The 70,784-nt window shown below is 37.5% G+C and overlaps 2 protein-coding genes across 4 annotated transcripts in view; both read left to right on the top strand.

Annotated features, from left to right (window-relative positions):
* LOC139741467 (transitional endoplasmic reticulum ATPase) overlaps positions 1-22,856 on the top strand; it is a 24,607-nt gene extending 1,751 nt beyond the window's left edge. The window contains exons 2-17 of the mRNA XM_071652055.1: positions 3,318-3,420; positions 5,524-5,696; positions 6,272-6,352; positions 7,406-7,598; positions 8,459-8,590; positions 9,930-10,166; positions 10,774-10,909; positions 11,802-11,914; positions 13,140-13,304; positions 14,889-15,096; positions 16,580-16,707; positions 17,560-17,738; positions 18,298-18,427; positions 18,916-19,074; positions 20,348-20,505; positions 21,495-22,856. Of these exons, the coding sequence (XP_071508156.1) occupies positions 3,318-3,420; positions 5,524-5,696; positions 6,272-6,352; positions 7,406-7,598; positions 8,459-8,590; positions 9,930-10,166; positions 10,774-10,909; positions 11,802-11,914; positions 13,140-13,304; positions 14,889-15,096; positions 16,580-16,707; positions 17,560-17,738; positions 18,298-18,427; positions 18,916-19,074; positions 20,348-20,505; positions 21,495-21,597 (2,398 nt within the window). The 3' untranslated portion in view covers positions 21,598-22,856. The remainder of the gene's footprint in view (positions 1-3,317; positions 3,421-5,523; positions 5,697-6,271; positions 6,353-7,405; positions 7,599-8,458; positions 8,591-9,929; positions 10,167-10,773; positions 10,910-11,801; positions 11,915-13,139; positions 13,305-14,888; positions 15,097-16,579; positions 16,708-17,559; positions 17,739-18,297; positions 18,428-18,915; positions 19,075-20,347; positions 20,506-21,494) is intronic.
* Positions 22,857-31,329: 8,473 nt separating this feature from the next.
* Positions 31,330-63,703, top strand: LOC139741203 (uncharacterized). Of its 3 annotated transcripts, none has more exons than XM_071651796.1 (13): positions 31,330-31,440; positions 37,966-38,253; positions 51,120-51,268; positions 52,183-52,295; positions 52,993-53,118; positions 54,274-54,354; positions 54,773-54,946; positions 56,585-56,878; positions 57,973-58,113; positions 58,816-59,092; positions 60,158-60,277; positions 60,779-60,841; positions 62,627-63,703. In XM_071651796.1, exons 2-12 carry the CDS (start codon positions 38,084-38,086, stop codon positions 60,820-60,822), a joined length of 1,689 nt encoding a protein of 562 aa, XP_071507897.1. In that variant the 5' UTR covers positions 31,330-31,440; positions 37,966-38,083; the 3' UTR covers positions 60,823-60,841; positions 62,627-63,703. The 3 variants fall into 3 exon arrangements, with proteins under 3 accessions (XP_071507897.1, XP_071507905.1, XP_071507913.1); XM_071651804.1 differs by having other exon boundaries at positions 31,331-31,440; positions 37,969-38,253; XM_071651812.1 differs by having other exon boundaries at positions 31,349-31,444.
* The last annotated feature ends 7,081 nt before the right edge of the window (positions 63,704-70,784 follow it).

Genomic DNA, 70,784 nt, shown 5'->3' with positions numbered 1-70,784 from the left:
TTTTACAATTGTACATGACATGCTACAATGTAGCTACCACCTTTAGACCCTGGTGATGACTACCAATTGATGTAGATTTGGTTTGAGAGACACACACGTTTTGTATTGTGTGTATGGCTACAATATTAAATGTACAAACTGTACACACAGGATTGCCCAACATTGTGCGTTCAAGCAGTGGCATAGTGTGGGGAAAACCCACTTTCAAACAAGAAGGAAAGAATGGCAATGAGTGGACTCTGATATGTTTGAAGCTTTTCAGTCAGATTTTGTTTAATTTATTTGTTTGTTTGTTTTTCCTCCAAAGCATTGTGCCCTTGTCTAGACCTGTGGGGGGGGGGGGGGGGGGGGGGGGGGGGGGCAAATCATTCCATGAAAACATCAACAAACATACAAAAAATGCAAATTCCGTTTACATGTATTTGCATGCAAAAATGAACAAAAATTAAAAGATTGCTATTTGAAGTTTGTGTGCCTGTGTAATCGTGTATACATTCATACATGTTATGCATAGTGTATACCTGATGATTTCCAACCTCTGTACATACCACACACCCATGAAGACAAATGAAATGAAACATCAGTACGACAATTTATTTATTTCGACTGTCAAAACATGCACAGGGCTGTCACTTAACTTTTTTCCTTGGTTGCCAGCCGGGCAACCTATAGAGTTTTTTAGGTTGCCAAATGGCGGTTTAACAAATAGGTTGCCACAGTGATAATGTTCGAAGAGTATTGCATAATGTGTAAATCTGCAAGGTTAATTATGGCGATGATAAAGAGGGCTGTTTACACTGCTGTTTACACGACTGTTTACACTGCTGTCTACAAATTAGAAAAAAAATATACAAAGTAAAATATGTCTCTGAGTCTCAGCTAGTGACTTTATGCTAGTCAAGTGTTTTTATTCCTTTGATTAGAAGCTGCAAACAGAATACATGATAATCAGTTTAATAAGCAGTGTTGATAAAAACTTCAGCACTAAAAGAACGATCAATCTACCTGAATCTTTCTTCAGTCAATACATTGTAATCCAGTTAATCATGCCGTGGGACAGTACATATTTGTGTATCACTATCAAAGCCTGGCCTGCAGTATCAACAACTATCATTATGAATGTCCTCTTTCTTGACTTGCTAGTCAAGTGACTTACAGTGTACTACTGTCTCGTCAAGTCTTTATATTCCTTCAGAAGGTCTAAACAGATAAAAAATTTCAGCACTAAAGGAACAATCAATTTATCTTTCTTCAGTCAATAATCCAGACAAGAAACTAGCACTCATCTCACTCTGATCTTTCCCCATTCTGGCCTCGGTCCCCCCCCCCCCCCCCCCCCCCCCCCCCCCCCCCCCCCCCCTGGCCTCGGTCCCCCCCCCCCCCCCCCAAAAAAAAAAAAAAAAAAAAAAAACGAGGAAAACACACACACATTGCAACACAACAAAAACCTCTCCCCTACACCTTCCCGATTTCCGTGTTTCTGTCAGGTGAAACGACATGTTCAAATACAAAAATAAAACCGCAGTAGATATTGATTGAAACTCAACACCCATTCATGCCAGCCAGGCCAGGCTGCCATAAACTTCAAAGCACATTCCGACAGCTGGCTGGTTGGCAGAAGAATTTGCGCGCGCGTGTCAATTTCTTGACTGGAGAGAGGGCCTGGGAACAGCCCCTTTCCCTGTTCATCTCCAACACCCCAGACAGTTCATGACCTCCAAGAATGCGCCAGTACGCGCGGTTTCTTCTGTTGATTGGTCTCTCTCTCTCTCCACCCCACCCATGCCAGTCTGGCATGGCACCTTGGCATCGTGGGATTTTTCTTTTTTCTGCGTGAACTTGGAGTTTGATCACTCTTCTCTCTACCTGAAATTGTGCGCTGTGCTCTACACACGACATAGCAGGCTAGGCTAGGCAGGCATTATCTACATCAGCTGGCAAGTCACCACTCCACTCACCTGCTGACAGCTTACCGCGAGCAGATAACAGTTAGACAGTTAGACAGTTTCTTCTGTTGCCGCTACTTTTACTGCCAAAATACTGGCTTTATCATCACACATTATTCGGCGAGACACACATTGTGTTTTGGAATATAAATGGACTTTCTTCTATGGTTATGATTGTTGGTGTTGGATCAAACTGAGTAAGTGTTCAACAGTTATTGAAATCGTGACATCGCTAGATCTAACGCCGTTAGACATCGCTAGAACTTGCAACTAACACAACTTGGCTTAGAAACTCAGTTTCCGCAGTCTGTGAATATCGTGGACATGTAATAATGATTAATTCACAGCTTCTGTTGGATTTATTTTTACTTTTATGTGTTTTATTTTGTTAAAAAGTGATTTTCCGTGATTTTCCGTGTGGAATATTTTTTCCGCAACAAGGGTAGCAGCAGACTTATGTCCTTTTAAGGCAGATGCAGTAGAGATTCAGTAAAAACATTCAGTTAAAAATGATATATTAAAAGAATATCAAAACCTGAAAATTTTCAATAGATCTGTGACAAACTGATTTTTCAAACCAGCATACACATACAAATACATCTTTGTACATGTATGTACAGAAACAGAAAGACAATGTAAACATTCATGTAGTGCAATGCACTTTGTTAAATTGGCTTTAAGAAGGCAAGCAGAGTGAAATGAATGGACAACATTATAAAGAAAATATAAAGAAAAATCCACAAAAATTCATTTTTCATGAAAATTACAATTTTCATCAACTTGATATTGACATTTGTTATGGGTAGCAATTATTCCCCCTGCTTTCTGAAAGCGGCTACTCTAGTGTTTAAAATGCTAGAAAGTGAATTTTTGTGGAATTTTCTTTATATTTTCTTGATATTGTATTTACCTCTTGTAGTCTCCTCATCCAGCGGTTCCAACATCAAAATTTAAAAATGCATAACTTTTGCATCGATTGTCCGATTTTCCTCAAACTTTCACTGATGTGTTCTACTAATGTTGCTGCTTTCACTCAATCCACATTACTCTTTGGGTTTAGGTTCCTTTTAATGTGTACCAAGCACCTGTGCAACAGGAAAGACACACAAACATTAGCCACTAAAGTGTTATCTGAATTGATTACTTCCCCAAATTCAATTTTTACTGGCTGTAGGCCATCATACCTACAATATTGTACACCACTATTCTGCCCTGCCATGTGTTTTAATTGATATTGCAAAGCATAAATATATTTGATACCTGATTTTGAGCATTGTTGGCTTTAATAGCACATATTGACAGAACATGATAATGAAAAAAAAAAAGCAATTCTACATTTATGAATCCTGCTTTGCTGTAATTTCATTGCAGAGATGACGTTGCCACTGCAATCCTGCGCACCAAGTCCAAGCCTAATAGGCTCATTGTGGAAGAGGCTGTAAATGATGATAACTCTGTTGTCTCCCTGTCACAGGTAAGTCCTACTTATAGTTTACTCTGAGGGTTTTAATTTGGGATGTTTACCCCTTTTCCATACACAGATTTTCAAAATTAGTCACATACAAGAAAATTGTATGTACATGTGTATACCATTTAGAGGAGGTACAATTGCATCAGGATGGGAAAAGAGCAAAATGGTTCCAGAAATTATTAGATTCTACAAGTGCTGTCTTCAATTTTTTGTGATATACACCGTGTACATTCATTATGTCGTTAAACTTAATGCATAATGTGCTCATATGAATTTTCACATATTACACCTGTTTTGAAGAAGTTACATTGGTTGCCAGTAAGACAGAGAATTGTATTTAAAATTTTGTGACTTGTTTATAGAGTATTGCATGGTCAAGCACCTGGTTATTTATCAGAATTGGTATCCATGAAATCACACTCATATTCTCATAATTTACGAAGTACACAGGATAAGTTGCTTCTAAAGCAATCTCACTTAAAAACGAAAGTAACTTTAGGGGATTGTGCCTTCAGCTGTGCTGCTCCAAAACTTTGGAATAAATTACCTGAGAAACTGAGGTAGGCATCATCACTTGTTGTCTTCAAATCTTTATTGAAGACTTATCTTTTTTCAGAAGCCTTTGATTAATTTGTTATCTATTTTTCGTGTGTCTAATCAGTGACAATGTTAGGAGCTCTGTTACATCACAGCGCAGTAGAGTATATTTACATAGTAGCTGCGCTATACAAATTTGTCTAATTATTAATTATTATGATGTATTAGGGCATTTGACAGAACAGATGGCATAAAAAGAGAGCCACACATTGAGTATATTGAAAGAACTGTATGCCGTCTGTACAATTTACGTATTTACATACTGTGTGTGTGTATTTGAAAAAAACAAAAGCCCCAAACAACAACTTACTGTTGGTTTTCCAATTCATGGTATAATTATACTGGTTAACCACTTGTCGGGCATTTTCTGATGCTCGTACTGTATCTCATTAGCTTCTGGTCATACAATGTACCTCGTCTTCAAATGCAATGCCATACCATGTTCAAGTTTCTCTTTGATAAATAGAATAAAATCAAACAGCTTCATCAAGATTACAACAAAGTGGAACCTAATTAATATTATAAGGAAGTTACGGTAATGTCTTTTGATATAGCAGGGTTGTCACCTCAGCTTGATATTAATAATGCATATACACTGTACCATTTATGTTGTTGCAGCCAAAATCACATGGAGGTGAAGACAGTTGAAACCTGGATAGTCTATGACTTTCTGATTGTGCGACTGATTTTGATGAAATGGCTCTTATTTTGCTTGTGGGAATTTGCTTACAAAACAGATGTGACTAGATAGTGTTGATTTGTAGAGAAGAAAAACAGAGCTGCATCAATTCGGTGATCCGTCACATTTATCCCTAAGTTGAATTATCTTTCGGGTTTATGTCAGGGTTAAGTGTGTTCGTGTATATCACACACATACACACTGCTAGTTAACTGCTACTCTATAGCTTCTGACCTTTCAAGCATTGAGAATTAAGAGTTTCTGGGATGAACTCTGTACCAGGGCTTTCTATATTTGTAGCTCAGTCGCAGAGACTCCAACCCCAAGCACCTTCTAATCTGGAGATTCTCCCGCCCGAAACCCCTAGCAAACGGGAGACTCCAAGTTGATGTGTGCGAAGCGCGAAGTTCCTAGGATTCTAGGTGTTCTCTGGTGCTATCTAAGGCTTATTTTTTCAATATACGATAGAAATAAGTAAGAAATCCTTTCCACCGGGAGACACAGAGCCAGGGCGGGAGGAATCAAATCTCAAACGGGAGAACGGTAGATTGTGCAAAAATGGGCTTTCGGCGGGAGATCTCCCGTCGAAAACGGGAGAGTTGGAGTCTCTGCAGTCGGCAGCAAGCACTGGACTAGCAATCTGGAGGCCTCGGGTTCAAATCCCGATGGAATCCCATTTTCTTTGCTCATTTTGCCACTAATAAATTATATTAATATCTGGTCAGTTTCCTTCTCTTTGCGTTTGTTATTTTAGAAGATGTAGATTTGATAAGCTAACGAGAGGTTTTCAAGAGTATTTTTGGCCACGCTGTGTTTGCCTGTTATCACAGACAAAGATGGATGAGCTGATGCTCTTCCGTGGCGACACAGTGATGCTGAAGGGAAAGAAGAGGCGCGACACCGTTTGCATCGTTCTGTCAGATGACACCGTCCCAGTTGACAAGATTCGTATCAACCGCTGCGTGAGGACAAACCTGAGAGTACGTCTTGGAGACATCGTCAGGTGAGGAGTGACCCTTTGTGTGCAGTGTGGCTTCAGTCGGCTTGTATAAAGCCCAAACTGTCCTGTCAGTAATACATCACATTAATTAGGGAAGGTGTATTGATAAAAGAAGGAAGGTACCTCAAATGAAGTGTCGGACAAAAATTTAACTGAGCACAGGATAAAGTTTAGACTGCCTGTATGCATCTCAATTCAAGAACATGTAGCTTGCACTGAGCACTTTACCTTGACTATCAGGTGGACATTGGGAAGATGAAGTGTACATGATGACTATATTTCTTAGTTCAATTGATATCGACTAATCTGCAAGTATTCTAATCCTGTTTTTCACTTACTTTTCTTCCCTGAAGTGCCATCTCAATTCCTAAAGTTTCAACATGTTTTCATGTTTTTCATGTTTTCATAAGATGCTGAATACATAACAAAAGATTTTCTTTTCTTTTACCAGTGTAGTAAAATCTAGTGTCCACAATTTGTTTTTGTCAAGGTTCATTTCTGCTTTGATTTGTTTTTACGAAGATCAATACTTGAATTATGCTTATGTACTCTTTACATATTTCCTGTTATTCAAACAGCGTGCAAGCTTGTCCTGATGTGAAGTATGGCAAGCGAATCCACGTCCTCCCCATTGATGACACTGTGGAAGGCATGACAGGGTATGTATTTACTTGCCTTTGTGTCTTGTGACTGGGAATCAATTAACACCTTATGCCTCACTTTTCTTCTTTTTTTTTTTTTTTTGCAGTACATCCCAACCTTTCTTAGTTATTATAAATATTTTTCATGATCAGCTGACATGTTACAACTATGAGGTATGGAAGACCTACAAGTTGCATGTACACAATACACAAAGCAAGTACTGCCTGGCTCATTTGAGAAACAAGATTATCGTCGCTGGGGCGATAAGACCTCGTATCTGCAAAATGTCAAATGTTCAGGAGAGCCAAAAAACATGGCGGCCAAAGCACTGTGGCGAATGGGATAGTCTTTCCTTTGACATTCCGGGGTGACTTCATTTTTGGAGTAAGACAGTTGGGATTTGGACAGGACATCACTTAACCCATTATTTGACTTTTAATCAAATAAAAGTCATTTTCACCAAAATTGCAGTTACAAGGTCTTGTCACCCCAGCGACGTTATGTACCATGTATGTCTGATGAAAATAAATCAGTTTGGGTAGACATGTGAATTGCAACCAGTAGATCATCACCAGTTGCACGTTGGGGTTGTTGACTCAGTGGTCAGGTGTCAACCTTAAAGTGGACACATTACATGTTACAAGCATTTTGTCCACCAGTGACTTGCTGAGTGGGAACAGTTAAACCCTTAGACCCCATTTACTACCCAAGACTCCACATTTGATTTACTGGACTGCTTGTGGTCACCGCCCTTGCATGCATTCGGTTGTGTGTGTGTAAATGGTTGTGTGTGTGATGTATTGGTGCATTTAAATGTGTACTGATTTTATCACCCTTCACAGGAGATTTTCTACATGAGAACTGTTCACAGACATTTCAGCAGTGATTTTCATAGAAGTATAAATTCTTGAGTATTTCTTCATCCTTTAGTTTTGAACACCATTTTACAGCTCAGCCAGTAAAGTGTGATGATTTTTAAAGATTGCATTACCACAATGTCATAAGAGTGTCTTGAAGTCACATCGAAGAGTAATGTGATGGTGAATGCTCATACTTTCTTCCCCTCATAGAAACCTGTTTGACGTATACCTGAAGCCCTACTTCTTGGAGGCCTACCGACCTGTCAGGAAGGGGGACATCTTCCTGATCAGAGGAGGTCTGAGAGCTGTGGAGTTCAAAGTGGTAGAGACCGACCCCGGGCCGTACTGCATTGTTTCGCCAGACACAGTCATACACTTTGAGGGAGAACCCATCAAGCGTGAGGTGGGATAGTTGTTCATTGATATCCATACATATGAAGTGGAATTACTTGGATGTGAACACTTAGTAATCAAGGGGGTTTTCCATCAAATTGTTTCATGGTCTGTTTTTAAAGGCCATAGAAATAAAGAAAACCTTAATGATGTCAGACAGAAGTGCTTTGTCAAGATTTTGCTGATAATTTTATTGCAGAGAAAGCTGACATATACATATTCTGCTTTATAATGTAGTGTGAAATAAGTTTTTGACTGATTAATGACCAATATAGGTTTTAAGGGAGGGAAATGAAATTTACATTTGTATATTGTATTGCTTCTTTCCACTAAGTGACCTTAGTGAGCTGGTTTGGTTTTGGATTTCATACCAAGAAAGTACTGCAATCATTTGTCCTTTCAACAATATTTACAAAGAATGCAACAGTCTTCCTCCACAACCCAATTTCAAGACTTCTGAATCACACATAAAATCTGTGAAGTGTTTTATTCAAGACTGTCCAGTTACTATCCATTACTTTCAAAACAGCCAGGTATGTATAAGAAAGGATAAGATTGTTCTGGTTGTTTGTTTCTTTTTTTTTTACTAATTTTTTTTTTTTTGCATTATGGGAAGTAACAGTAGTGATAAAGAAGCATTGCCAAACTCTATGGGCCTATTTTGTATGTTTGGGTTGTTGCAAGTTGCAATAATCATTGTAAGAACTGATGTTCTTGTAGGTTGCTGATTGCGTGTTGTCTAGATGCTGCCATGGAAAGTTCTTGTGTTGCAATTCATGTACAGAGTCTTTAGAGTAACAGAACAAAGGGCATAGCAGAATGGTCACTTGTTGTCAGGCTAGTCATCATCTGTATTTGCCTTTGTCATAGGACGAGGAGGAGAACCTGAATGAAGTTGGCTACGATGACATCGGAGGTTGCCGCAAACAGCTGGCTATGATCAAAGAGATGGTAGAGCTGCCACTCCGTCACCCCGCCCTCTTCAGGGCCATTGGTGTCAAGGTGAATATCTTTCGTCACATATCTTAATCTAGGCTAGGAGAGTTCCAGTACCTTTCTCTCACACAATAGACAATTTCTTCATTACTTGAGTGTATCTGATATTCATTTTAAGGAGAAATAAGTCAGCGTGGCATCTGATATTGTACAATGTATGTACTTTGGTGTGTCCTTGTGTGTGAAAATAGAAACCAGTAAACCAGTTTCAGTGAAAATATTTGATTGTCTTCCCATGTATTTTTTTTTAAGGTTTTAGGAAGGCATTAAACATTTTATATTCACTTTTCATTCACTCCAGATCATAGTCAATGATATAGGTAACATACAGATGTACTGTAAAACAAGGAATGTTCGCGTGCATTCTAATTTTGCGAATTTCGCGAGCGCCAAGATTCGCGAAATTAATATGCACGCGAAATTTCTTATCTACACTATAGAAAGCCAGTGGCAATTCGCGAAAATTTTGTGCCGCGAATATATCATGTTTTACAGTATTCTATTCCATTGAAATATGTGAGCTTAATTCAATTCAATTTAGTCATTTATTGTCCACATCAGGATATTTTGTTTGCATGATTTCTACAAAAAATATACAATACATCACATGGACAACATTCAAATTACATGTAAAACATTAGAAAAACCATCATTTTTGTCAACATTGTAAAATGCAGAAAATATTATTTAACATGTCTTCACTTAGATGTATATCAAGAACATAATCAAATTCATAGCAGGTAATCCTCCACCTTACTCCAGAAAGATGTGATTTTTGTGTCTTGCTGGCATTACTGGAGGAAGAGTAAAATTCTCTTCATTAGACTGAATGGAGGCAGCTGATGCTCTTTTCAGGTCGAAGTTGAGAAACAGTCTTTTGCAACACACTAAAAAGGGCAGTCTTCATTCTCATTCTAGTTCTGTTTTGCGAGATGTAACTGTAAAATTATTTTCCACATGACACTGCTACGAAAGCTCAAAAGCACCTTCATAGAAATTGATATATGGGATTGTGTGAGCTTGCTTTTCTGTTTTAAACGAAAATACAAAAAGTGGGGCAAATGAAATTGTTGAATTTGTGATACTGATGGCACTTTCCATGCTGAAGCTCATGTCATCACAAGGTATGTGCTGTATTCTGTAGTAGATAGGGATGGAAGTGGTGAGTTTTGCAATGTCTCTTCTTGCAGTACCCCAAAACTTAACCCATTGAGGACGGACTGATTTTGCTACAACATGCATTTCCTATAGACACCTGCCTGAGTATACTCTGGACTCGTCCTCAACGGGTTAAGATTTATTTCGATCATCTACAATATATGATTTATCTACCATTCCTGTCCAGCCCCCACGAGGTATCCTCCTGTATGGACCCCCTGGTGTTGGTAAGACCTTGATTGCCAGAGCTGTTGCCAATGAGACGGGGGCTTTCTTCTTCCTCATCAACGGGCCAGAGATCATGAGCAAGCTGGCAGGCGACTCCGAGTCCAACCTCCGCAAGGCCTTTGAGGAGGCAGAGAAGAATGCTCCAGCAATCATCTTCATTGATGAGCTGGACTCAATTGCACCAAAGAGAGAAAAGGTCAGTTACAATTATCTTACAATCACAAAATTCTATGGTGCACTCTCGTTATGATGAGCACGGTTACAATGAAATTCTGGTGACAATGAAGTAAAAATTCAGGTCTCAACATTATCCGTTCTATGTATCTTTATTATTTATTTGTGCGGTTATAGCGAAATTTCGATATAACAAAAAAAAAAAAACTGCTGGTCCCGAGGACTTCATTATAATGGGAGTCCACTGTATTTGTGAGATAGTGTAGTTGATGAATTATTTCATATTTCTTTTACAAAAATACAGATTTCATAAAAGCTGCTACTTTTTTAATGGTAGATCATGAAATTGCTACTAGAATTGTGACTATTTTATCCATAATTGTACTCTTCCAGATGAGTAACATTGTTAATGCCTGATTTCTGTGTTTCTTAATAGTATTTATGGAATTCCTGAGGAGTACATTTTTCTAACTTCACGGCTTGTCATAAAATGATTGCAACATACAGACTTGCATTGTATGTAGTATGCAGAAGGGCTGGAGTAATAAAAGGTAATGTGTCGTCATTACGGTGGCAGATAGTTGTCAAAGTGCACTTCGTGTTTTCACACTTCCTTATGTTGTTTCTAGACTCATGGAGAGGTCGAGAGAAGGATTGTCTCACAGCTCCTCACCCTGATGGATGGGCTTAAGAAGAGGTCACATGTCATCGTCATGGCAGCCACGAACAGGCCCAACAGCATTGACACAGCTCTGCGTAGATTTGGTAAGCCAGAAAAAAAAGGCTTTGTTTTATCAAGCAGATGTAGCCTTCTGAATATTTTAAATTTATGAATGGTACACTTCTTTTGTAGATTTATAATACATAAGGTAAATCATTGTGCTTTCATGTTTTCACATTATGAAGGCTCTCACCTGTTGATCATTGTGAGGGACGTGGAAAGAGAGAGATTGGTTATAATTTTCACACACTATATATGATACAAGTATAAACATCTTTTTAATCATGAGTGGCAGCAGCCTCATGTGCAGAACAGTGATGATGTCTCAAAGACAATGTGCATTGTAATATTATTATACAGGAGGTAGACACATGAGCTTATCACACTTTGGTGCCAATGTAAATTTGATCCAGTGAAAGAGATCCTTAGTAATAGACAGATTATAGCCACCGTCAGCATGAGACTAAAGTTAGAGGAAGTTCAAGTACTGCTTGTGGTCTTGTAATAAGATATACAAGTAGAATCAGCTGAAATTTGATAACTTCTGCTATTTTTATACCCTATGCCCTCTTCAGATGAAATCTTCTCAGGGTGTGAAGGGCTGGGACGTCAGGGCCACAAATATCATAGTCATCAAAAATACAACAGCAATTAGATTTTAGCGTGTGTTCCTAGTGTAATTTTATTGCCAAATTATTCGTAGAAATGTTTACATGTAGCATTCTTGGTAATTTACAGATCGCTTCGATAGGGAAATTGACATTACCCTCTTCAGAAAATCTTCTCAGGGTGTGAAGGGCTGGGACGTCAGGGCCACAAATATCATAGTCATCAAAAACACTACAGCAATTAGATTTTAGCGTGTGTTCCTAGTGTAATTTTATTGCCATATTATTCTTAGAAATGTTTACATGTAGCATTCTTGGTAATTTACAGGTCGCTTCGATAGGGAAATTGACATTGGCATTCCAGATGCTACCGGCCGTCTGGAGATTCTCCGCATCCACACAAAGAACATGAAACTTGCAGAGGATGTTGACCTGGAACAGGTAAATGGATGAGAAAACAAAAAACAAAAAGAAAACAACATAAGTGGGAGAATGTCCACAATTCTATCCCAATGCTCATGCAGAAGTACTTCTTGTTTGCAATTGAAGGTGACTGCAATACGTTGTGAGCATTAGGAAAAGTAGAAAAGTAAAAAGAATATCAGAGATTCTGCCAGTGTGTGCACTGTTAAAACTGAGGTGTTGGTGTTGTTGTGGATTCTCTTTTTCTTTTCGTTTTGTGAATTTTTTAGCCTGAAATGTCTGGCTGAATGACAACAAACCACATGTGGATGTCAGTTTGTAGAGCTCAGAGTCAACAAGGTAACAGGATATGACATCAGGAAGTGACGTTAGGATATTGAGCAACTCCATCCAGTGTCCCCTGTGCTATTGCCTTTGATTACCACTGCCAGCGGGTTATCAGTCTCATTGCGCAGTAAAATATAAAGGCATAACAATCACTTCATTCTTACCACAGTAGCATGATTCTCAGTGGTGTTACTGTTTTATTATGAAGGACATCAGTTTCACTTGGGTAGTAGAATGATTAAGTAGCCACATAAAGAAGTCACAATTATCACCTTACCCAAACCAAACCAACTCTTGAGGGCAGTTATATTGCTACAGCTGTTGTTGTTGTTGTTGTATTGTTGTTGTCATTGTCGAATGTCCTCATTGTTGTTATTATTTTGACTACCTTCACTTTCACATTATCGTCATTATTATCCTGATGTGTGAAAATCAATATGGTAAGAAGTACTTGACTGATACTGTTTGCCAACAATTGCTAATTGCCTGAAGAGAACCATAATGGGTCGATGTTGTTCACCCATGTTCTGGTGTGTGTATGTATGGATGTATCTGTTTGTATGCATGTTTTGTAAGGAACTCGCTAACTGACTTGCACATATTCTTTCTGCCCTGAAAAGGGCCTTTCTCAACGCAGGAAACGGCAGAGGTCAAATTGGACTCGGGCCACATACATAAGGAAAGAATTGGCACTGTGCCTCTACCAACCAACATGTGATTTCGACACTGGTGGCACCCTGAAGGAGAGGTCAAATAGAATCTTTTGTCGGTATGAGTGCGCACACTCTTTCACACACTGGCTCTCATGAGTATGATGATAATTATATTGATAATGTTGATAATAGTGTTGATAGTAATGATGATAATATCACATATAAACAATATTACCTATGTTTGGATTTTTTTACCTTCCCAGATTGCAAATGAGACTCATGGTCACGTGGGCTCCGATCTGGCCGCCCTATGCTCAGAGGCTGCTCTGCAGCAGATCCGAATGAAGATGGACCTCATCGATCTCGAAGAAGACAGCATCGATGCAGAGGTCATGGATTCCCTTGCCGTCTCTATGGATGACTTCAGGGTAAGCACACAGATCATCAGTTGCTCATTCAAGTTCTCACTTCTATTCCTAATACTCTCATTAAAGATAATGCACTCAATTTGTGATGCTCTACTCCAAGAAATAGACAACAAATAAACAACACAAAGAAATAGATTCTTGCATACAATGTAGCTTTCAACCATAGGAAGATTCTAGCCCAATGATTTTCAACAGCAAAACAACAGAACAGCAACAACAACAACTTTCCTCTCTGATTTTTTCTTTCTTTCTTTCAAGAAGCCTTATTAAACTGTTAGGCCCGAATTCACAAAGGTGGTACAAATGAAACCATGGTTTAAACCATGGACAAAAACCGTGGAGCGCCAAGTGTCGCATGGAATATTTCATTACAAAATCGGTCATTTCGTCGATGAAATGATTATTTTGTAACAAAATGACAACAACAAAATGAACATTTGTCCATGAAACGATAATTTCGTTAACAAAACGATCTTTTTGTCGACGAAATGACCAATTTCGTAACGAAATATTACGTGCGACACTTGGCGCTCCATGGTTTTTGTCCATGGTTTAAACCATGGTTTCATTTGTACCACCTTTGTGAATTTGGGCCTTAATGTCCGACTGTGTGTAACAGTTAGTATGAGTGGATCTATGTTATAAGGATTACAATTGTTTAACTTTTGACTTGTTCCTGCCTCTCTATGAATCAATGCCATCTAGTTGGTTTAAAATCCAAAGGGCCAGATCGAAAGACTTATTCAAAATAAACATGAATCTCTGTATTAATGTCATCTGTAAATGGCCAGCCTTGATGGTGGACTGCAGTCATGTTGTGCTGTGCATTTATCACAAAAGCCACCAGTGTTGGATATGATAATTAAGGACCACATATTTTCAGCATGTTTACATCTGCTGATTATAAGGAGTTTGTGATAATAATCGCTGTCCTCCACCTTACTCCATGAAGGCATGACAATGTGCCTTTCTGGCATTAATGGAGGGAGAGGGACATTCTCTTTATTAGACTGAGTAGGGGCAGTCAGTACTCTACTCAGGTCAAAACTGAGATACAGGAATTCTGAGGGAATTTGATGGAGTCCAGCTCTTCATGCAGCAGGTCCTCATTGAGAATGTTTAAAGCATCATGCATGGCATCTTTGTTTTGCTTTGTTTTGTTTTTTTTTTCCTGATAGCAAACTTAAAAAAACTTTGCATACCACAAAATGTCCATATTTTTGTGCGATTATTTTTTCGTGCCACACAATAGTGTCAGCCCATCCAAAATGTACAGAGGAAATCGTGAAGATGTTTTCAGAGGTTTTAGACTTTGTGCTAGCCAAAAGTGCGAAATGTGCAAAAATTAGTGCACTGCAAAAAAGTGTGTGTTTACAGCATATTCTCTTTGAAAAAAAAAAATTCCTGTAATTGTGAGAAATGCCTTCTTCTAGAGAATTATACACAGAAATGTGAATAAAATTCTAGGACCATTCAGCCCACCTTTTCCTGTGAAGAACAGTTTGTGATACCACACAGCGTTTGCAGTTGAAGTAAGGAAGAGTGTTGACGGCCATGATTGCTTTTTGCTGCAATGATCCACAGTATGCCCTGAGCAAGAGCAGTCCGAGTGCTCTGCGTGAGACGGTGGTTGAGGTGCCGACAGTGACGTGGGAGGACATTGGTGGTCTGGAGAGCGTCAAGAAGGAGCTCCAGGAGTTGGTCCAGTACCCTGTGGAGCACCCAGACAAATTCCTCAAGTTCGGCATGACGCCAAGCCGCGGTGTGCTCTTCTACGGACCGCCGGGTTGTGGTGAGTGGAAATACGTGTTCAGGGCACACATTGCCCTCTAGATATACAGTCGTAATATTTGACAGAGCTTGTTTCTGTTTCAAATGTGAAATGATTCATACCTTAAAGTCTACGGTCGACCTAAAAAATTTGCCAGGTCAAAAAAAACAAACAAAACATTAAAGGGACTGTACAGTACTGGTTGAGGTGGTGATTCATGTTTTGAACATTCCTAAGTGAGATAATGAAAAGCCTCTTATGAAATATGAAAGAGCATGTAATTTTAAGAAGGATTCAACGTTTAATTTGATGAAAATTGGTTTTCAAATGGCTGAGATATCCAAAAAAGTGCTAATAATAAAAGGCGACATGCCACAACTTTATTAGGATCTCTTTGTTTCACCTTGTTTTTGGATATCTCAGCCATTTCAAAACCGATTTTCATCGAATAATCTTTTGATACTCCTTAGAACTGCATGCTCTTTGACATCTCATAGAGTGGTTTCTGAATATCTCACAAAACGTTAAAAGCTAAATCCTCACCTCGACCAGAACTGTACACACCAAATGGATATGAATAGGTTTTAATCCTGTAGTGTAAGTTGAAATTCCCCCAAGTCAAAGGATTTTCTCTGGTCTCTTTAGATTTGACTCGGACAAAGCTGACTGTATTTGATTGTCCAACCTGTGACTGTAATGAAAACCCTTCATACCCTCCCTCCATCTCTTACCCTAGTAAAATCATTTGCATATTTTACTGGAATTTAAGTGGAGGCACATCAATTTCTCCTTATTAGACTGGGTGGTGAATATTAGTTTTCCATCCAGGTCGAAAAGGTGATACACAGGCAGAGGATAAGACTAATTTTAATGTAGGGACATTTGTATGTTTGGAAAATCAAGGAGTTTCCCCTTCACATTTGTCTGTTACTTTGCTATCCTTTTGTTTGTTTGCGTGCAACACACATATTGTGGTGATGATTGGGAAGTTGTGTTTATCGTACAGCTTGAGTCGCCATAGGTAGTGAATTGCCTTTGATCACAGGTACATTACGTTGAGTACTGTATATGACATATATTTTGCGAGGTTTTTATTTTTCACAACCTTCATGAGTCAAGTGCTATTTGTGAATTAACCATGCAAAAATATAAACTTTGATTGTGACATAACTGTGATGCACAGGCATACATTTCTTCGTTCATTATTGCTCTCCCTGATTGCAAATTTAACCACTCACAGAATTGTGGGGAAGTCACGATTCGCGGAAAATTTGACTTGCTAAATATTGGCGTATGCAGTGTGCAGTGTTTAAGAATTATCTAGTAAAATCTTTCAATGAACACAATATAAATTGTCAAGATTTGCTTAACTCAGATCATGGAATTCAGCGTGAGTTTTTATGGAAAGTCTTTTATGCAGTTTCTCGTGTGTCTTGCTCTTGTGTGACCTTTGTCCCTCAGTCCCTTTGACCCATTTCACATGTGTTTCTCTGTGTTCTTACAGGTAAGACCCTGCTGGCCAAAGCCATTGCCAATGAGTGTCAAGCAAACTTCATTTCCATCAAGGGACCTGAGCTCCTCACCATGTGGTTTGGAGAGTCCGAGGCCAACGTCAGAGATGTCTTTGACAAGGTCAGTCACAGCCACATGTGATCTCCCAGCATTTTATTTTCAACTAGAAGAGTTCACTCCTTGCTGATAACAATGTGTCAACATTTTTTCCTCCTGCCATCGTACCCTGAAAAAAACACTCTAAACCAACTGAGTAGATGATGTAGTCTGCTCCCCAGACATTTCTTATTAATAACGAGATATTTGTGATTTTACTCAATCTGTGTTCGTAATTGCATCTAAAAAATAAACCTTTAATCTTGGACACTTCATTTGGTTTGTTGGTCAGGGGGGGGGGGGGGAGCTGGAGAGCCATGGGTCTAAAACACACCGTAGTGCCAACACTGGATTTTCTCAGAGTTACTTTATTCAAAGCATGAATTTAAATCCAATATTGTAACCATCCCTCATACCGTGTGGCATATCAGCATGATTTGTAGGGGGTGCTCCGCTCCCTTAGGGGCTTCTGCCTGAAGTACTTGGAAATGCAAAATTTAGTACAACACCGCTTCATTCATCAAAGTACTGTCTCAATTTTAACACTGATTCCATTAATCTTATTATTTGTCTAGCATGTTTTGCAGGATTTTGTAAAGTATAATGTGAAAGCAGATGTTTAGATGTATGCCTGTATAGCATTGCTATGATAAGTTCAACTGGTGAGAATTTGCTAGTTGCAGTGGAATCAAACATGAAGATATTGATTAAAGGATTCATGGTTCCAGTTAAGAAAATACCATATGGCTGATGCCTTGAATAATAGTCCAACAGATGAAATGGTAATGTTTATGTTAAGATTTATTGAAGTTTTTCTGAGGCTATCACAGAGACCATGCTTTGCCAAAGATCAATCTGATTTGATCCTACCAACAGGCAAGACAAGCTGCTCCATGTGTTCTCTTCTTTGATGAGTTGGACTCCATCGCCAAGTCTCGAGGGGGTAATGTCGGCGATGCTGGCGGAGCGTCAGATCGCGTCATCAACCAGGTTCTGACTGAGATGGACGGAATGGGTGCCAAGAAGAACGTCTTTATCATCGGTGCCACAAACAGGTGAGTGATGGTACCGTAGCTTGTGTCTGCACTAGTGGCAGAGTACTGTAAAACGAGGAATGTTAGCATGCATTTTAATTTCGCGAATTTCGCGAGCCCCAAGATTCGCAAAATTAAAATGCATGCAAAAGTTCTTGTCTACACTATACGCATTGAATGCAAGTGGCACTTCGCGAAAATTTCATGCCGCAAAAAAGGCTGTCGGCTCCAATTCGCAAAAAATTCATGCCGCAAATATATCATGTTTACAGTATATTTTTTTCTGTCTCATCTAGCATATGGTTGATTACAGCAGGGTGGTAGATCACAGCAGGGTGGTCCATTAGGGATTAAACTGGTCGTAACAACAAGCTTCACGTTTTGCATGACATCCTCCAAAATATACGAAGTCATTAGTTCTCTGCCAAATTTTATGACATTTTGAAACTTAAATCTGAGTCAGATATGGGGGGGGGGATTAATTTTAGTGTTAGGAAAGTGACTTGAAAATTATGATATGAACACCGAAATCATGGAAAACGCATCTTTACTCATACTTGACCAAATCTCTTATGACCAGGCCGGATATTGTTGACCCTGCCATCTTGCGTCCAGGCCGTCTTGACCAGCTGATCTACATCCCCCTGCCAGATGAGCCTTCCCGATCGTCCATCCTGAGGGCCAACCTAAGAAAATCACCCGTGTCTGAGGTGAGTCTGTTCACTGTCTAGTTAGAAAAACTTTGAAACTGTCTAATCCTTCCTTGTCAAGTTCAGTCATGTCAATGCCCATGTTTTAATGGCATAAATTAAGTCTTTTAAAGCATTTAGATGCCAAATATTATTTGGAGGTGTAGTTGGTATTGATAGGTGTACTTGTATATCGGCATAAAATTTGTTAAAGAGTTGAGTCAATTTTCTTGTATCCTAGTCAAAGATGAGGTAAGTATGCCAGAAAATTGAATATAAAGTAAGTACGATATGTGGAATTTTGATACATCTTTCTGAGATGATTAGTGGTCAGTTTGAAATGGATCACCGTGATGTCCACATAAAACCAAATCGTGGTAAAATTATACAGTAACCTCCTTGGCAGAGGTGAAAAAAAAAAGTTTTGTAGTGTCTCTTCCCAATTATCCCAGTGCAGTTCAGAAGCTCTGAAGTGTTCAACCACCACTGTTTTCACTTTGTGATTGCAGGAAGTAGACTTGCCATACCTGGCCAAGGTGACCCATGGCTTCAGCGGTGCTGACTTGACCGAGATCTGCCAGCGGGCCTGCAAGCTGGCCATCAGGCAGAGCATCGAGGCTGAGATCAGGCGGCAGAAGGAAAGCATGAGCAACCCAGCTGTGGAAATGGTACGTATCACCAGCAATGGATATCCATCGGCTTGTCAAAGGCATCTTCCTCCCTGAGAATTGATCTCTGTGCAGGCTTAGGTGTGTTGTGTTCAAATTCTGAATCTCAGAAACATGTGAATCCTGTCATTTGAATTGTAGCGCTTCTTCCCTAGCTAGAGGTGCAGAAAATTATTGCGGGAGTAAGCGCTATCAGGTTACTACTCTAACTTATGACTACAACAAGTATAATGATTATAACAAAGTATACAAGGTGCATACTCACGGTTTTGGAGCAGCTGCTCTTCGTATATAGATTCTAGCTGAGACAAAACGGCGAGACGGGGGACAGTCAAGGTCGCTGGGAATCGTGTAGTCTTGTCTCTGTCCTGGGGTCCGTCTGTCTGTCTGTCCCTATTTTGCCCTCCAGGTGAACTTTCCGTGCGTGCAGCTGGTGCATGCGTGCAGGTTTGTTGGGGATTTTGCTGTCCGTCAGCCTATGTTGGCACATACGCCGATTACTGGGCTACGCGGCAGTATGGCCAAGCCCATACTATTGTGTATGCGCGGCGATGGACGGGACTACGCACCAGTAAACATAATGTACCGCCACGCTGGTATTGGCCTTGTATATTCCCGATGGCAGATGTATCATATCGCCAACCGTATACCCGGTGGCAGATATACTATCGCCAACCGTACAACTGGTGGCAGATATAATCGCCATCTATACAACCAAACCGAGCGACGAGCATAGAGTTCAACCTGTCTTACTACAGAATCGTCTATATAAGCAAGTGATGAAATATATTATCTTTTATCTGTCTAAATCAGAAAGAGTGTTGGATGAGAGTACAAGTACTTTTGATTTTTAAAGATGTAAAGAAAACAAAATACAGAAGATTGCCTCATAGATATATTTTGGCCAGTAATTGGTCATTCTCCTAATGATTTATCCCAGAAAAGATGTTAAGGGCACTTTTTTTTTCATTGGAAAGTGACATAACTTGATATGACCTAGTGGTTGTAGCAATTTTGGTCAAACTTTAAATTTTTTTGACTGGAATTTTTTGTCCTCTTGTCCAGTCTGGGCTGATCAACATGTGCGTAGTAACTTCAGTGGTTCTCAAGTCATACTTAAGAGCATTTTGTTTGCTGAACTGTAATGCTCTTGTCACCTTATCCCGTATAGGTGACTAACGTGAACCTAATTATTTCATTGGTTCTGAGGTTCATACCTGAACCGATTTTTGTGTGTTGTACTGGAATGTTTGTTTCACCTTGACCCATTCAGGAGACTGATGAGGAGGACCCAGTACCAGAGATCACTCGGGCTCACTTCGAGGAGGCCATGAGATTCGCCAGACGCTCAGTCAGTGACAATGACATCCGCAAGTATGAGATGTTTGCACAGACACTCCAGCAGAGCAGAGGGTTCGGAAACAACTTCAAGTAAGTTGATTTTATATAAACTGTCATGATTTTCATTGGATCTAGCCATATCTTCTCCTTCAACATGTTTTGAGATAGTTCTTGAAGTCAAGAGACATGTCAATCTTCCATTTTACCTAATTTGTTACTTTAATTCAAGAATGTCTGTCAGTCTTAAATCAAGATCAACACATGTAGTTAGAGTCATCTCATCTTGAGTATTCTTTCACTTTGAATGAAGGAAGGATGCTCTAGTGGCCTTTGGGAAAAAGATGTAAAAGCTTGAGCTTACTTGTTCTATTGAAGCAATAAAGAATAGATAAAATTGGCATAGTGTACAATTTTGCATCTTTATTTTTTTAAAGATCCTGATAGTTGCTTAGTTGCTCTCGTTTAAGATATGATACTCTTGTTTTTCATAGCATTAGTGCTACAGCAAGTGTATGTAATGTTAATCTTTGTGTTTACATTCTGTTCATGTTGACCCAAAGTTTATCAAAAAGGCATGTGTCTCATTGCAGTTGGCAGATGCAACTGATCCTCTTCTACCATTTACCATTTCCTGTATTTTCCACAGTTATTGTCATATTTTGTATTTGATATTTAAACAAAATCTGACCTTGTGACTGTTCCATTACTGGAATACTATTACCTTGGACATTTAGCACAAAGATTAACATAATCCAACCATTTCTAAAGATGGTTTAAAAAAATTGCATGGAAAATGTGCATTGAAATCTAGATTGAAATGCAAGGTTATGTTAATTTGGCTTAGCATGCATTTGACTCTCTCTTGAGAATTAATATTACATTTTACTGGATCAAACTGGTGTAAGGTGAGTTCTGAAGAAAACATAAGAGGTTAAACAACTGGAAAGAGAATTACTTTGTAGTGGTGAAGTAATGAAGGGACTCTATGAGAGATAAAGGAACATATCAAATGTGCTTCTCCGTGCTTTGTGCTGTTTGATTCCATCGTTTCTAATTATCTGTATCTCTGCATTTTGCAGCTTTCCAAACAGTAGTGGGCCATCAGGCAGCCAGGGAAACCCTGGGTCTGGGGGAGGAAATCCAAACCACTATCAGGATGACGATGATGACCTCTACAACTAGGCAGAAAACTCCATGGACTGGTAGTCGATGTGGGTCCAGTGATTTATGTGACTGGGAGTCACAGGGACAGAGTAAATGTTATTAAGAAGTTCTTGTACGATTTATAAGTCACTGTCAGTGGTAACCGTGTCCTTTGGTGAATGTTGCTTATGGATGCAACAGGCATATTGTAATTTGTAAGTCTAATGGTAGTGTTTTTTATTGGTTTTTTTTTTTCATTCGAAAGATTATTCCTTACTAGGTTCCTGAAAGCAAACCGATCTAATTGTATGAATGCTTAGACTGCAGCATTCTCTCTCTGATCTGATTTTGACATATTAGAAACATGATGATGTGAGTTCATGATTAGCTGATTTGCTATTGAACAGAACCAGATACGGTATCAAAACTGAAAGATCTGTGAGAAAAGTATTGTTTTTATTTATGGCAAAGCTTTCAAATGTTATATTTCTGAATGAAGGGTTGGCATGTACATTTTTCTCAGTGAAAAGTTAACTGCCAGATATCAAGGAAGACAAAGTTCTGTTGGTTGTTTTTTTTTTATCATCAATATCCTTTCTTCAGAAAGAGAGAACATCTTGTAATCTTGTTTTTGCTTTAATTTCCCCCAACAAGAATGATTTGTTTTATGTGCATGTTGCTCTCATGGTATTCCAAGAGGTCAGTGCATTAGCAATGAATGAGAATATGAAGATTTGCCAGTACCGTTCATTTCACCCGCCAGTGGGCAGAATTGTACAGAGATATTGCCACATGTTATACTGTAAATGGTCCATTGAAATGTTATTGTAATGATTGACACTGCTTGATTGCAAAAGGGCTGGAGGTGGGGGTTGGGATTCTCCAAGGCCCCCGCCCTCCTTACTATTTTTTTCTGCTGTTGTGCGAGACAGCATGGTAAACGATCTTATGCCCAACTAAACAATACATATTCCATTGCAAATCAAATCAATGTTTAGTTATAGAAAATAATACCATTGTAATTTTTTAAAGATTAGTTTGTAATTATTTGATGCTGTTTTCGTTTGCTATGACAAAATTAAAAATTTGATATGCATAATTGTGAAAGACATATTTAAGGGCTGATGAATGACTGAATATGTGAAAAAAAGCAACAATGATTTATATATATGCATGATTTCCATTTACCCAATGATTGCAAAGTTCAAAGCCACTGTACACTCTTAAATTATTGAAATTAACTCTAAAATAAAGTACGGCCAGATGTGCAAGAATTTTTGTAGATTTAATGGTGAAAATATTGTGGGGGAAAAAAATAAATGTTGCTGGAAGTGCATCGTAATGTTACTTTTCATATACTAGTCCATGCACATGCCAATGTCCACATGCATTGAACCATCTGTTTGCAAGATGAAAAGTGGAGCCGTCAACTAAAAGAAGCCCTAATGTACCCTCACCTCATATTAAGGACTAATATTTGCTTTAGCGAAGAATGCATGACATTTTTGCTTTGTTAGTTTCTGAACTGAATGCCAACACATGGCAATATTTTGAATCCACGCATTCGAGAGAAACACCTATACATGTGACCCAGGAGCAGAAAGCTTGTTCTGATCTGACATGCGACAGGATATATCTCACTCACTGTACCACTTATCATCATATGCTCACACTTTCAGATTTGTTTTCTTTGCTTTGTATGTAGAGAAAGGATTATCATATTAGAATACACATAGTAATTTATACACACAATTCTGTGTTATGTAGTACACGAGAACTTTCTAGAAACGACTGATGTCTATCACTTCCAAGAATTAGCATGTAATGCTTGCATAACCAGATTCAATGCTGTCTCCTTTCTTTTTTGTCATACGTACTTAGCATTTCACAAAATTTGATGAATGTCAAAAAGACAATTACATCACATTCAAACAGTGCAAGTATTGTTATGCAAAGACAAAATGCGTAACAAACTTTCATAAAAGGTACCTTGTTTCTGTGTTTTTTAAACATCTTCAGAAGAAAATCTGTCATGATTGCCTCACTAGATTAAAGAAACAGATAAACCTGAGGCTTAGACAGAAGGGATGTGCTACATTGTAGCTCAGTCTGACTTTATGTAGATAAGAAATGATTACAGCTTGCTCTAACTTAAGCAAAATTTGATTGAAACTTTGTTTTCCTCTTGTCAGAATTGTGTACATTATTCGATTCCGCAATAGTTGAGCAAAAAATATCATCACAAATTAAAAATAAATTCTGCCTTAGTTCACTCAAAAATCTGCTACTAACCCTTCTCCATTTATTCACTACTTCAGATGATATAGGTAACCATCTCTGTAGTCCTAGTTTACAATGTATTTCAGAATTACAAAGGGAATATGTTTGTCTATATTATTATGCAGGAGAATGCTTCATTTGAGAGAGAGAGAGAGAAAAAAAAAAAAACAGACTCCTGAAGTTCTGCTGACTTTATGTCATTGCAGTGGCATTAGTCCTACTGTGTCTGTTTTGATGACGAATAAAATAAATGTTCAAATAATGATAAAATGTGTTGCACCAGAACTATTCAGAGTGTTGTTTGAGTCCTCAAAGCTGACAGCATAATATCTAAGCTGTACATACGACCTACTGGTAGTGTACTTTCCACAACAGGACCATATCCACAGATTTAGTCATTTATATATTATGTAAAGGGGAAAAAAAGAAAAGAAGATATGTTAACTGAACTACCAAGGTATGTATCATTTAACCCAATCAGTAAGAATAGAATGATATTGTCTTGTGTTGATCTGACAAAGGCCTGTTGGCTGTATAGAGTAAGAAGCACTTTTATCATCTGCAATGAAGGGTGAAATAGATTGTCAAAAGCAAACCATCGTAGCTCAAAATGGTTTAATGTGGATATTAAAGGATAAGTTCACCTTCATAAACATAAGGATTGAGAGAATGCAACAATAATAGTAGAACACATCAGTGAAAGTTTGAGGAAAATTGGACAATCGATGCAAAAGTTATGAATTTTTAGAATTTTTGTGTTGGAACTGCTGGATGAAGAGACTACTACAGCTTGTGAGTCATATGCGTACAACAGTATAAAGAAAATGTAAAAGAAAATTCAACATATTTTCACTTTTTTCGCATAATAAAAGAGCACTTGACTTGCCTCTTTCTAAAGGCGGGAGGAATAATATTACCCATAACATTTGTCGGTAACAAGTCAGGGGAATGTGTACTTTTGTCAAAAGATGGAATTTAGTGAAATTCTCTATATATTTTCCTTATATTGTTGTACGCATGATGACATCTAAGTTATACATACACTGCAGTAGTCTTCTCATCCAGCGGTTACTGCACAAAAACTTCAAAAATTCATAACTTTTGAACGGATTGTCTGATTTTCCTCAAACTTTCACTGATGTGTTCTACTAATATTGCTACATTCTCTCAACCTTATGTTTATGAAGGTGAACTTGTCCTTTAAAGTTAGAGTCTGTGAGAGTTTTGGGCAAATTGATTTCGTTGAAAGGTAAACAACCGATGTGTGATATAAGCGTGAGTGTGTGTGTGTGTGTGTGTATGTTTGGAAAGGTTCCTGTCTCATTTTGGCCTTCTTGTTTGAAGATTTGTGATACTTCATCTGCAAAACCAGTCTAAAGTAAGATTATAGGAGGCCAGTAGAACAATGAGGTCTATTGCAGCAAATTTAATTCCCTATTTTTTTTATTTTTATTTTTTGAAAAAGAGGGGAAAAAAACACACCCTCAAACATGGTATACAGATTTACAAATAAGGGTGAAGATGAGAAGATCAAATGTACCAACAAAACTTTATATGAGCTCCCTCGTGGGGACGATACGAGCTCCCTCATGGAGACATGAGCTCCCTTGTGGAGACATGGTATTTGTAATATTCTTGTTTAATACCCTTAATATTTATTATGTTTGTTTTATGTAAGCATTGTCTGGGGCAAATTATTTGTTGTATAGGACCCCAATTTGTTCTCTCTTCTTTCTTTGTCGTAGTAAAAAACAACAATAACAAAACTTTAAAAATTGACAATGTTCTCAGAGAAAAAAATGTTCCGTGTAATCATTTTCACATACAAATTGGTACATGATATTAAACATGAACTTTTTGTAGCTTGCTAGAATGTTGACACATTAAAAGTAATCCACGTGTTCGAATTAAGTTGAGTGAAAGTAAGAATTGAAGTGAGCACCTATGACTTGAAGCTATTTCATAATTCCAAACTTATGTCAACAGTTTTACTCTAGTAAACCATACATAAACCTGCCTTCATAGCAAATGTATGCTGTGAGCTTATAAGCTAAATCTTATGCTTGTCAGGACTGACATCCATAAAATGTGGAAAAGATTTGAACCTCACAAACTTTTAACAGAGACTGTAAAAAAAAACCCACATAAATAGAAGTAGAAAAATATCAAGGTTGTTTCCTCATATAATCCGAGGAAGAATTACACAGCAAATGGTATAATAGAGGGAATGACTTACATGCCACTTTTAGCTCATCGGTTGGTAGATTGATCTTGCACAGGAGTTGCAAACCCAATCATGTCTTGTCTGAAACAATATGTTAGATGTCATGTTTTGCATGTTATGGTAAGCCAATTCCAGTCTACCTACAATTTTTGTACTTATAAAAAACCATAATTATTTCCATGTTGATTTTATTTGATTTTATTTGTTTACATGTGATCTGTGATATGATTTTCTAGGAATAATGCATGTATTTCAGTCTGCTGAAGCAAAATGAGTCAAAAAAGGCCCTGTTTTTTCGTCGGAGAATCTTCATCAGAGGTAAAATGACGACAATAAACAGTACTTGAGCATACACTTATCTGGAATACAGACTTTAAACAACATTTAACATGCACTATCTTAACACGTAAAAGCAAAAGGGGTAGGTGGAGTGTTGTATTGGGAGCCAATTTAAGAAAGGGGATTAAAACAATATGGAGGAAGCTATTAAACAAAAAGGATGCCCAGGCCCCCATAACTCAAATTTTGTACTCGACGTTCGCTCACTATCTACATCATACTGTTGTAGGCCTACTTCGCAAAGTCCACTTTTGGAGATAATGCTGAGGTGCATGAAGAAACGTATTGTGAAGCAGATAGTGGCTGCAAGGAGTTAGGTGAACATAATATTGGATATCAGCTACCAAGTTATAACAGTTTTCAACCTCTGCTTAGCATTGAAACAAAATGTTAAAGGGATGGTACCATACAGTATTTGTGGAGCTGAAGATTTGGCTTTTAACTTTTTGTGAGATACCAAGTAACACTTATGAAATGGTACAGAGCATGCCATTCTAAGAAGAATTCAAAGTTTATTTGATGAAAATTGGTTTTGGAATGGCCGAGACATCCAAAAACAAAGTAAAACAAAGCGATCGTAATAAAGTGTGCATGGGTCCCACATTTTATCTGTATTACTCTTATGTATCTTGGCCATTTCATAACCAATTTTCATCAAATAAATGTTGAATTCCTCTTGGAATTACATGCTCTTTCATATTTCATAAGAGGTTTCTCATGATCCCACCCAAAAATGTTAAAAACTTGAAGTTAGGTCTCAACCAAAACTATGAATTTGAAACTGCCACACTTTGAGATCCTCTTGTGTCTCTCCACCTCTATCTCTCTTTCATTGCTGCTTTTTTTTTCTTCAATTTCTCAACTTCTAGGTCGGTTTGTTGTTGCTGTTTTTCGTTTGTTTATATTTATTTGTTTGGGGGAGTTTTTAGTGTTTTTGCTTGCTTGTTTGTTTATTTTGGGGGTTCGGTTGTTTTGTTTTCTTTCTTTTTTGTTTTTGTTGCAGACAAGTTCGGGCATATCGGACGCTTTCACAAGAAAGCCAACTTTGTGCATGCGCCAATGAAAGCGCAGTAATCCTCCCATATGTGCCGAGTGGTGCCGATGCTCTAGTCTAACTCTGTGTGTCACGCACCAATGCTCGCTTTTTCCGATTAGTGGGGTGGCTTAGTGACAAATATACTGATAATCGTGACACGCCGGACAAAAGTGTCATTTTTTCCTCAGACATTGGTATATATATGAGGATCAAAATTAGGGGGTGCTCCAAGAAATCCGCTAACAGAAAAAATGAGAAAATGCCCTTAATTTGTACATAACAATAATGTCTGAATTCAAAGACTATACACAGGGCATTCGCCAGGTTTCTGTACAATGCAATGCAATGTACATGGTTGCTAGTCTTAAAATTCAGACCCATAATACGACATATTATGTGCATGTTTACAGTAATACACCATTTTTACTGGTTTTCCTATGGTAACAGGTGGTTAGTCTGTGTTGCAGACCTGAGGGAGGTGTGTTGGAATAGTCCAGTTTTCTTAAGCACCTTTTCATTGAATAATTTCATATAATTTCTTGTAAAGGATTTTTTTAGTACTGTCTACCTCCTGTAGAGAAATGGCAAAGAGTGACATGTGACTCTGGCTCAGATACTTTAAATCTTGGGCAATGACTGAGCCAGGTGTAGGACTATGTCACAGTTCATTTTTTCTCCCAGAACTACTAGTTTACCAGTAGAAGAGCTGCATATTCCATTGAGAACTTAAGGTTTTGGGTATTGCCCTACATATTTCCTAACAAATTTAACCCGTTTCCTCCAAGATTGTGTGAATTCCATAGGTTTAGCGCAGGGATTACCTGGTTCCCGTAAGCAATTTTTATAGTCCGCACCTCCCCTCTTTATATGTTTCTTATTTCTTATGGGGGTTATTCAAATGTTTAAAAAAGTTAAAAGTCTGCTTTCATAGATAAAGTTGAATTTAGACAATTTGAATATTTTTAAAGATATATTGATATTTGTAATTTCACTCATAAAGACTTAAAGCGGTTTGAATATTTTTGGTCTGATAGCTATGTATAGACATGTTATTAAAAAGTAAAAGCAATGTTTGATTGGTTCACATTATCCAAAGAGGGTGGGATGTAGTTGGCTGGTGAACAAAGTCTATGGGGAAGTTTAAAAAGTTGATAGAAATAAAACAAAATCGGCATAGAGCAGAATCTAAATCACAATATGATATGACAAAATTCCCGACCCCAAAGGCGGTTGATTCTATGATGCTTTATGTCAAAATACATTCCACCCAAAAATACATGTGATTGATAGGAGGAAAAAGTATAGCACATTAAAAACAATATAGTTCAACTAACCCCATTAGTCCAGCAGCATAATGAAATGATTGTTAAGTTTTATCGCCTTGTCAATTGAAGATGATGTTACATAATGACAATTATCAAAGTCAGGTAGATCTACTAGTATATCAAGAAACCAAAAAGAAGGGGTGGGGTGGGGAGAGAAGAATGAAGTAAGTTATTAGTATCTGTAGTTTTGGTTTTCAGTATATTCATTTTAATTTCCTTAATTTCCGTTAGGTCATCATGGATTGGAGCATTTGTGTACTAGTAATCTGCCAGGAACAAACACAAGAAAAACTTAAAGGTCCTATATATACACTTTTGGGAGAGTGACTTGAAAAAAATGTTCAGGATATCACATTTTATGCATAATATGTGTAGGTCTGGGGGCATTTCATGAAGCATTTTGTCCGACAAGTTGTCGGACAAATTTGCTCTCTGCCAATCAGATGCAAGGATTTCTGTAGTTTGTAACAGTTTGTCAGAAAAATATCTGACCAAACTGCTTCATGAAATGCCCCCCTGTTGTATCACAAGACATCCTACCATATACAGTTTTTGCAATCAAAGCAAACATATAAAGAGATATCAGTATTTTTCTCATTAAAGCATAAATGCGGACGGTTTAGTCTGGAAACATGTTATCATAGAAATATTGTTCACATTTTGTGTTATTAACAATACTTAACATTGATTATACAGATTCATTTTTTTTTTACAGAGGTTCTTTCTATCCGTAACTCACACTTAAGAATAATTTTCAAGCACTAATTTTGGGTTTTTGCCTTTAATTATCCACAAAAAGGAGGACTCAATGCATAAAAGGTGTATGCTTTATTTTTGGAAAATGTTGAGGAGATCAGGAAAATAATATATATTGATGTAGATTTTGGACCTGAAGGAGCAGTTGAAGCATTTTTAAGAAACAATGCCTTGTGGCATCGTTCTTATCATCAAAAATTAATAATGACAAACTCAAATGAAAATTGGAGGGGGGAAGAAAAGATGAACATAATGACATGAGACAGCTTGGTAAAGATTAAACGCTAAAATAGACAATGCAGCCTCTTTTCTCAGTTCATACTTATCCAGAGTGTGTGCTTTCTTTCCAGTACCGGTATTATTATTTAGATAGGTTAGGGGAATCCCTTTGAATTGTGTGATACATCATTTTAAAGCTTACAGTCTGCTCTTTCAGAATCTGTCCTTAAAGGACAAGTCCACCTTCATGCGCACGTGGATTCAGTGAATACAACAATATTAGTAGGACACATCACAGAAAGCTTGGAAAAAATCGTACAATCCGTTCAAAAGTTATGATTTTTTAAGGTATCTGCACAGTCGCGGCTGGATGAAAAGACTACCACAGTGTATGATGTCACATGCGCACATTCTAAGGAAAATGAAATGAGAATTTCACAAAACCATACTTTTTGAATAAAGTTCACATAGTTTCTTTGACTTGCTAGTGACGTATGTCAAGGGTAATATTATTCCCCCTGCCTTCTGAAAGAGAAGTCGAGTATCCTTTTGTAAGCGAAAATAATTTATGTTGAATTTTCTTTATTCATTCTTTATATCGTTGTACACATGTGATATTACAAGGTATAGTAGTCTTCTCATCCAGCCTCGACTGCATGAGCAGAAACTTCAAAAATTCATAACTTTAGAACGGATTGTCCAATTTTCCTCAAACTCTCACTGATGTGTTCTACTATTGTTGCTGCATTCACTCAACCCACATGCTATAAAGGTGACAAATCTTTGTCTGGCGACTTTTTTGTTGATCAATAATACCAACCCTGATGGAAATCTCTTCAAATTCATAAGTTCTGAAGTCTCCTTTAAGTTTAACCAAAATCTATATATGTAGTTGCCATGGCAACATACCACTTAACACTAATGAAAAGTATTTCAAACCTCTATACATCCCGTTGATCAGTTGTACCTATTCAAATGGAATCTCTTCCAAACTGGAAAATAGCCTCCTGTAACTAACTTCAATTAAAAACCCTAGTTTTGGGTTGCCATGGCAACGCACAAATCAACAATTATATTTGACCCCTGGTTTATACTCTTGGTACCTTCTATACAACGTTCATATCAAATTTTGTGAAAATTGAATCTTCCTACCTGGAGAAATAAACAAAAACATGATTTTTAGAAAAAGTTCATTGACCTTTGACCTTTGACCTTTGGAAATTTCACCCCAAATTCAATCAAAATATTTTACTTGTTCTCAATATTCTTCCTGCCAAGTTTTATCCAGATTGGATATTCCTGACCTGAGAAATAGCCAAAAAACCTATTTCACAAATAAAGGTCATTGACCTTTGACCTCTAACCTCCTTCCTAGCATCAATTTTCTTGGAGCACCCTATTTTTTGAGAAGGTACATCATGAAGTACCTTTGGTGAAAAAATCATGCTTTTGTCCGCCGTGTCACGATAATTTCACTAAGCCACCCCACTAGATCATCCGATGCACCTGCTGCAGCTGCTGCGCGTGCGTTATGATAAATACTAGTACAGTGTGGGTGTACGTGGAAGTATTATCGTTCGTGATCGATGATCACTGTATTCGTCCATGTCCCGAAGGCGAGCCGAACGACACAAGTGGACGCCAGACCGTACGATTACGCAATTGAATGACACACGTCTGCTCTTCTGAGGCCTCAGATATACGTAAGTGAGTGGCAAGATTGCGAAATTATTATTGTTGGACTGTTTATTTGATCACATTACTTAGTGAAGCTTTTGCTGCTAGTGATAAAAATACAAACTGCGAGTCTGTGACCAATTTACGTAGTCCCACACGTTGAGATGTATGTATCAGTCGTACCCTGATTATGATTGCACTGCACTGCATACATGTACTGCACTGCACTGCATACTGCACTGCACTGATTGCTGGATTTGCATATGTGATGCGCTCCGTCGGAATGAGTCAAAAGTCGCAAAAAATGAAATCGTAGTTATGCCTATATGTGAATTCTACAGACTCTAAGCTTTACACTGATATGTGATACAACTCATTTCGATATCCCTATAGATCATAAAAACGAATATTAACTACGTTTATGATGTCAGTCCATTTTCTAAATAACGGAGAAAATCGCTCTCAAAGTTCAGGCTACGTTCAAGCTCACAACCTGTTCCTTTCACGGGACGAAACAATACAACAGTCCTGCTTAGCGACGGCGTTTACGCTCCATCGCACGCACTACCGTATAAGGCGATAGCTTGGGTATGTAAGATAATTAACCAATCGCAGGACAGGTCTGTCATTAACGATTCTGACCAATACGGCAGCCCGAATGTAAACTTCGGCGCGTTTGTGTCCGTGCCGTTGCCGCCGCATGAATGAGTGGGTACGCGTTGTGTGTCGGCTGCGTTGTGGTTTGCCGCAAGTTTTTAACTCACAAACAATAGGAAACAGTAGAAAGAAAAAGGGGCACGCAATGCGTCTTACGAGAAGCGTCTTTCATAGCGAGGGCGTTGATCGCGTCCATTCTCCTCCCATGTTGTTGTCAATGGAAACTAAAGAGGATGCGTTTAGCAAGTACCAATACCTAAATAGAACCTGAGAACCTATTGTAGGCGGGCACGCAATGCGTCTTACGAGAAGCGTCTTTTAGCGAGGGCGTTCATCGCTTCCATTCTCCTCCGATGTTGTTGTCAATGGAAACTAAAGAGGATGCGTTTAGCATGCAAGTACCAATACCTAAATAGAACCTGAGAACCTATTGTAAGCGGGGGTTCAAAAGACAGCATCGGTAGAAAAAGTCGATGAAATTAATTAACGATAGTCGTCTTTTGAGATCGTGTTCTTTGCGTGTACTAAAACCCCTCAAATTACGCACGTGGTCGTAATGTTGCAGAGCATCAAAGACTGCTTTCGCGTCTGTTCTGCTGCAGCTGTATACAGCCGTAACTTTCTGAATTCCCGCCATATTAGGCACATTTCCTTTATAGGCGTTGCTTGCACAGTAATTATCGCTTATCACGCTTGCCAATGCTGCACATATTATACGTATCAGAAGCAAAGGTTGATGTAGGCTTGACAGCTTCGCGTTGGGTTTACAATGATTGTATCATAAATATACTATTTATTCTCAGTCACTTTTGTAATACCATAGCATATAAAAAAAACATTAACTTGTAGCTTAAGCTGAATGTTTTCCTTTTACATCACATTTGCAGTTACAATCTATTTGCATTTGAGAAGTGGAGTATAGATAATAATACTGACAAATATTCGGAATTAATACTTAGGCCTTCTTCATTTCGTTTTGTATTCGCAAACCTTATTAGAAAAATGATTGCTTGATTACTTTCGGGTAAAGGAACCACCGAGAAGGAACCGCATTTAATTTTCATGGTAACGAACCTAAGCTAATAGCGAACCATATTTCATTGTGTGATTAACGAACCTTCAGAATAATCAATTGTATTACCCCCCCCCCCCCCTCCCCCAAGAAAAAAAAGCATTTCAATGTCATGCGTTGTCAATAGTGATAAAAGGCCCGTTTTTATTTCGTAGTATGTCTCAGTACTCCTGTGCTTATTTTTAAGGATGTGCCTCTCTTAATGATTGCGATTGATGTTCAACTATTTCTTTCACGCAAGCTTGAACAGGAAGAAGCTAAAATTCAGGCAAGGAGACGGGTTTTATTCCATGAGATACAATCATTAAGACACACATCTATTCCCGAAAGTTGTGTGATTGCTTATGTGCTAAAGAATTGTGTCCATTACATGAATCAGGCACTATACAAAACGGTTGAAATCTACTGAAAGTCGAACTTCGTTTTTTTTTTTTCATTTCCATCTCAAGCGGGGATAGACAAGAAATTAGTTTGTCTATACTGGCAGGAGACATTACAGTTTTCCAGTACATGCTCCGCATTTAAACAGTCGCCATATTTTCGTGGTCAGAATCAGATAATGGACACATGATATATTATAAAAATGAAAATACAAAACAACGAACACGCCATATTTACAAACATTATGAACTTCAATGAATTAAACTTACCTGTGATGTTCTGCATAAAAAACAAGCACGACGATTAAATAATATCTTAATAGAATTGATAGAACACACAGCGATCATGCGTGGCAGATCAAATCAAGTTCAATTGGTGAGAAAGCTAAATGAAGTTTAAAAGTTGACTTCTTTTCGTTTCTCTTTCAATGCATGAAAACAGAATTACATTGTATATCTATTGAAGAGGATTGTCTCTGTTGCGAACGATCGCCATATTTAGCACTGTTAGTCTTCTGTGCAAATCCGAATCCCTAAATACTTTAATTTTTGCTTGATAATGTAATAACCCTGCTTATAACTTTATAAAGGACTCGCAAATTAAAAGTTTCAAACCGTATACTAAAACATTATATTGTACACGGTGTATTAAAAAAAACAACGTTTTGAATGCGTTGTGTGTTAGCATGTTAATAGCATTAATCTGCCTTTTATTTTCCGTACGTAAAGCGCACAGAAACGTAACCAAACGTTACCAAATACAGTGAAATGCATTGTACGGCGTGGTACTATCATTAGAAGTATATCCCATTCCTTTTTTTGTATTTGCTTGAAGCAGTCGTCAAACCATGTGTCATTCTCGTAGCGACATCACTTAGGAATTATGATGTATGAAGATAATCGTTACTTATTTATTTTGCGCTACTATTATAGCATTTACATTTTCCAACTTTTATTGACATGCAGTATTATGTTACTGTATGGTTACGATTACGAATGTTGGCTATGAATTCAAAATACTGGTTCATTAATCGAACTATAACGGTAATAGCTGTTTTGAAAGTAGTTCGATACAAGTTCAAAACGCAATCGAAGTCATCGTCATAGGGGGAACTGATAGCTCTAGAAAACTTGTTTAGGCTAGTAAAGATTGCCGTATGCAATCTTTGTAGAAAGTTTTGACTTAGGCCATCTTTTGAGTATTTTGAGAAATTATATAAAGAATTATTTGTTTTGATTATGTCAAGAATAAGTTTAACTATGAGAATAAAAAGGCGCGGTTACCCAAACAATGTCGTAGTTCGATTAGACATGATGGGTAAAGTGAATTCACGACTTGACTAATCCTTACTGAATTGATGATCACTTCTGTAAACCATCAGTTATGTCTTGTAGATGATACCTCTGTAATCGTAGTCAAAATTCTTTTGAGCGATGAGACGAAAACCAACAAACAAAATGCCGTGTATCATCGCTCGAGATTCCAACATTTGACGTCACCCGACCAACAATAAGTGACGAATCAAAAGGAATATTATGTTGTGGGATAGCAGACTGTGTTACGATTTTTAAATGTTTCGAGCAATTGTTAAAAAAAAAAGAGAAAATGAGGCAAAGTTCAAGAAATTATAAAAAACCACGTAAATGCAGGCGATCATGTCTGATAATCAAAGTAAGAGATTACAATCGGCGGTGCGGAGGTATATGATTGCCTCATTTACATGTCTGATTTCTGTAAACTAAATGTATGTTATATTTAAATTTAAGTTCCCTTCCCTCCTTGATAAATGTTGTGTTGGGTTTTCGCTACAGGCATTTATTAGGAAATGCTGTAAAAAAGACAACAAATGCCTACTATACATCAAGAGATACATACATGAAACACAAAAATTCTGTACGTTCTGATATAATGCAACCGCTTGTTTGTTTGTTTGTTTGTTTGTTTGTTTTGAATTACCATGGTCTTTGTCGGGGGAAAGATGAAGAAAAGTAGTAGAGTGTATCACTCTCAAATCCGGATGATTGCGATAAGTGTGTATTCCCGCCCTTTCTATACAGGTAAACTATTTAAGTTTGGTATGCTATTATAAAAGCCTGCATGAGTCATGCAGAAGAACTGATTCCGCGATCACTTGTAACCTTTCATAAAATTTACGCTTTAAGATAGTAACGATAGCTTGTAGGAGATAGAGTAAGTTAGCATCCCTGACTGTGGTTTTGAACACAAAAGGGGACTGAAAATTCTTTTACAAATTAGCAGACATAATGCCGATCCTCCAACACTGTTGCTCCATTCCGTCACTGATTCTGCTATCAATGGCGAAGAAAGAATACTGGTTGCGTGATTATCCACCCCTTGATAGCAGGAAGTTTACCTTCCATTGTTTAAGGCTTCGTTTATGCGGGGTTTAAGGCGGGAACAGTGTTGTCCGAGTTCTTTCATTCGAAATTCCTCAGAATACGCAATTCAATGGGCAATTAACGCTGCTACTTCGCAAAGCTGTTAGCCAAATTCTTTGAAGACTTGACCTCTCACATGTCAGCTACACGCAATACACGACAAACAGCTATCATTACAATCATTCTGATTAAAAAACAAAGCAAAATGAAGCACACTTTTGAGTAGCGACACAGCTTTCTGTCCCTTTCTCAAGAGTCAGAATATCCTCCAAAGGGAACACGAGCTATTTGGGCATTAATAATGTTTGTCTTCCGATTTCTCTCCATGCCGTTACGGCCCAAACCATCATAAGAAATAGGGCAAAAAGTTTTATTAACCAGGGAAATAATAGTACGCATGACATACATTTGGTGAATTATCACACGAATTGTCGACTTTATAAAAACGAGAATAATTGAGAATAATTGACAACTTAGGCCCTAATATATCTCCAGAGATAAACTTTAAACAGCAAGTTACATACCAGGGAGCGAAAGTAATGATTATTTTAATGAATTCATTAATGAGGCCAATTAATAACCGCTGTAAAAGTACACACACGCATAAAGAGGTTTCAAGTTCGATATGTGATCATTGTATTAGCTCATAGATAACGTATCATACATTTTGCGTGATCGTTCGTTGGAATCATTTTTTTTTTTCAGCGCGATTTGTGCGTCACATCAATCACCACTTCATGAAATGGAGTGCATGTATCAAACGAAACTCGCTGGTCATCCAATCGATGGCCTTGGTTAGCTCACTATTATTGGGTAATTCTAAAGCCCTCGCCGCTTGGCCGCCGACGCCGCCGCGCGCACCATGCTTTGTTTTGTCTTCAATGGGGTCAAGACCAATGCCTCATTAGCATACACCCTAGCAACGGAGGTGGAGTCTCGATCGGGCAAGAACAATAGGTGCGAAACGCAACGCAAAGGCGAGCGTTCGAAAAAAATGTAACCGAAAAAAATTGTCTCAGAAAAACTGTGATTTTGGACACTTGTACTCATTTTTACACGCTGAAATTTTCTGTACAAACAGATAAAACATCAAGGAATCAAAATCCGTCATAAAAAGATTTCGACCCGAGCAGTGCTTCCCCTTCATTTTCGGCTCATTACGGGAAAACTCCCCGTGCGACTTATGACTCATTTTGTCGGAGCGCCACACATATTTGCCAAGCAAGCGCAAGCCCTACTAACGTTAGAACTAACACTTAACAGATGTAGAGATTGGATACTATCTCTCTCGCTTTAAACATTAAATTTTAAACAAACGGAATCGAAACTTTGGAGAAGTGTGCCCCTGTGTGTTGAATTATGAAACTTACTCACTGTCATGACTGTTGACTGTAGACCGGACAATAAGTGATTCAGCAATTCTCATTCATTTGAATTTTTTAGTTAATCAAAGACCTGTTTTGTGAGGCTTGATTTGTAAGTTGGTAGGGTGCACTGCCAAAAAATGACAATGAAATGGTACTCTCTTGCTAGACTGGAATTGGAAATGGTCTAGTCTACTGCTGCGATACTTTTAACAGAAAATTCTACCAGGACTTTCATACATATAGTGCATAGCTAGCCAGCTAATAAGTAATATTGAATAAAGTAAGTCCTTCGTTTTCATTGTTTTTATGAATCCCAGAAGAAATTGCCCATCATTTGCTCTGGGAGTAACTATACACAGCCCAGTCGCTGTAAAAATGTGACAGGGCTGTACCAGGATGGTCCACAACACAAAGCGAACACAAAGCGAACATGTCGATGTTGAGTTTTGATACTTGGGATTTCAAGATGAAAGTACCTAAAAAGAGGGGATATTTGATGTGTCTCCATGCCAGTGTTTTAAAGCCTCTGTTTTAGAGCCAATACAATTACAAGTCCCTCACTGATAAACTCTTGGGCATGAATGAGTCTGTGAAGCAGAACTTAATCCAAATATCATCTGTAAGAGCATGTTTCGGATTCGTATATAATTGTAACTTTTGTCACCCCATTTCCAGCAGAAATCACTGAATGGCGAATCTCCGGCCTTTGATACACACCAAGTGACTGACGTGACAGCAATCAAATCTGGAGCCACAGCGACAGAAACATTCTTCTCTGAGGGGGACGAAAAGAATGAAAAAGAGGAAGGAGTTGGATGCACTTCTCACAATGGCTAACGGAAAGAAAAATGGAAAGAGCAAGCGCTCCAAGGAGGGCCACGAACTGCTTCGCCTCGACTCCGACTCCAACTCCTCAGACAATGATGAGCTGTTCCTGGCACCAAAGAAGACTGTTGTCAGAAGGTAGTGTGGATGTCACTCTATTATGACTTATTGTTCTAATCAATCATTTACTCTGACCTGCTCTTTGTAATCTATTACATGATCGTGAAATGACAGTGTATGTATTGGAATGTGTATATTCAATTATTTGAATTCTGGTAAATTGAATTACAATGTCAAGCAGCTAAGAACAATAATAAAATTTCGTGAAGACTTCTTGATAGAAGAGATCTTCATAAACTGCCTTCTGAAAGAAAGAAAAAAAAGAATGAAATGATACTGATGTCGTTGATGACTCTCTACAATTGCAGCCTTAGTTCTTCAACCCTCCACACAGCATGTGCCTAATTAATGGTGTTTTAAAAATCCTAACTGAAAATCTCTCTTTCTTTACATCAGTGCCCCCCCCCCAAAAAAAAAAAAATAAATAAATACTTTCATTTTGTGGAAATCAGTGCCAGTGAATATACACATGTACAGTACTTCATACACCTTTGAAATATACATACAAATGAAGTGTGTATACATGTACTATGTAATTGGTTTACATTTGGTTTTGTGTTTGTCAGTTTGTGAATAGACAATGTATGTACTATAGGGACTGTACAGTACTGGTTGAGGTGGGGATTCATGTTTTGAACATTCTTAAGTGAGATAATGAGAAACCTTTTATGAAATATGAAAGAGCATGTAATGTTAAGAAGGATTCAACGTTTATTTGATGAAAATTGGTTTTCAAATGGCTGAGATATCCAAAAATGTCATAATATTAAAAGGCGACAGGCCACAACTTTATTAGGATCTCTTTGTTTCACCTTGTTTTTGGATATCTCAGCCATTTCAAAACCCATTTTCATCAAATAAACTTTTGATACCCCTTACAATTGCATGCTCTTTGACATCTCACAGAGTGGTTTCTGAATATCTCGCAACACGTTAAAGGTATTAGCCCACATTTGCAAACCCACGAAAATCAAAACTGCATAAAACAGGTCCAATATGACTTCAAGTACAAGTTATAACAGTAACATACCTCACCTGTCGCTATTTGTCTATACCATTCGATAAAAGAGAGAAAATCATCATTTTGAAATCAATTTTCAAACCGGGTCAACCCGACCCAAAATCGAATTACGAGCGCGGGCTAGCTACAATGTACATCCTACGTACATGTAACTTACACAATGTATCGCATGCATGTAGTATGTACGTGGACCGGAGCTAGCGAGCGTTATACGCATGCGTACGGTGCATTTTCATTTATTTTTATGAAAGTAATGGACTAATTGGAATGAAATTTTGCACAGGTGTTACTGCAATCATACCCAAACTCCATGCTAACTATGAGACCAATTGCTGCAGGTTTACAAATGTGGGCTAATACCTTTAAAAGCTAAATCCTCACCTCGACCAGAACTGTGCACACCCTGTAATAGGGGAAAGTAATAACATGCCAAAGTATTGCCTCCTGTGTCACAAATTCAATTTTTAAGAAAGAAAATTCCTAACCCTAAACTTAAAAAAACAGAAAATGGTTGAAAATGGTCGAATCTGACGTGTACAACATCATATGATACAGTGTCCCAATTCACAGTATGTTATTCCTGTATATAGAAAACACCTAAATTTTTCTGTAATTACATTTTGTAGAGCTTTAATGTGAGTAATATTGAGGAATACAGATTTTTTCCTTGTGTTGTACTGACTGATAAGTTGGTATTTTAGGATTACCTCTCTCCTAAATCTGTCTATTAGGCTGTGTCAAAGGGAGATGCCTGACAAGAAAAAAAAAGTCCCAGCATTGCTGAGTAGTTTGCTAAATCTTCAGTACGCAAACCATTAAGATTGGACACATAGCACTGCAATGGTACATCCTGATGGAATAAGCAAATATGCACTAATTCTTGTACTGTCACTGTCATTTTAATTTATTTGTTTATTTACATGTATACATCACCATATTTTAGTTCTCAGCAACCAAGTCATATCAATGTACGCAGGTATGTGGATTGCTTTAGAACTTTTAGCGACAGTTAACAGATCATTGTAAACATTAATTCCACTATACTTTGCATTGTACTTGTAACACCTGGCTCTCTCACTATCAATATGCAGTATTTCAACCATATACATTGTACATATACACCCTGTACACCCTGTGCACTGTATTACTTACATGTAGCAGATGACTTTTGAGGGAGAGATGATACAGATTATTTTTCATGTTGTGTTTGAAATGCTTCTGAAGGACCTGCAACATCCCCCAAATGTATACATACCTGTACAGGTATAATGTCAAGCCCTGAGGCAGGAATACTCTGCACTGCCTATATTCCTCACAACAAAATACATCATCTGTCACACTATGTGGGTTAGTCAATCTGATGACATACACTGTACATTGGTATGCTTTCAACTTATCATGAGAGAGATGCCGAGTCTGAAGTAGAAATTGTCTTTGGCCTCTCTCAAGACTTGCGATTCTGTGCAGCTTTCTGATATTAATAATACATAGTGTATCTTCAAGCGTGATTTCTAATACTGTCCTGCCACCTGGATTTTAGTGTGGCACATGGAATATCAAAGTCTTAGACTTTAATAAACAAACTATGCTGTACAGTACAAACAATTACTAGTACTCTTTTATTAAACTGTATGCGTGTGCTATTAAGTACAAAGTGCTCACATCAATTTTTTCCCCCCATGGGAGATGTTGAAGAACATATCAAAATGTTTCACTATTATGGGATCACGTGTATCCAATTGGTCATTGGTATTTGACTAACCCACATACAACTGTACGTACAGTATGTACAATTGTAATATCATTCATCATATATTGAGGTACAGGGGTAGGCATTATGTGTCATTCAGTACAATGCATTGCAGATCGAACTCTGTTTGCAATTCTCGCTATCGCCAATGACGTAAAAAGTACCCGGATGTGGCTTTTTCTTCAAGATTTAGTGCACTTCTGGGACTCGGGCACTTACGATGCGGAGCATATTTTGCACAGCGCTAGCGTGCGCGTACGTGTACCTACCTAGTGCTGCGCCGGCCACGGATAGGCGCCAGTACCCGTGCCAGCCAGGCTTGTGATACATAAACATGTACTGTAGCTATAGCCCCGCATTGCCCTATAAAGCCGGCTAGCTTTGCATTATAGCATGCAGCGCACGCATACAAGCTAGACATACTGGTACTGCTTGATCATTGCGATCGACTTGCACATCAGTCATCTCTGCATACGCTTAAAATTATACTGGAAAATATTCACCCACCTGGATATTGTCATGGAATGCCCATCTTTTTTGTTTGTTCTCTGTCGAAGTGCTGCGAACACAATTGGGAACGAACCGTGATCTTGAACTTATAACTCCGAAGCAATTTCTTCCAAGCAAGTCGCACGCACTGTGGAGTCACCCGGACACTTCACCCACGTCATGTCTTGCATGCCAGGGATATTTCTGTAGATTTGTTTGTTTATTGTCATGCGATCAACACATGGCAGCTTTGTAGTAACGACCCGTAGTCGTATTTACAGCAATTTCTCTGGAATGGAGAAATTTCAAATCATAAAGACGCTAAAATTCAAGTCGAGGAAACAGTAAGTACACGCATACTCTGTAAACGTAGTATGTAAAGAGCATTGGCGTATTATCACGCACGTACGAACGAAAGTGACGTGGCTCCCGAACTATTCCATAATGCACAGTAAATGACGCTTAAATCAACATCTGGGTACTTTTTACGTCATTGGCGATAGCGAGAATTGTTCATTCCTATTTACTTGTGTCATTGTTGTGAACACTCAAAATAGGGAACTGAAAGCATACAAAATGTACTCCTTGCAGGATCTTGCCATAATTGTATGATCCACTTAAAAACAAAACAAAACATTTAAATTGGCCCCACCGACTTATTATTATTTCACAAAAACATGCCCCTATATTATGTTACACTCTAGATACAATAGATATCACCAGCTCCCATTTTAATACAAATAAAGATGCACCTTACTACCTTCAGTTGTGCCACTGTTAATGGTGAAAAAACTATTCTTAACTAAGAGAGTGCGTGCAAATGTATACTATGCAAACACTGGCTGTACAGTGACTATCAGGTAGTTAAATGTGTATAGTAGTAAAAGTATACATGTGTACAATGTAATGAGGAAGAATTACATTGAGAAGGCTACACTGTTTATGAAGTTGTGTGTACATGTACATGCACTTGCAACTTGCATGTAGATTATTTCTTTAATATAAAAAAGTACTTTACAAATACATTTTTATAATGTCCCATACGTAAGGCATTTGTCCCATACGTAAGCAAACTTTAATTAGTTATAAGACGAAGGACTAATAAAATTTCCACATTTAGTTTTGCTAATCTGGAGTTAAAATGAATAAATTAGAACTTCCTGAAGTACATGTATGATTGGTCAATGTTAGAAATCTTCAGAGAAAACTTAAAAAAACATACTCAAATCCTTACGTATGGGACACTTCATTCTGGGAAAGTGCATAATTTGCATAATTAATGTGCTGACCTTGTCTTACCATTTGGAAATTATACTAGCTCATACAGGGGTCATGTCCATAAAGGAACTTCTGTAGGTCAAGGACAAATTCAACTGATTTTATATGAATATTTTTAATTTGTCTCATACGTACAGTAAGGTTTGTTTTTACTTTATGCAAATTAAGGTCATATTTCTTGCATAAATTTGCATAATTCAATATTTTCTTTGCTGGAAATATATAATTTAACTCTTTGGCTACAACATGATATCAATAACTTTTCGATTAAATCAAGATGAATTTTGAGCATCTGAGGGGACATTATCTTGGACTTGCCCTATAGCAAAATTACTGTTTGTGAAAGAATTTAAGACTTGAGTACACTGAACTTTGTCTAAATATTTGAAAATGAAAAAAAAAAAAGAGTAGAGTAAAAGGTTACTCTTCACTTTTTTAGCTGTAGATTGTGCAGTGATCCTGGCAGTGTTCTTGGTTCTTATCAAACTTTTATCACTATTCGTTTGCTTTTGTAAGCAATTTTCACAATTTACATGTTCTTGCAAATCAGTGAAATGTTACTATAATCACTAAGCATTTGATCTCATTGTTCCAAAACACCTGCCTGAATTTGATTTTCACTTGCTCGGGGCAATCAGGCAAGTGCTTAATGTAGCACCTTGGACTTACTAGATCATGGGGAAGACATTTTTAAACATTTGAATTGTTCTCCCCTTTTAGGCTAAAGTTTGCAGTTAGTGTTTCGTACATCTAATTGCTTGTGGGATTTTTTTTTTAATGCCTATCTATGCAATGCCTGAAGACATTTTCTTGAAACTTAGTGTATGTACTACCAAAGAAAGATTCTCTAGACAGAGTTTTGGGTCATGAGGTCAAAGGTCAAGTGAAAATGTTAAAATCAATTTATTTTTTCTCCGTATCTTGGAAATGGTTCAGGGTATCTTCGTGGAACTTATTACATGTGCATATACTGACTGGCAGTAATTATCCAGGGAATTTGGGGGTCATGGGTTAAAGGTCAGGGGTCAAAGGTAAAGGTCAACTCCTCAAAATTTCACTATTTTCCTCACATCTTCTCAGTGCCTGCAAGATTTTTCTTGAAACTTAGTGTGTGTATCGCCAAACTTCATACACAGTTCCATTGTATTAATTAGGACTTCATAAGTTTTGCAGTTACAGAGATTTTCACGCATTTGGCGTGACTTGCAACTAGCACAAATGACAATCAAGTATGTGGATATTTTTGCTTTTTCATATTTTATATCCCATTCTGCCAAAATAAATTCACACAAACTTGATTTTACCCAGGTGAGCACAAAAGATTGTGCCAAAATTTCCACTTTTACAGTCGTAGTGTGATGTCCAGAGACCACTGCTAGTAGCCATCAATTCATACATAAGAATTCAGTCTTATCGGGCCTGTGAAAGTACAAACATCTGTTGGAGTGTGATGATATTACATATTAGTATTTGTAACCCAGCCAAATAGATAATGATTTATAGTAGTTTTAAACTTGGTATGATATGTTCATTACCTATCAAGTATAATGAAAACCTACATAACAATATTATACATATCATACACTGTATGCTCCAGTTTGTAGAAGAATAATAATGGCAATTGAAAGCAAAGAGCTGATTAACCCATTAAGGATGGCTGATTTTGCTACGACTCGCATATATAGAACACATCCCATAGACACCTGCCCGAGTATACGTACTTGGGACCTGTCCTTAAAGGGAACGCAAACCCAAAGAGCAATGTGGATTGAGTGAAAGCAGCAACATTGGTAGAACACATCAGTGAAAGTTTGAGGAAAATCGGACAATCGATGCAAAAGTTATGAATTTTTAAAGTTGTGGTGTTGGAACCGCTGGAAGAGGAGACTACTAGAGGTTATGACGTATGAGTGGACAACAATACAAAGAAAATATAAAGAAAATTCAACAAAAATTCACTTTTCTAGCATTATGAATGAGCACTTGACTAACCGCTTTCAGAAAACAGGGGGAATAATTGCTACCCTTAACATATGTCAGTATGAAGCTGATGGAATTTGTAATTTTCATGAAAAATGAATTTTTGTGGAATTTTCTTTATATTTTCGTTATACTGTTGTCCACTCATACGTCATAACCTCTAGTAGTCTCCTCATCCAGCGGTTCCAACACCAAAACTTTAAAAATTCATAACTTTTGCATCGATTGTCCGATTTTCTCAAACTTTCACTGATGTGTTCTACTAATGTTGCTGCTTTCACTCAATCCACATTGCTCCTTGGGTTTGCGTTCCCTTTAATGGGTTAAGGGACAATGGTACAATGTGGCACTCTGATGTAGAAATGACATTGACAAATTATTGCAGGGTCCATAAAATGAATATTGCATAGCCCTTGTGTTACCATTCGTATGTCTGCAGTTGAGCAGGGTTGGATGTGGTAATGTTTTAATAGCCTGAGATAAACGTACATGTACCTCTGCAGCAAAAAACAAACAAACAAAATACTCAAAATCAAAACAAAACAAAAACAAATTGTTACAGAAGGTAAAGCTGTGGATGTATCAAAAGTGCAAATGTGTAAAGCAGCATATTGATCACTGTTTAGTGTTAAAGGCATTATTTACCATTTGCAGATGAAACAAAAATCCAGCATTCAAAATAGTTCTAAAATGTGAGTTTTTATAGGGATAGAAACAACCAATGAGAATTATTTTTTTCAATTCTAAAGTATAGTCAAGAATTGTTAAATACAAAGTGTAAACAATACAAACCTGTAGTTGTAATAAAAATTGTTTCTAGAATAAACCATCTACAATTTTTGTACAGTTATGGTTTACTGAGAAAATTAGTGATAGATCTCTCCTTTTAATGCTTCACGATTTATTGCAATATTTTCATATCGGGTAGAATGTTTTTTGATACAACTGACCTACAGTATGTACACATGCATCAAATGTGACATTTTTTAAATCACTGCTCCCAATGGTAAACAGTACCCGAATAATGTTATAATGCACCCCAAAATCCCTCTGTTTTAGAATATTCATCAGTTATCTCCAAGAGAAGTGAGTTATGTGAGCAGTCAAGGTTTATTTAATTGAGATGCAGAATCAATACATGATTTTTTTTTTCTCATTTCTTTGAAATTCATTTACTACATGTATACATCCAAGATTTTTCCATAGCCAATACAGGAAGAAAACAAAATGGCACTAATCCAGTCACCTGACCTGGAGGTGATACTATGACACTGTCACAGTCTGTCGAAGACATCAAAGAAAAAGTAATTCATACAGTGTAGCAACTCCTGCAGCTAACTTATACGTGTATACAAACATAAGTACTTTAGAAAGTAAAATTTGAAAATGAGCGAATAACTTTCAGTAAAATAAGATACATATTAAAAATAGGCTGTGCTGAAAACCCCATACAAATGTACATAATCATTAAAATCACTGTTTATTTGGGTTTACACACTGTACATACAGTATGTGTACAAGCTTTGCCTTGCAGTGGACCGCAAGGGCGAGTTTCCCACATCGTTCATTTTCATACCATCTGTGAACAAACTTGGCTATATCAGCCACTCTATGTGGTCTGTTCCACAATCACAATGACTGATGACTCGCGACGTGAATATAGTCAGTGACTTCATTTTGCCAAGTGGGAGATTTGGCTGTCCATACTGTCTCCCTAAAATAGCTTGTTCAAACCCCACAAAACAATAGCAACAACAAATTTCTGCCATTTGCTGTCTACATGCATTGTACTTTTACTGTGTAATTTATAGTCTGGTTGTTGGATTGTCTCTGTACTGACAAAATGTTACCTCAGGCCATTGTGAGATCTATCTTTGAGCATATTTGCTCAATAATGTGATTCGTAGGTGCTGCATATTAATACACTGTTAATGTTGATTTTTGCAGTTCGTTTGTGGGTGAAGAACTGAGAACTACACGTGGCTAATAGAGCTGAACATTTGAACTGGTTGATACAGTCTACAAACAAGAGCTTGACATAAACATTATACCATACAGTACAATTATAGGAAATATATGTACATATAAAAAAAAAAGAAGTAGAGATCTACATTGTATATGAAGCAGTGTTATATTGAAGGTACCAGTACACCAACCCAGGAAATTCTTTGAATGAAGTTGGAAATACATGTTTGACCATCTTCATTAGCCAAAGCAGCGCTTGACAAGGAAAATCATGGCCCTATAGGTACAGGTAATGCTGCGACATAAAATAGACTACATGTACAATGTATGTAGTCATGAAGAACATCACAAATCTTGTTATGTCTAGATACTGCTTCCACATGTATGCATCTTCCAGAAATCAACACCACTGGTGGAGGAGGATCTATCAGAAACATGATCTACAAAGAAGTATTCAAACTATTCTAGATAATGTATCAGTTGATTCATCTGGAGAGATAGGGCTATTCTGCACACTTTCAAATTTGTCTGCGCTGAATTCGCATACCATTACATTTTGTACATGTTCAGTGTAGGATGTACAAATCATGGACAGGTGTGCAGGGGAATAAGCCAGTTCGGGGTTCCAGTTTGAGCATGAGCAGAAAAAGGTCATTTGTACCGAGAGACAGGTTGGTTTTTAATTTTACTGAGATTTAATAAGCATCTGTAATGCTATGAGTATTCATGGAATCCTTATAAATGGTGCCAGCCAGTACATCCACCTGACAGCAAGCCTGGTATTTGCAATGGCAATGTTAACAGAAAAAGTTTGTTAATGTATTCAAAACAGCACAATGGATGCTTCCCAAAGTGTTGATTGACAAACCATTCTGGTCACTTCATCTACACAGGTTCATTCTTTGTTAGAATACGAGTTCCATAAAGTGCTATGTTGGGCAAGCTGCTGCTAATATGTCGCTTTGAATTGAGTGAAGTGCCTAACCAACTGAGAAAAATGAAAGGTCATTTGTACCCATGTGCACGTGAGCTATCTCCATCCATAGGATCTGAATCTCCCTCCATTAACCTGACTATTCACCAATACCAGGCAAGGGCTTGCTGTGTTGGGACTTTGTCTTTGCATGGTAGTGTTATCGATCATGTGAATCTGTCTTTTATATCACAAAGTCTTCATGCATTGAATTTGAAATTTTCCTTTTCTCATATGCCCTGAGCATGCTCTTAAAGCGTACAATGTAAAGTAATGTACATACATGTATACAGTAATGTACCCTGGTACATTCCATCCATTACTCAGAAGGGTTCCCACAAGCCTGAAACATTACATGTAGTCCCTGGGGGAGGAATCCAAAACAAAACAGAAGGGGCAAAAACAGAAAAAAGAAAAAAGAAATTATTCTGCCTGATCTGTGCCAAGAAGGCTGGAAGACATTTTTTTTTTCTATTAGAGAATCATGTATTTAATCTACCCATATACATTGTATTCATTATATTCTGATAGAGATAAGCCTTGCAGCTAGGAATGCGCATACAGTACATGTATGTGTCTTTTAGTCCCCCTTCCTCTCTGCAAAGATTGCATTCATTAATATGATTTGCATTTGATGTGCATGACTCATCCAGTACTTAAAAAGTTGATTAGAAATTTCTTGTGTATTACATCACAAGCATATTGTTTGTCATAGATTTGTTTTGCTTGTCCCATGCGCATTCATTTTTTGCCCTTCCATTTTCTTTTTTACTTCAGGGCTTCATTGTCAAAAATAGACTCTTTACTGTAAAAGTGGATTTACAATTACCAAAGAGGGGTGCGACCACCTGAGATTTTTGTTGTTGTTTTTTTGTTACAAATGTGTGTAACTATCCAACTGTGACACAAAGCATTATAATGATGATAAAAAAAAGTGTTTTTAAAATCCAGAACACATCCCAGACTTACATGTACACTGTATAAAGTACTGGCAGTTTAGGATACAATGGTAGTGATTTACAGATCTGTATCATTTGACTTTATTTCATTTCAATCTGGATCTTTTCCATTATAAAAAAAGAACAACAACACAATATAAACAGATGTTCACTATCACAAGCCACATAGAGGGACACACTCATATACCAGCACAATGCTACCGAGATTGATTTATATATCTTTTGACACTGATTCATATTTTGAGTTCTAATTATGAGAAACCATGAATCTCCACAGAATCTAGACAAGAGACTGGTTTGAATGTAACACGTTGTACAATATCTTCAATTTTGTCATCCTTTTGGTATTCATTTTTCCTATGTTGTGCGAATGCAGTTGTGTTGTTTTATGGCTTGCACCAACATGTGCAGCATTCTACCATGTGTACATGTGAATGTAGGTATATTGTATTACGTGGGAATGTGTGCATGTGCAATGTGTCTACACAACTGGGAGTAGATACCGGGTATTGTGCATTATATAATGTGTGTTTCATATGAAGGCATTTCATGCTTCATGGCAGCTTGGTGGAGGGAAGCGATGGTCAGACAGGTCATATTACACTCAAAATATACATCACTCTCAATCAGTGAAGTTTCTTCCTCGAGAACATACTGAACCATCACAAACTTCATTTCATAGCTGGCAATGAATCTTTAAAGGCAGTATTCATCATTTGCAGATGAAACAAAAATCTTTAAAAAGCTTTAGTACTTCAAAATAGTTCTAAAATGTGAGTTATGGATAGAAACAACTAAATGCAAAAAATGTTAATCAGTATAATAAATTTTAATTATACAATACGTGAACAATAGTCATAGTAAAATTGTTTGTAGACTAAACCATCAACAGTTATGGTTTATTGAGAAAAATAATGATTATGATTTATCTCCATATATTTGGGGCTTTATTGCGAAACATACAGGTACAATATTTTGTGATACAACTGACGTTCACATGGGCATCAAATCTGATAACTCAAACATTTTTTAAATCACTGCTCCCAGTGGTAAACAGTACCTTTCATAGCGTGTATGTCTGGGGAATGTAGAAAACCTCACAGACAAGGCTTAAAATAAGACAGATTTGGTGCAGGATGTCACTTTGTATCTTGGGCGTGTTGTTTTGATGAAACCCAATCATGAAATCACTATCGTTAATGTTTATTACCATGCCGTCACAAGGCATAAACCATTCTCATATGTACACATACTCTGTAGCCACACTAAAACATTTTGTTTGGCAGTTGGACATACAAGGTACAATGGTTATTTTTGTAAACCATTTTGTAAAATATTGGGCAACATAATTTGAAGGAATGTAAAGTTGTTGCCACCACTTTTTTTATGTCAAAGATTAGTTGAGTTGTTATAAAAAAAAAGGAATACAACTGTAGTGGTTTTTACCACATACTAGTGTATTCATCATCTTTAACATTAACTCTTTTCCATCTCTTTCTCCCCTTTCTGTATAGTATCCACTCATATTCCAAATTCTACCTCTCACTTCTCTTGTAACTGTCTTCACATAAATCTGTCTATTCTGTATCAATCTATTCATCATCTACTGATACATCGTTCCATTCTAATAACCTTAAAATTACTATTCTACACATATACTAAAATTTATCCATCCATATGATTGATCTATCCATTCATATATCTCCATCTCTGTTACTTCCACATACACTGTAAATCTCTCCATTTTCCACCCTTCTCTCTATCTCTCTCAATAAAAATTTGTCTACTTTATCATCCATCCCTATATTTCTTCTTGTTTTGCCTTTATTTCTATCAATTCTCCTCCCCTCCCTCCTTTTGTCTGTCATAATCATTTTTTTTTCTTTTTCCATCCTTCCCTCCATCTATCTTTCATTCTCCAAAAATCTGTCTATTTTTAATTCATTCGTCCATCGCTCTTACCATTTTTCCATCGCTCCCATTTTTCCCTCCATTCCTCCATTTCTTTTTCTTAGTCTATAAATCTACCTGTATCCATTTTTCCTACCATCCTTCTATGGGGGCGCTGTGGCATAGTGGATAAGACTCCTGACTCTAATTCGGAGGACCCGAGTTTGATTCATGCCCAGTGCTTACCTCCTTGGTTCTTACCCATCATGTCCCTCACAACCCAGGTGTATAAATGCATACCTGGTAATGCTGGGTAATTTATAATTTGCAGGGCCCTCTGGTAGAGTAGCGGCAACACTGAAGAGGTTACCTTGGATAAATTAGTCATTCTTATTGTTGTTGTTGCTGTTGTTGTTGTTGTTGTTGTTATTATTATTTTTATTATTATTATTAATTATTATTATCATATCATTGTCATTATCATTATTATCATTTCTTTCATTCCAACCATGAATTGATCCTTTTCTCTATCTACCATCTGTTCGGGTGTGTCCCTCCTCCATCCGTCCCCAAATTCAGACCAAGGGCGTGTTCCTGCTGCTCCATGTGCCTGCCCCTGGTGATGTTCATCCTCACCGTGCTCTGCATCGTGGTGACCGGAGGACTCATCTGGATGCACTTCAACCTCAAGCATGACCTCGACCAGCTCAAGATAGAACTACAGAAAGGTAGGGAAAGCACACAAAGACAGTACAGCACTAACGGGCAGAAGGTTTTGGGGAAAGAAAGACTTCTAAAATATGAATACAGATTGTAAAGAAATAAGATGGATATTGAGAACTTAGTGAATTTATAGCAAACTGGTATTATTATAAAGAAATATACATTTGTCATTTGGAGCGTTATCTTGACCAACTCAGAGCATAACTGTATTATAGAACTGTAGGTAGTGACTATACTAGGAAAAATCCTTCCATTAAACTGATTGAAGTTTTTACAGAAATTGAATTGTGAGAAAACAGTTATATGTAGTTTCAATGAAATTAGTTTTGATAGAAGCTATTGGTGCTAAATATAGCAAAAATAGGTAAAACATATTAAACTTTGGAGAATGATTGTGATCACCTCGAGGCAGAATTACTGAAAAAAAAAAATTTTTACCTCCATGATTTTTGCAGAATTTGGCGAGGAACCGAGATTTGCTATTTAATAGTAAAAAATGCACGCAAATTAAAGTGTTTGTCTTCACAATGCTCTGAATGCCAGTGGCAATTTGCAAAAATTTCATGCTAGGAAAAATGCCATTGGCTCAGATTTGAGAACGTCCCTGCCGTAATGTACAAATTGAGGTAGGGTGCATCAAATAGTGGATACTCAGAGGAGAAAACAAGTGCTACAGAGAGAAAAACAACAAATAAACATACTTCATGTAAATTGATATCACTTTGACTTTTTTGGGGGGTCAAATTCTTTCCAATATTTGTGCTGTGATTGTAGATGTCAGTGTATATTGTAGTTCATCCAAAGTGGCAACGGTAATTTTTCACACTCAGTATTCCAGTTTTGTGTGCTACTTCAGCTGATTGCGGCCTTGTAAAAACGTGTGTTTTCTAATAATTATTATTTATTTCCTGTTCCATAGTCACACAACAAGTAGAAGCAACATCATCTCAAGAAGCCACAATCATAGATCTAGAATCCAAACTGCAAAGGATTAGTGATGTTCCAGAGAAAGTAGATACTTCTGCCATCAAGGTGAGGCCTTCTGCGTTCAGTGATGTGGTTAATACCTCATGAACCCCTTACCATATATACGGAATGGTTGTGTTCAGCACAGCAATGTTTTCTAGTATTACCATATTTCAACTTTTGGATGAAAGTCGTGTGGAGATTTTAAAAGGAACATTCATGTTGCATGTTTTCGCATGTAACTTTTCTCAGGATGTAGTTGTGTCAGTGTAGATGGGGGATATAAGGCAGTTCTTGCATATACTGTGCTTTATCTTTCACAATTATGATATAACTGACAAATTAAAGATGAATTGTGAGTGAGATTATTAGCTACAAGGTTAGACAAGGTTTGTGGCAATAAAATATGTGATTTAATGTTTGTATTGTGCATAAAGCTACCATTGCTAGTTCGCTAGTTTTAGAGTTTATGCTCTTTTACCAACCTTTTCCTCTGTCTAGGTATATCAAAAAGTCAGTTCATCTGAGATCTGGACACTCAAGGACATTCAGTAGTGTTATTCCACTCTTTTACCATGCAGAACAGACTTTATCCATTATCTTTTAAAATCACTTATTTGACTGACACTTCCCAATTGGTTTTATGCTAAACTTTATTTATTTTGTATGTTTGTTGTTGTTGTTTTATTTACAAGTAGTCCTATGTATTGGCCCTGACTTTCAAGTGCTTCATCTTTTTCACCCTAATTTCTTGTCTCCACAGATTCGCCAGCTAAATGAGACTCTTCTTCAACTAAAAAGCAAGCAGGAGGAATTAGACAAACTCAAGAGTAGAGTGGAGACAGTAGAAAGCCGAATCTCGGCTGGTCCTTCAGAAAGTCTCCAGCAGGTATCACATCAGCCAGAGCTGGAAATGCTCATCACTGTTTGATAATTTTGATAAGTTAATACATTGAAACCTGTCTACAGCAGCCACCTTCCTATAGTGGCCACAGTGGGTTGTGGCCACCTTTTTAAAAAAAAGAGCCAGGCACAGCACAATGAGTTTTGATATTATGCATGATTGATGACATGATGTGTGATGATGGTGATGATGGTGATGACGATGATGATGATGATGGTGATGATGGTGAGGGTGATGGTGATGGTGATGATGATGGTGGTGAAGATGGTAATGATGGTGGTGGGGATGATGATGGTGGTGGGGATGATGGTGATGATGATGATGACAGTGATGACGGTGATGACGATGATGGTGATGATGATGGTGATGATGATGATGGTGAAGATGATGATGGTGAAGATGGTAATGATGGTGATGATGATGGTGATGATGATGGTGTGTGAGTGACCTTTTGTGAGACCTGCTACAATTGTCAATCAGTACAGTTTTGAGATGATGATGATGATGATGATGATGGTGATGATAAACAGTATTTATATTGTGCCATGTGTCTGTCAACAACATTTAGAGACACCTTGTTCTCTCAATATGTCGCACATTGTTCACAAAGTGGCTGGAAATGACAGGTCTTTTAATAGTTCAGAGCTGACGGTATCAATACTTTGTGAATTAGGATGTCAAAGACAAGTGTGTGAGTGACTTTTTGTTAGACCTGCTACAATTGTCAATCAGTACAAGTGAAGAGATAAAATCACGTTTGCACATTGAATGTAGTTTTTACAAACACATGGAGTTATCAGAACATGATCACAATTAGGGATGAGAGAACATATGCTAAAATAACTTCCTTGGTGGAGGTAATTAGAAAAAAAATCATGACAGGTTTGACAAAGAAGCAAACACAAGACAGTGTGAAATAGACACTTGTATCAGGTTCAACTACAGTCCTGGAAGCTACAAAGAAAAGAAGGAGAGCATTTTTTATCATCATTACCTCTAGAATTACAATTTTCATTATCATGCTGTGAGCCCAGAGTATATAACTTTTTCTTTATCTTGTCCATGATAAAACTTAAAACAGAGAAAAATATGTTGTAATGATGTCAAAGCCCATTTCCTGGTTTGGTCTTGATTCTTCAGACAATAGCCAATCATGGAAGTCATATAACAGAACTGGAGGCCACTGATAAGGACCACAAAGCTGTCCTGGACAAATTACAGGTAAGCTTGGCTTCTCATTAGGGCTTTTACTGCCTTAAAGTTCCTGGAGGAGAAAAGTGTGAAAGTGTTTTGTAGTTGTTGCTGCTGCTGCTGTTGTCACTGTTGTTTTTTGTTGTTATTGTTGTTGATGCTGCTGCTTCTGTCATTGGAAAAGGGCAGGGGGAGTCAGGAAATGTTCATGGTGAAGAAATATTTGATATCACTACCTAAAAATGACGGTTAAGCTATCGCTGGTGTTCGTCTGTTTGTCTGTTGACTCTAAATGTAACAAATGGATTTTTGTGAAATATTTAGGATAGATCTGTTGTGGTAAAAGGAACACTTGATTTTTTTCTTTGCTGTTACAAAATTTTGTTTCAGCCATGTTCATTGTATCAAGAGTGCACTGCATGTCAAATCTGTTTGTGACCAATGCTAGGAGGATATGACGACAGTGAAGGGTCAGGTAGATTTGTTACTACATCCACCCACCACTCAACCAAGAGCCGCAACAAATCCTCCTCCGACAACAACAGTTGCTACAAGGAAAGATACAGGCTCAGATACAACAATGTCACCGAGTGGTACAGCAAATCTCATTTTATTACGTGAGGTAAGTATACACATTTACGTGCATAGCAACCCACACTGGGATTTTTGTCCTCCAGTGTAGATGACACATAGAGCACACCTTGATGCATTCATGTACACAGCATTATACTGTATGTCAAAAAAAAATTAATATATATAATGGGACCCTCTGCAATGATAACTTTAAAAATAGTGAATTAATCCAAATACAATTTCAGGGTGTGAAACTATAACTTATTACCCACATCTTACTGAAAGCCCCACCTGATTTGCTTCAGTGGTCAAAGAGAAATGAGGAGTTTTGTAGAGCATGTCAGGAATCCCTTCCCTCCAAGTTCTGTCCATTGTGTTCACACATTATGCAATTCCAAGAGCATCCAAGTACTAAATTTTGAAGAATCAGACCCCTGACATGCTTAACAGAGATCTACATTTCTCTGTGACGACTTAACCAAATTGAATGGGGTTTTCTGCAAAATATAGCTAAGATGTTATATTTTAAGACCCTGAAGTAGCATTCAGACAGTTTAATTATATAGGAAGTTATCAATGCAAAAATCTGGTTGTAATTTTTTTTTTTTGGACATACTGTACATTGCTTGAATTCATCAGCACCTAGGTGTGGTGCAGCTTCTTCCCAAGCAAAGGTATTTTACAGTTCATCGTCAAGTACGTGACAAAGAATCAGTATGTGTTCACATTTTGTTGCATGTTGTTGATTCAAAATTAGATCAAGATTATTTTGTTACTAAGATTCATTTGGAAAGATGACACCAATGATTGTTTGTGTGTGTTTGTATATATGACAATGGCAAAAAAAAAAAAAAAGTGATGATAGTTTAACCCCAGTATATTGTGCCTCAACCAGAGGAGTTAATAATCTATTCTAATTATTAATTCTTGCGTTATGATTCCTGCATTGTTTTTATTACAACTGACTGACAAATTACCCTTCATCCACCATGATCATAAATGAGCACAAATTTCATTGTTGAAGCTGCATTTACACCATGTTCTTGGCAACCGCGGCAGCCCCGTTTCAGGCCACCGTGGAATAAACGGGATGGACGTGAAATGACGCGGTGAGACGGGATTGTCAAACGTGGCAGGCCATGATTGCCGTGGATGCAGTGTTAGATTTTTAAACTGTCAAAAAATTTGCCACGGCAGTCCTGGTGCTAATGAGGAATTTGTATGCCCTGATAAAACGGGGTGAACGCAACGAAACACGGCAGCACGTAATAGAACGTAACAAAACTTGGAGGCGGTCCATTGCTGGACACGATGGGAAATATTGATAGTCTAGCCTGATCAGATGCCCTGAGAACAGCGTCTGATGGCTATAATGTGTTCACCGGAGCGAGGACTCAAACGAATAAGACTAGAATGCGAAGGGGGGAAAATAGGAGAATGTCTCATCTACCCACGGTGCACTGCATTTCGGCCAAATAGGGCTGCTGTGGCAGCCGGGAACATGGTGTAAATGTAGCTTTAGAGTAGTAGCCCTCACCATGGGCATACATACTTGGATGGGATACTCGGGTACGTCAGTGAAGAGCACTTTTTCCATTATCGATGCTATGTAAGGTTTCCACTGTAGCGTGTTGTACCACTGGGAACCCATTATTAAGAATATGTTTTTCACCAATTCTGTACTCAGGAAATGAGGAGAGTTTGGGACACAATAGGTGAACTGAATGTGACGATATACACTCTGTCCTCGGAGCATGACAGTCTGGCGGCTTCTGTGTCCAAGTTAGAGTCCAGCCTGCAAACTTCAGGGCTTCCAACCCAAACGCCCCACCCAGACCACACCCAAACACCCCATCCAGACCACACCCAAACTCCCCACCCAGACCACACCCAAACACCCCACCCAGAACACACCCAGTCTCCCGCCCTCTTAGTTGGCCAGTATGATTTGGCACAGATGGAGGCTGACATTGAATATTTGGTGAGTATTTCATTCTTAAGCCGGTACCTCCACTATGATCATGCCATCAGGCTTCTGTTTTTCCTGTGAAGTTGGAACACTTTTTTATTGGTCAGAAATATTTTTGTCAAAATTCAGCTTAACCGCTTTAATGTGTAATAGCTTGGATAGCTATATACCAGCAATGCTCTTTTACTTTCTTGGGAGTTATATCGGCATCATCCAGATTACATAAAATAAAAAATTACCAGGTAATGTGAAAATTGTACCATAAAAGTATAAATTTGGGGGTTGTAGGTTTTGCACTCGGTTGGGTAAGATGAATTTTGCACGTTTTTTATTTCTGCAGAATCAAAATATGAAATGGTATTACACACAACAAGCAAAATATTAGTGTGTTTATCTACATGCTTGTTTTAAGTCACATAAAATATGCAAAAATTTCCACTTTTATAGTATAGTGTAACTGCCAATTCAATATTATATGAGACCCAGCACATGGTTCCCTACTTTCAGCAAAGAGCTGCTGTGTGTTCAACATCAAGTTTGACTTGTATCACAAGCAATATGAGAACCTTCATTGTGAATGATACTGGAACTGATTTGGATGTCTCTGCTCATACAAGGTAGCATTGTCCTTATTAACAAAAATATGTGAAATGATATGCAGCATTGTTTCTTTGGAAATAAAAATGTCTTCTGTAGAGCAAAGCAGCTGTGATATTAGAGGAATAATCTGCTAAAATTTCCTTGAAAGTCAAGTATTTTTCTGAAAGATAACTAAAGCTTCTGATACCTGCTGAAATTCATTGCTCAGTCATGTCATGATTTGAAATAGGAAGAAATTATTAATTTTTATCAATTAATTAATCAGTATCATGACTTATGAATTAAGTGATGATTGATTATTCAAGGTGACCCTCACATTTTAAGACATGGTGATGCATTTTACTTTAGCTCTGTGTTGTCGTGCAGTTTGCCCTAAATCATGTCAATCTCTAAAACAGCTGCCATTGTCCAAAAATATGAGAAATGTGAAGTGGTTGTAATATCGGCATTCATGTTAATGTACTTGTTCTGTTTTCTCTCATCTTGCATGAACTGGATTGCTGCAGAAAGAGGCATACCAAAATATCAGCCGTGAATCTGCTGTGACTCCTCCAGAGCACATCCCCTTGCCAGAGGGGAGAGCAAATGATACAGAAATGCAGCTGTTAGCAGATAGATTACAGCAGCTTGAGACGAGAGTCAGTGAGGTGAGACGCTTCTTGATTTTTCTCCTTTTTTTGTTCTTTTTCCCCCATTTTTGATGTGTTTTTCGGGTGATACCATGGACCAGGCAGCCTGGAGAAAAAGCCATAAAGGAAATGAAAGTCCAGTCCCATCAAGTGGGAAAAACATGCATTGATGATGAGGAGGATGTAAAGTCATTTGATACAGCTTCAACTGTGTAGTTATAGGCTTTATGCATTAAAAGTATTCAAAGGCAAATCCTGGCAAATTGGACCACATTTTTACTTTGTAGGAAGAAAAGTGAAGTGCTTTTTTTCATCTTGTAGGTCAGGCCATGTTAGTGACCTTTATTTCATGTCACAAATGCATAATGAATACAGTGAAATATAGAAAAGACAAACAAGGAGGTTTCTTGTCAACATATTTTTTTTTTTCAGAACTGATCCTAAGTAAAATGTTTAATGCATTATGTTAGGAGTATGTACCAATGGTATACACCTGTATTGGAAATAAAATTCAAGTCATTGTTCTCAGGTTAGATTCAAAAGAATATGTCTTGTTTAGTCTGTTCAGGATTGATCAACATTAATATGTAAAGTGTGATACTGAACCAATTATCATGATTGGATTGTCCAACATTCCCTTCCTTGGCAGAGAGAATATGGACGGTTCAACTCATGCACTTTTTTCCCATGTTAACATGGTGACATTAATTGTTTTTCCAGTTAAATCCAGACGATCTGAATAACAACCTTCTCAACATGAACACGACGCTAGGGATCCAGCAAGTCATGGCCAGTGCCATGGCGGCCTACAACGAGGAGGACGTCGCCAAGATCAAAGAACTCTGCGACAACATTCTGACGCTCACGGACGACATGAAGAGTGTGAAGTCCTACCAGGAGGAGGTCGGCTACCGCTTGACGTCCATCACCGACCAGATACGGGACCTGCAGACCAGGTGTTCATCGTGTCAGCCCGTTGCAGCGCCTTCCCCAGCAGGTAAGGTTTCTGACATCCTCAGCTCACTCTGTCTTTACTGATGAATGCACGTTACCCACAGATGCTTTCACTATTTGCAATACAAGCAACTCCCGTGAAAAAGTTCTTGGGACCGACAGTTTTCATTTCTTACCGTAAAACCAGAAACATTCACAGCATGAAACTATCGCGATGCATGCATGCATTCTACTTTTGCGAATCTTGGCTCCTTGCGAAATTCTCACAAATTTTATGCACATGAAAATTTCTAGTTTTATAGTGTATCAAAAATTCACTGTAACGGAGGGAATTTAACACCATAGAGTTTATTGATTATCATTATGGGACCTTGATTTTACTTCATTGTAATAAAATTTCATTATGACTGTGTTTGTTGTAACGGGAGCGCCCAGAACTGGTCAACATTCCAACAGGTAGTGTTACATGGCTCTGTAAGAGTTAATGATGCTACCTATGAATATTGTATATCATGTTTGATAAGAGTTGCTATCTACATACAATATACTTGTAGCGAAATATGGCAATTGATTTCCCACCCACTAGTATTTCCCCTTTCCCCATTGTGATAGTTTTTGTTTTTCTTTTTGTTCTGTATTTGTTTGTTGTAATTTTTATTACATTTATTGCAAACTTTCTCAATTTTTGCCATAAAATCCAATTATCTTTTATGTGCATGAGTGGGACTGAGAGTTTTTCCGACAAAGTATCAAGGTTTCAGCAAGCCATTAGTAATGACATCAGTATACCAAATAATTGATGTACCAACTACCAACACACTTCAATAACTGGCCAAACAGGATTAAGTTCACTAGAAGGTGGAGTGTACTTTACGGGCAGAAGTATCTTGCTGTTAGAGCTGAGGACGAGACAAATATGCCATTATTTGCCATTATATGCCATTAATTTATCTCATGAAAACATTAATGTCTACTGCCCCTGCTTACTGTGCCTAATGTCCCGCAATGGAAACATAATGTTTATTCCTTTGATCTCTTCTCCTGTCACCAATAACATTTCTTGTCGGTGCTTTATCCTTGAATATTTGGTTGGTTGTTTGCTTTGAAGGTGTCACTAGGAGCAAAACTGAAGGATCGATTGTATCCACTGAGAAGCCGACAAGTAGTGTACCTCCACGTCTACCCACTGTAGCACCACAAACAGCTAGAACAACTAGGTCACAGCCGGGTAAGTGCAGAATGGACTTCAGATTCCTTGGCCCTCACAGCATATCATTTGCCATTTATCTACTTCCATTCATGTTGCTGCTCTTGTTCAAAATTTTAAAGTGATATTTTGTATGCCAAGTCAAGAATAAATTCAGTGATGCCAACTGTTCCCTTTTGGCAGTAGTTTGTTCTCTTTCTTACCAAAAAATACTGCAGGTTTTACAGAAAATATTTTTCCCCCAAAAAGTGTATTACTGCACATATCTATTGCAGGTACGGTAGGTAGAAATACTGTTTTCAAAAAATACTGTAAAGCTGTTTAGAAGGTTGGTATCTGTTAAAAATGGTTAGTGTGAAATACTGGATGTTTTAATGCTTATTAATGATTATTGATAGGGCCTATATCAGTTAACAGTGCATGATAAATGCTGTATGGTGTATTGGAATATGTAGTGTTTCAGATTTTATGCTTGCATGGGTAGTGTGTAATCACTCTATATTCCATGTCCCTTTTATCCAGGGAATAATCCTGACAACACATCAGAGTCACCGTCAAATCCGTGAAGGATTTCCAGATAAAAAGGTACAAGCTATAATCTGCTGGACATTGGCAAACAGGAAGCAAGTAAATCTTTTCTTCTTGTTTTTTATTTTTATTTCTTATAAAGGAGCAAAATTTATATATGTCGTAAATGGTAATATCAGTGTAATATTATGACATCTTCACTTTGATATATCTCAGCAGGTTGAGTGTTCATGTTCCAAATATGGCATCCAACAAAAATCTCCTCCACCTGATCTTAGAACATCGATAAGATAAGTTTGGTTGACGTGTCACTTGCTTCCTTTTTGCCAAAGCAGGACAGAAATATTCTTGACTGAAAGTGTCTCGTCTTTGTTGATGTACCGTGAAATTCACAAGTGATATACTGTATACGCCATATATTTTGCGAGTCTAAATTTTCGCGAATCGGGAATCCCCGACAGTTTCGTGAGTGGTTAAATTCGCGATTGTGGAGTCCTGTACTGAACGGAGAAATGTACATGCGTACGTCACATCCACATCTGGATCAGAGTCAATATTTTAGCGTGTCTTTAATTTCGCGAATAGCACCTGACTCGCGAAATTCGCGAAAATAAAAACCTCACGAAATTTTCGGCATATACAGTATCAGATTCTATACTTGTCTTCCAGGTTGAGAGCTGTGTATCACTTGACCTACAATTGCTCTCTAAAATAGAGTTATACCTTTATACATAATACTTTTCTCTTTTCTTCTGATTTTATCTGTATCCTTTTTCTCTCTCTCTTTCTATCTCTCTCTCCAATCTGATCCCATTGGTAATCATATGATATGAATGATAACTATAACATCAACCATTCCTTGGCCTCTTGTATTGAAGTTGATGGTGGAAGGGGTTGGGGGGGGGGGGGGGGCTATGAGGCTATATCTATGCAAATAGTGTGTGGGGGTAGTGAAGGGGGCAATAGATTGTATCTATGCAAATCTTGTATTTTGGTGTTCCCTCCGAGGTTGGCCACTTCATTCAATTATTTGGATCGAGGATGAGGGAAGAAGAATCTAAGCAAAACACGAAAGGCTTCTTTCTCGCATCTTCACTGGGGTGACCATGCCTTGTATCTCAAATTTTGGCGAAAAGTACTTTTCTTTTTATCAATTGTGAGGTAATCAGTTAGGTGATATCCTGTCCAAATTCTAGCTGTCTTACCCCAATAATAAAGCCACAACAGCCTGCCAAGACCTTGTATCTCAAATTTTGATGAAAAGCACTTTTCTTTTTATTAATTGTGAGATAATCAGGTGATATCCTGCCCAAATTGTAGCTGTCTTACCCCCAAAAAGAAGCCTCCACAGCCTGCCAAAGAGAAGGCGATATCATTTGTTACAGTGCTTTGGCTGCCATGTCTTTTGTTTTGTTTCGTTTTGGTTTTTTGTTATTTTTTGCTCTCCTGAACATATATTTTTTTAATAGGAGGTTTTGTCTCCTCATAGTAGGCTGATATATTGAATAAAAGACAGATAACAGATTAAAAGGAGTGAAAGAGACATTTGTGATCTCAAAATGGCAGGGGAAAAAAAAATTGTGCTATCAATAAAGAGCAGGGCTTCTGTTTCACAGAGCAATCCACTGCAGCATGCATTAATGAGAGGAATTTGTAACCATGACAGCAGCAATGCAATGATCAATCACCGCTGAGCATTTTAGTTGTCATAGTAACCGCAATAATTACTGCAAAAGTATGTGTAGTTCCCTTCATGAAATGGCATGTGAAAGTGTCAGCACAAAGTGCATGGGCAAAAAATGTCATTCCACTTTTCTGCTTGTGAATTAATCTTTCCCACAGGTAGAGGACGCGGGGAAACCTGATTGAACAAACTCCAAACTCTATGGATGGGGACAAGTCAATCAGTGATTGATTGCAGTAAAGTAGATGTGTCACAGAATAAGAGACTGGTGATCATTTCTCACCGGTGACTCTTGAGAAGACTGGTGCAACAGATGCCATTTTTTTTTTTCTCTTTCTCTGATAGAAGAGTTGAGATTGCATTTCCACAGACGTGATCCTACCTCTTTGTGGAAAAAGCAACCAAACAAACAAAGAATTGAGGATTGCAGGACTTCAAATTGCCCAAAGTTAAACAACTCTCATCAGTCTGAAGGTAGCGTAAGCAAGATTTCTCTGCACTGGAGATGGATGCAGATGGAAGTAGGTGATTGGCGATACCTCATCATCGGTAAAAATGAACACCAAAGGGTGAGGAGTCGGTGAATGGAATGGGAGTCGTGCAGGATTGAGTGAAAAGAGGAAAGTGATGTTCCCATGATGTGGAAAAGATGGTCAGTTTCATGTGTGGAGACTTGTGTTGCAAAGTGCCGCAGTGTGCTCAGCAGTTGTACTTTCGAATTGGATCAGGGCATGTATGATCTGCACTGCGACAAGCGACGCAGCAAGTTTTTGAAACTTATATCACATCACTGTTTCTTTCTTACTGTTCCCTCTGAAGTAAGTGTCCATCTTCGTGATGAATATTTAGCAAATAGCGGAAATTCAACTTCAAGTGAAAATTTCTGAATAATTTGACATTTTCCCTTTAGCTTCTGATGGGTCTGCAAAACGGAAGTTGGTAGTATAACAGTAGACTTACATGATATCTGGAATAAAAAGAACGACTAACTTTTTGTGTGTACGTTATGCAATATTAGTCAGATGCAATACTGGTTTATAGTGTAGTTGCATCATTGGTGGGATCTTCAAGGCTGATCATTGCTTAAAACTAATACTATAGTGATGGTGATGGTGATGGTACCTGTGATTAATTTTAGCAAGAGTGATGCTGATGACGGAAAAATAAATGATGGCCATCTCTGCTCTATCACGGTAATTGTCAATCTCCGTGGAATATTTTTACTCCGTGAAAGACCCGGTAGTAAGGGGAGAGGTTGGCCCAGTTGAAACGATCTTCATGCTGCTGAAGCTCATTCGAAAACTAGGAATAGGGCAGGCCTTTGCTAGAATATAATTCCTGTCAGCCAGTATGTGCATCAAAACGTAGGCTCATTTGTGGCATATTGACTCCATTGGAGACTCTATGACTGTGTGCAGTGGCGGATCCAGAGGGGGGCGCAACCGGCGCACGCCCCCCCCCCCCTTCAATTTTTGTTACTCCCGGAAGTGGCACCAGAAATATTATTCACGTTTACTGAATATGCGCCCCTGGTACTTACAAAGAGATTAAAGGGATAGTATAGTATTGGTGGAGATAAGGATAAGGCACTTAATTCTTTGCGAGATACCAAGAAACCACTTATGAAACAGTACAGAGCATACCATTCAAAGAGGAATTCAAAGTTTATTTGATAAAAATCGGTTTTGGAATGGCTGAGACATCAAAAAACATAGTAGAACAAAGCGATCATAATAAAAGGTGCGTTCCATCTTTCATTCCGATCGCACTGTTTTAGATATCTCGGCCGTTTCAAAACCAATTTTCATCAAATCAATGTTGAATTCCTCTTGGAATTACATACTCGTTCACATTTTTTGAGAGCTTTCTCATTGTCTCACCAAAAACTATTAGAAACCTGAAGTTGGGTCTCAACCAAAACTATACAACCCCTTTAAGTGATAAAGCTATACACAATTAGTTACAGGGGATTCCCGAAAATATCTGAGCCGGGCCAGCCTACCCACTGCGTGGTGTCCACATGCTATCGGGTCTTTCAGAAGAGTGGGCAGAATTTTTTTTTTTTACTAGTGAACAAGTTATTCTGAAGACAGATCTCATCACTTCATAAGCTTAGTTTGTGTGTGATTGAGAAAGTAAAATCATGGAGTGAAATCATTTTCTTGATTGATATTGAAATAATTCTTGTAGTTCTAGGTCATTCTCTCTTGCAAAAAAATGTATTCATGTTTCTAATGTGGCAGTAGATGGTTAGATATTAAAGAGAATTATTATCATTTTTCTCCTGCATCAACCAGTACAAGGAAAACTGTTGATTAATATCTTGTAGATACAGTGTAACACTTGGATGTAATGGGGGTGTGTGTCTGTGTGTTCGTGTGTGTCTGTGTGTTTGTAAATGGTAGAGCGAATCTCACTCCAGGATGTGGATACTAATGAATATGTCTTTCTTTTGAGAGAAAGCATTGAGTGTGCTGCTCACATAACTGTTTAGAATTTTACCAACAAGGTATTAGGGCAAAAGTCCACAATTCGTTGTTGTAGGTATTCTAAAATTATGCTCTTTTATATTATTATTTTTTTTTTTTTTTTTTTTTTTTTGGGGGGGGGGGGTGTTTTCTCATTTTTTTCTTATTTTCATTTTTTTTTCTGACTTTGAGCCAGTATAAATGTGCCCTTGGGTTTCAAGTCTTGCATGTATGCCACATTGCTTAGGATTCGCCACATACTAGACCAGTATCATCGTACATTATGTGTAGTGTGTACCACTGATTGATGAGGTTTACTGACCGAAGAAGGATAGAGTCTTGGTGTACTATGTCTCACAATGATATGTAAACCTCATGCAGGTCATTATGCAAGACATTAGACGGGAAACTACTTCCGTCCAAGAGGGAAAATGTAAGCTGTTTGTAGAATCAAAGGGTTACAAAGGGATTGTTTCACTTGATTTAATTGTGTAAATCTTTGTGAAAGCTTGACAGTTTGGGCATTCATACAAGGGACTGGTCACTGAGATATTGAAAGGAAATTTTATGTTGCAGTGTGTTCTATAGTAAGTGTTTTCCATACAGCAAACAAGTCCTTGAATTTTGAACGATGTAGTGGTACCTTATGAAACAATATCATGTTCTAAGACTAATACAATTTGCATCATAGAGAAATAGACCTTAATAAGAAGAGAAAAAATACAAATGGACATATTGGATTATATGATTTCATTGCTTAATCGTGGTTTATGGCATTACAACTATTTTTTTTTTTATTGCTAGCAGCTCTGCAGCATTTTGATTGTGTTTTTGAGCTGCTAAAATGTTGGACAGGGAAGTTCAATTACACTGCATGTTGTGGTAGGAACTACTTCATTGTATATAATTACATTTAAAAAAAAGTACATACTGTCTTGGAGAAAAGCTATTTTTATTACATGAGTGTACCTCAATTTAGAGCAAGGTTGGGGCTATCCAACCTCAAAGCCGTGAAACAAAACCTTGGAAAGAATGTTGATAGTACCCTAATATGCTGTATCATATACTGCAAAATGTAAATACTTAAAAACTGCATTGATTCAGGATGAAGTACACACAAAGATTAGACATCTTTAAGCTTCAAGGTTTGCTTGTAAGATCTTGGTGTTAGCCAAACTTTATTTGAACTGTATTAGCATATTAAATTCATTTATGAACTTGTGTGCTTCGACTCTGAATTTCAGGTAATGTAAGAAAGCCATACAAACACCATCTCAAAAGGCTGTCATGTTCATTGCTTTTTTTAATCACCTGACTACTTTTTCAGGCAGCTGTGTCGGAGGTGCCAGTGAGCAGCATCTAGTGTTTGAATAATTGTAGTCATTGCATGTTGTCTGTTACAAGGCAATGCCACGTTTTTCGGTGGACCAGCAGAATGATAGATACTTGATCAACATTGGACCTACAATAAAACAGCCCTGGTTGAAAGTGATAATCAGTGATAATCAGTGATAATCAATATCAACTAGTTATGCAAAAAATGACTTCCATACTAAACATGGGAATTTGATAAAACATCGTCCATTCTGTTGGTCTGATTTCACTCTTTTCATTAAAGTCATATGGTGTGGAATTACAAATTGTACATTTTAGATTAGCATAAAAAGTACATGTAGTTTCCCTCAGCATGAAAATGATTGTTTTCCCTTTATTAATATTATGCAAGACAAGGAATGTTTAGTGATATATAGATGGTATACTATAGTGTTCTATTTTCATATTGCTGATGTGATGTAAATCGTGGACATTCTGTGTGAAAATTGACAGTGATATGAAATGACAGGTCTGTGTTTTGTATCTGTGCTTGCTGTGATGTTTTCACTTGTCAATGCTCTGCTCTGTTGCGGGGTCCAAGAATAGATTCCATTATCCCCTGACAAGATTTTCTTTTCCTCTTTGTTATGTAGCGAAGAGTATCAGAACAGTTCAGGAGTATCCAGTATTTGTGACATGTGAAGCTTGTGGGTTTTGGATTAATCTCTCAAATTTGTTTTTAATGATTGCCGCCTGGTTGTTTACAGCTTCAGAGTTTTGTTATGCCTGTGTCATTCATGCAGGCATGATACATGGGTTTATATTTAATTCAGCATAATCGTCAGTGAGTGGGCTATACAATGGATGTACAGCAACACGACTTCAATGTAGTGCAACCTGCCTGTGGTTTTTGAGCTGTGAAATTGTTTTGAGAAAGAACATTATAAACCAACAATCCTTCAGTCTATGAAGCATTCATTTTGTCAGTGTGTCATAACCCTTTTACAACTTTCAAGGAGTTCATTGTAATGCATGCATTGCTCAGTTAAAATGTTTGAACCAAAGTCGACTTGTTTGCATGTTGTTACTACTCTTCTCTGATAGGATATTTGTCAAAGATATGATTACTAAGAAATCATGTCATAATTTCAGGAGATATTTTGCTGATCAGGGATAAAGTATGACAGTGAGATAGATAATGGTTTTAGGGAAGAGCTCCATTAAAGTCGAGGGTTTGCTTAGAAGTCTAATGAAGGTCAGGGGTTAAAGGGATTGTTTACCATTGGGAGCAGTGATTTAAAAAATGTTTTAGTTATCACATACGATGCACACATGTACATGTATGTGTAGGTCAGTTGTATCACAAAACATCCTACCATATACAAATTTTGCAATAAAGCCTAAAATTAAGGAGATACATGTATCACTATACTTCTCAGTAAACCGTAACTGTAGATGGTTTATTCTAGAAACAATTTTATTATAGCTATTGTTCACATTTGATTATATACTAAATAAATGTAACATTTTTACATTGGTTATTTCTCTCCCTGTCTCATATTTTAGAACTATTCTGAAGCACTTAAGCTGGGATTATGTTTCATCTGCAAATGGCAAATAATGCCTTTAAAGTTCAAGTTCACATTTGTGATGTGATGTCATGTCATGCAATAAGTCATTTAATATTTTGTATGATTGGATCAAATTTAGAACATGTAATATATGTAATTAAATAAAGAACATTTAATGTTTAATTCCTCCCACAATACATCTTTCTACAACTGATGCAGTCATTTGACCAACCTATGAAGTATTGGTAAGTCATGATACAAATTCAACTAAAACTTATATGTAGATGCATGGGATTCATTTTGCTGCATCTCTGCAATTATACATGTATATATTATGTCCACAAAGAAGTATCACATATATTTGATAGTAACAACAAAATATCCATTTGTAATGCAAGAGATGCATTTCTTTTTCCACATTGAAATTTTATGTCTGCTCCTGCTACAGTGTGTACCAGTAGGAAAAGTACTGGTGTACTCTAATTTGACTGGATACAAACACTCCTGACATAATATAGTTGATGTTGGTATGGGCTTCTGAAGTTGAGCAATAGCCTGATATCCTGTGTTTAAACACCAATATTGTATTGTTTAGACCTTTAAGAACAACATAATCACAATACGTGTATATGCGTCTCTAGTAACATAAATCACGAGGTACATGTGTATTCCTCATTTATTCCCAAAATGTATATTTTTAGCAATGAAATATGTCAGTTTATTCTGTTGTTGTACTGTGAGAATTCATGTTATTAAATGTATCAAGTGTAAATACTGCTGATGTATCTATTTAAAATGAGGAAAAAAATAACCAGGGATAATGGATATGCATGTCTTGTAGTTTTATTTTGTTAAAATGAAATGAAATATAATGTTAGAGACTGTTTCACCTGAAAGTCGCCATTGAGGACCATTCATGCCGCCAGTGAAAAGTCGAAAGATCAGATAATGTATTTGCAACATTTGGATGAATGTTGCTGGGCAACTTTACTCAATGCCCACTGAAACAGCACCAGAAAAATGGCAGAGCTGAATGCAAGTTTTCTATTGAAATATGCTGTGGCAGTAGGCAGTGCCCTTACCAGAGGGAGATTGCAATTTTATCCCCCCTACCCCCACCCCCAACACTAACAATATGTGAAACTGGCTACCTGGGCTGTCTTCATGTAACACTGGTACAATGTAGTTGAAATTGCTGGTCACAGCTGACTTTCAAACCAAGTGTGCATAAAGGGAAGCAAAAACAAAGAACAAAGTTGTCTTTTGCGTACATTACAATTGAGGGGGTCGGTGCACTATAGTGCTAACCCACACAATAGTCATTTTGAGATAATAACTGTTGAATGTTTGGAAAGTCCATACATTGCACATTAATAAGACATGAATGCATGTATTTTTTACCATTTTATTGGTTGAATTCAAATATGATATTTTCACGGAGGTTAGAGTGAAGGATAAGGATTATGAAAATGCATGTAACTCAATTTTGACAAAAGTGTGGGTTAGCACTATATCGCACCGACCCCCTCAATTTTGCCATTGCAGTGTGAATGTAAAGCTGAAACATCAAGATTTGTGTTGTTGCCATATTTGACACTGAGAATCGGCCTCGGGTTAAGCAGGTAAATTAATACTAACAAGGACCTATGTAAACTTTATTTATGTTTGATATATATGATTTTATATGCCATGATAGCTGCAATCATGGTGGGTTAGATTAGCTTGTTTTGTCTTTATTTTCATGGACCTGAGGGCTTTTCACTGTAAATACAGGAGGAAAGATTGGAAAAAGAAGGAATACCACTTTTTACAGAAAGAAGAAAATGAAAAAACAAAATTCTATTTTAGTCCATTTCTATACAGGGTCCAGAAAAGACAAAAAATAAAAAAAAAATTAAAAATTGAAATTTCATGTATTTCTGGATATATGAGGACAACAAAATCTCATGAAGTATTCGCTGTATCTAGACAGATGTATCTTTTCTGAGAGTTGTGTCAGGTTGATCCTTTCATGCTGCAATGAAAATTTCATAAATTTTATAAATACCTGTATTGTACTGCAGTTTAGTTTTTCATAAGTCCAGGTTGAGAAAATCTTGAAGTTTTGTTTTTTTTCCCAACAGAATTGTAAAGTTAAACTGTTGCTACATTAATGTTTTGCTCTTCATCCATTTTGTCCCAATCTTTCTTTTACATTCCCAACTTCCCAACATGTCTATAAGGAGAGTAAATGCTTCTTGTTAGTATGCTTTAGCCCACGTTTGCTGTTTGGCAATAATGTAAGTTATCAATGATTGTATACCAGGTACAGTAAGCTATGTGTCCATCCGGCATAAATACATGTACAATCTAAATTCCCTTCTTTCAAAATGCTGTCGGCATACTTAATTATGTAGAATTTACTCTTGTCTCAAAGCCCTGGTGTCAATTGTTCCTTCTCTCCCTGTACTTTCCTTCTTTCCTTTTTTTTTCTAAGTCTTGACCTTTAAGAAAGAAAAGAGAACGAATGGCAGGTAGCAAGATGTGTTGAAGATTTTAAGTGTTCCCCTAAACATCATATTTGTGTGAATTTGTTATGCTTACCATTTATGTACATGATTCATTGCAAAATGTTTGTTTTCTTTTGATTCCTTTTGATTACTTTCACTGTGATAAAGACAACAATGAACATACAAGATTCTGCATGGTTGGTACTACGTACCTTTTCATTATGAGTGTAATGCTAAGAATTAGATAGCATTAATACTAGAGATAATGGCATGAGATGTGTGTGGATTAAAGATGTTTGTCGGTATGTTATGCTTGCTTGTATTTATACTTTGAAAAGAATTTGGATTTAAGATTAGAGGCAAAGTATCAAACTTGAATAAATTGACTACAAAACAGAACAAAACCTACCGAGTTCTTGTGTTGTTCGTGACTATGTGGTGTGAACGTGTGACCATTTATGCAGGGTTCACATG

The sequence above is a fragment of the Diadema antillarum genome, unplaced genomic scaffold (assembly GCF_040938485.1).
Source record: "Diadema antillarum isolate AM-2024a unplaced genomic scaffold, OU_Dant_1.0 scf00000031, whole genome shotgun sequence".
In the NCBI taxonomy this organism is placed as follows: Eukaryota; Metazoa; Echinodermata; class Echinoidea; order Diadematoida; family Diadematidae; genus Diadema; species Diadema antillarum.
The sequence above is the reverse complement of the archived record's forward strand: the minus strand, read 5'-3'. Positions and strand labels throughout refer to the sequence as shown.

Coding starts and splice junctions, on each gene's coding strand:
- LOC139741203 (XM_071651796.1), top strand. CDS start 38,084: ATGAAAAAGAGGAAGGAGTTGGATGCACTTCTCACAATGGCTAACGGA. Junction 52,296..52,992: donor TAGATACTTCTGCCATCAAG/GTGAGGCCTTCT, acceptor TTGTCTCCACAG/ATTCGCCAGCTAAATGAGAC. Junction 53,119..54,273: donor CTTCAGAAAGTCTCCAGCAG/GTATCACATCAG, acceptor TTGATTCTTCAG/ACAATAGCCAATCATGGAAG.